This window comes from Diceros bicornis, chromosome 26 (assembly GCF_020826845.1).
Source record: "Diceros bicornis minor isolate mBicDic1 chromosome 26, mDicBic1.mat.cur, whole genome shotgun sequence".
NCBI lineage: Eukaryota > Metazoa > Chordata > Mammalia > Perissodactyla > Rhinocerotidae > Diceros > Diceros bicornis.
The window spans coordinates 44,292,223-44,363,625 of record NC_080765.1 but is presented as its reverse complement, the minus strand read 5'-3'; the positions used below and the strand labels follow the sequence as shown (position 1 = coordinate 44,363,625).

General features: G+C 50.3%; 1 protein-coding gene across 1 annotated transcript; it reads right to left on the bottom strand.

The window, feature by feature from the left end:
- Positions 1-35,254: 35,254 nt before the first annotated feature.
- SRL (sarcalumenin) lies at positions 35,255-71,078 on the bottom strand. Its single transcript, XM_058570594.1, has 7 exons — positions 71,018-71,078; positions 45,537-46,631; positions 43,028-43,129; positions 41,904-41,999; positions 38,364-38,480; positions 37,388-37,621; positions 35,255-36,198 (listed from the first exon to the last, which is right to left on the bottom strand). The coding sequence occupies exons 1-7, from the start codon at positions 71,076-71,078 to the stop codon at positions 35,387-35,389; spliced, it is 2,517 nt and encodes an 838-aa protein (XP_058426577.1). The 3' UTR covers positions 35,255-35,386.
- Between the last annotated feature and the right edge of the window lie 325 nt (positions 71,079-71,403).

Sequence of the window (71,403 nt, the reverse complement as noted above, 5' to 3'; positions counted from 1 at the left end):
GTTGAGTGCTAGGTTTTGTTCCCTTCTTTTCAAGAGTGTCAGACTTTGTTCTAACAAACAGTTAGGTTACTTGCAGATGAGGAGAATTCTTTCAAGGCATGTTTTTAAGCTTTGTTTGGACAGGTCTTTAATAGCCTTTACCCTAGAAATAATTTAGCCCAACTACTAAAGCTGACCCTCTGGGGTGTCTATGAATGCCCTATGTATTCAGAGAGGAGCCTCCCCTCTAGCTGGTTGGAACTCGAATATTTCCCAGCCCTGTGTGAGCTCTAGGAATTGTTCAGTTTACAGTTCTCCAGTTATCCTTTGACCAGTCTCATGGAGTTTCACCCTATGTATATGTAGCTTAGTATTCAGTAACAGTCTCCAGATTTCTGGAACTCTTTCTCTGCATAGGATCCTGCTCTCTGGGACTCTGTTCTGCAAACTCCAATTGCTTCAGCCTCTCCAAATGCCTGTGTCTGTTTCCTCAACTCAACAAGATTGCCATGCTCTGCTTGCATTCCCCCTAATGGCCACCTTGGGTATTCCAGAAATGCAAGGTTGGCTTAATATTAGAAAATCTATAAATGTAATTAACCACATTAACATATTAAAGGAGAAGACACATGATAATCTCAGTAGATAGGTGCAGAAAATTCATCTGATAAAATTGAACTATCAATAATTTTTTTAAGGGCCGGCCCCGTGGCTTAGCGGTTAAGTGCGCGCGCTCCGCTGCTGGCGACCCGGGTTCGGATCCCGGGCGCGCACCGACACACCGCTTCTCTGGCCATGCTGAGGCCGCGTCCCACATACAGCAACTAGAAAGATGTGCAGCTATGACATACAACTATCTACTGGGGCTTTGGGGGAAAAAATAAATAAATAAATAAAATTATTAAAAAAAAAATAATAATTTTTTAAAAACTTTCAGCAAACTAGGAATAGAAAGAACTTCCTTAACCTAATAAAAAACACTCACCAAAAACTCTATAGCAAAGCTAACACACAATGGTAAAATGTTAAAAGTAGTCCCTTGAAAATCAGGAAGGACAAGGATAACATCTTTACTGTTTCTATTCAACATTATTTGGAATGTTCCAGTCAGTGTAATAATATAATTAGAAAAATAAAAGGTATAAAATTGAAAAGGAGGAAACAAATTTGTCAGTTATCCATTCATAGATCTGTACTAAGCACTTACTGTGTTCTGAGCACTGTTCTAGACACTGGTGATTTAGCAGCGGAAAAAAGAGACAAAATTCCTACCCTTACGGAACTTACATTCAAGTCGCAGGTGGGGAAAAGTCAGACAATAAACTAAATAACAAAGAACCGTGTAGTCTTCTGAAAGGTGGAAGGGCTAGGGAAAAAAATAAAGCCAGAGGAGAGATAGCAGGGCCACAAGAGGGACAAGCTCGGGAACACCATTGACTTCCTAACCCACGGGAACGGCAACCCTGCAGCTGTCCTGCAGTGTGGTCAAGGGGTGGAGATTGCTGCAGGTTTAGAGGGTGATCCAGGCAGGATTCACTGAGAAGGACACACTCAGGCAAAGATATGAAGGATGTGAGAGAGTGAACTATGTGGATTTCTAGGGAAACCTAGAACACTAGGCAGAGGGAAGAATCAAGGCAGTAGGAATGGCTTGGAGATGAGAGCCTGCCTGGCACATCTCAGGAGCAGAAAGGAAGCCAGTGTGGCCCAAGTGGAGTAAGCCAGCGGGACAGTAGCAGGAGGTAAACTCAGAGAGGCCACGGGGGTTATAAGCCACTATAAGGACCTGAGGTTTTCCTCTGAGCAGGATGGGGATCCAGAAAACTTTGAGAAGAATTGAGAGGAGTTACGTGATTTGTCTCAAATTTTTAAAAAGCATCCCTCTATTCACTGTGTTGGGCACAGGTTATAAGAAGGCAAGGACAGAGCAGGGAAACCAAAGAGAAGGAAATTTGAGTTGCCCAGGTGTGGCATGATGGTAGTGTGGCCTACCTAGTGCCCGTGGAGGTAGTTAAAAGTGGTTAGATTAGACATATATTCTCAAAGTAGAGCCAGCAGGATTTGCTCATGGATCTGACAAGGAAGGTGAAAAAAAGAGGAGTCAAGGTGACTCCAAGGTCAGTAGCCTGAGCAACTGGCAGGATGGGAGGATGGAGAAGACATTCCCGAAAAGGGGGTCTCTATCCTGGTCGCTTCTGCTGTACCCAAGAAGTGAGTGGCTATGAACACTTAAATACTCTCCCTCTGGATTCACATCCAGCAGTGATCTGCCAGACACACCACAACGTGCGTCCATGTAATTAACTGTCTTGATTGGCGTTGATCAGAAGCTGACTGGGACTCAGCGGGCAGCCTGCTTGCTTATGTCAGCAGCAAACACTGTTCGCATTTCAGACCACTAGTGAAAGCGGGAAAGAAATGATTACCACATGAGGTTTCCTTGATGAGAGCAGATTAAATTCGGGCTTTCATCCCCTAATTTGCAACACTACTTTAACAATGGTTTATTTTAAAATGTTGTTTTGAGTCATAGAATAACCACAGACTGCACAGGATACCTTTAAGTTGTTTATCTGTTTGTGCTGTCAAAAGTCCAGAGATCAAATCATTAAGTTGGCTTGACTCACAGAGTTATTCAGAATAGTTTATTCAATACCCACCATGTGCCTCGATATCGAGAACCGAGTTAAGGCCTCATCACGATACCAACCTGCTCACTGTGTGGTTATCAACATTTTCTTGCTTAACACAACATCAACATATCATCCTTTTACCGTCTGGGCATATCTATACCCATTGTGTTCATCTATTGGCTGTAGTTGGAGCCTTCATGTCTGCTCTGTTATAAACCACTTACAGATTTTTCTCAAAGACCCATGACCCAGGCAAAGAGGTCAGAGCTCAGAGCCACATTCATCATGATACACTCAGGCTTTAAAAAAATGAATGAGGGGCCAGCCCGGTGGCTTAAGTGCGCGCTCCGCTGCGGCGGCCTCGGGTTCACTGGTTCGGATCCCAGGCGCGCACCGACGCACCGCTTGGCAAGCCATGCTGTGGCAGCATCCCATATAAAGTGGAGGAAGATGGGCATGGATGTTAGCCCAGGGCCAGTCTTCCTCAGCAAAAAAGAGGAGGATTGGCAGATGTTAGCTCAGGGCCGATCTTCCTCAAAAAAAAAAAAAAAGGAATGAGCTGGGGTTTTTCTGTTTGTTTTTTAACCATATTTAAGACTGTCAAGGCCAACAGAAAATTCACTTGGACTTGGTTTTCTTTTCTTTCCTTTTACTATATAATCAGACTGGGTTGTCAAGAAACAGCCACTCCTCTGTGTTACCTGTGTTCAAGGAGAAGAAGACGATACTTGAGATAAAGCCTGACTTTTCAGTCTAGAAAACTCCCCTTCAGGCAGCAGATAGCTGTCTGGAAGTGAGGCTGGAAACACACACAGAAGGAGTGAAACCAGTTAGTAGAGAGGCAACGCAGACGCCCTCTGTGTGCCCGGGCCATTCCAAGGCGACATTTTGGCTCATCACCTCATAGTCCCAGGCATACCCTCCTACCCCTGCAAGGGAAACAGCAGAAAAGCCCCCAACAGCTGGGCCTGTGCAAAACTGAAGCACATGAAGTCAGTTTGTATCTTTTCTTTCTGTGTGTCTGTCTCCCTCGGTGAATTGATGGCTCCTTGACCACACCCAGCCAGTGGGGTCCAGAAGACAGGACACCAGAGCTGAGATTAAACCCCAGCTCTGAAAGCTGCTGACTGGGTGCCTTGGGCAAGTCATTATTTACCTCTCTGGGTCTCAAATTCCTCTTCCGTAAAATGAGGATATTCTAACACCCGCCTTGCCCATCTCACAGAGTTTTGTGAGACCCAAATGAAAAAATGAATGAGAAAAGACCTTTTATACAATGATGAAACAGGCTAGGAAAATGTAATATGTTGTTATTGTTAGTTTTAGCTCTGCCGCTGACAGTGGGACCTTGGGCAAGTTACGTAACTTGTTTAAGTCTAAGTTTCCATATCTGTAAAGCAGAGAAAAGATTACCTACCTCAGACAATTAAAATAGGGATTAAGTAAGATAGTAGTTCATATAAAGCAGACACTGTTGGTTGGCTTTCCCCAGCCCTAGGGGTGGAAGTGGGGGCTTCTCTTCCTAAATAAGAGGTAAGGACTTACAGGAGGAAAGCCCTTTAGCCTTTCATCCTTCCTCCTCCTTTGGAACATAACTGTGAAGCCTGGAGTTGCAACAGCCATCTTGCAACCATGAGAAAAGAGGCTTCAGAATGAAGATCTATGCTAAGGACAGAAGAACAGCAGTTAAGTTCATGCACTCCACTTAGGCAGCCTGGGGTTCACCGGTTCAGATCCTGGGCGCAGACCTACACATCGCTCATCAAGCCATGCTGAGGCCGCGTCCCACATACAGCAACTAGAAGGATGTACAACTATGACATACAACTATCTACTGGGGCTTTGGGGAGAAAAAAGAAAAAGAGGAAGACAGGCAACAGATGTTAGCGCAGGGCCAGTCTTCCTCAAAAAAAATAAAAGAACAGAAAAATAGAGCCTTGGTTCCTGATGATCCAGCCCCAGAGTGCCTCCCCATGGACTTTTTGCTACATAGGAAAAAAACAATTCTTTATTGGCATCAGCCTCTAAAGTAGGGCTTTCTGTTATCTGCATCCATATGCATTCCAAACTAATACGCTGTCTTAATTTATGTTAACTCAGGTCCCTGGAGAGCACAGCTATGCGATATGGCCCTGGCATATGGCTTTCCTGCATTGGACAAGTGTGCTGATGTGAAATTAAAGTTATAGGATTGGATGAAAATGTTAATCATGGGAACTATAAGTAATTTGAGAATCCTCATACATTTCATAGGTGATGAAAATTACAGTGTTAAAACCAAGTTAGTGTTAAAACCAAGAAGGTTATCAGTATAAACGTTCCTCACTGGAAAAGGTCCTTTGGCAAATACTTTTCTTAAAAGTAAATAAATATAACAAAAGAAGTGCAAGACCTGTACCATGAAAATTGCAAAACATCATAAACCAGAAAGTAGATAGTGGTTGCCAGGCTGGGGATTGGGGTGGGGTGAGGAGATAACGCTAAGGAGTGGGTGTTTCTTTTTGGGGTGATGAAAACATTCTGGAATTAATAGTGGTGATGGTTGTACAACTTTATGAATATACAAAAAACTAACGAATTGTATACCTTAAAAGGGTGAATTTCATGGGATGTGAATCATATCTCAATAACAAAAGAGTGAGTGAAGAGGAAAAAATAAAACAAACAAAAAAGTAAACGAGACTGACTCAATCAGACCCCTTTTCAGACTTCCATACGAGTCCAATAAACTGACCTCATAGCCCGAAGACACATCCATGGAAATTTCCACAAGTGATAACCTGAAAATTCTGTCATATCGCCTCGTCTTTGGCAGCATTCCAGGCATCTTCCTCCAGTGGTTATGTTGACATAGTTCATAAAGCAATGAAAAAAAAATGCCATTTGTATCCATGTAGCTGGCAATATCAAAATAGAGAAAATAGCCTAGATCCTTCCATCGATTTGCAGTGACAGTCCTCTTTGATAAAATATCTGTGATTTTCAGGGTGATGAATTCACAGCCCTGATAGTACTGTTGTGGTCTGTTGCCTATACTCATAAATGGAGCAAATGCTAAATATCCGTTAGGAGTTAATAAAAATAAAGATGCAATCTTTTTCCCATCCAACAAAAACCCCATAAAGATGGATAGATATAGAATACTTTGTGCAGCTCCTGTCATATAGTAGATGCTCAATATATGTTAGCTATTACGATTATTAGCGGACTACCAGTACATGTGCATACAATCCGAAGGCCCTCCCTTACTCCTTCTGTGTAGGCTTTCTTCCCTCCTCCCAAGGTCCCAGTGGCTACCCCTATGCAGCCTGCCCAGTCCTGATAGGCGACTAGGGAAGAGCCACTAAACTAACTCAAGCTGAGTTATCAATGGCTCATAGAGCCTCATCGTGTTCCCTTCCATCATCTCCCTCCAGTGTCTGTTCTTGGACACATTATTTCTCCCAGCTCTATCACATCTAAGTCATCCATACTTGCTGCCCATACGGGTGTGTGAGTGTACCATCTCTCATTGATGAAAATGACCCTATTGTCTCTCAAACTGTTTCTCCAGGAAGTAGGAGGGATGGGTCTGCCCTGAGACAGAGTGGTCTCCACGGCAACAATGCAAACTGGCCCACGCACGGGAATGCACTTCTGACCTGGACCCCAACACAGTAACCAACAAAGGAGCCAGCCTCATGCTGTCACAGCCTCAACACCCACCCTCACCGACACCCCCCAGGCTCCACCCAGATCCTCACCCTGGGTCCCACACTCCCAGCCATACTCCGACAAAGAGGCTGGGCTGGGGAGACCTAGGGCGCCAGACACACCCACAATGTTCTCACCACTCCCCAGAGCCAAAACACTCGGGTTGAAACACAGAGAAGTGACACACATAAATAATCAAGGCTTGTTTCCAGACCTTCAGAGTCCTCTCACCCTGACCCATCCTTTGTGTATGCGCGTACAGACATAGATGATCTCGATCTATAGATATAGATGCAGATCTAGATGTGGATGTAGATCTACAGATATAGACACAGACGGTATAGATACATCTCAGTTAAACACTCTTCACACATTTTCTCATTTAATCCTGTCAATCTGGGAAGAAGTAATTCATTGATGAAATTTACAGAGATTTTTTAAATTTAGCCCAGGTTGCCAGCTGACAGGAGACTAAGGTGAGGCTGGCACCAGATTTGAGGACTCTGAAGTCACTGTGATGTCCTCCTCCCATCTCATTTTCACCGGGCACTGAGACCCCCACCTCAGCCCCACCGGGCTTCCTGCCATTTCTCAAACTCACCTGCCGACATCACAACTCTGCGCCTGTGTCCAGGGCTGGCTGTGAGGACACCAGCACAGTGTCCCTTCCCTCCGTCTTTTGAGTTCCTCCTCCCACAACAGGCTTCAGCTAAACCCCTGCCTCCCCCCGAAGCCTGGCTCAAACACCAGGGGAATTCATCGTTCTTCCTTGGTCTGCTCTGCCGGAGTGCAAGCTTCACTCGTTGAACCAGGGGTTCATGGGCCGGGTCTTCTCATCCTTACCCTCAGAAGCCAGCTCTGTAGAGTGAGCCTGGGACTGAATCTCTGTATCCTCAAGTTTAGCTCAGGGGCTTGGACGGATCTGGCAGCCAAGGACTGCTCGTTAAATAAGTGAACAAATCCAACGATATTTTTTCATCTCACAATGTTAATGCACAGAATCACCTCTGAGAAATAATCGATTATATCACAAACTTAAAAATTCAGGGCACTGGGGCTAGCCCCGTGGCTTAGTGGTTAAGTGCGTGCGCTCCACTGCTGGTGGCCCGGGTTCGATCCCGGGCGCGCACCGACGCACCGCTTCTCTGGCCATGCTGAGGCCGCATCCCACATGCAGCAACTAGAAGGATGTGCAACTATGACATACAACTATCTGCTGGGGCTTTGGGGAAAAAAAATAAATAAATAAAATCTTTAAAAAAAAAAAATTCAGGGCACTGATTAGATTATGCACACACAATTTTTTTGTGTGGTAAAATATACATAACATAAAATTTACCATTTTTAAGTGTACAGTTCAGTGGCATTAAGTACCTTCACAATGTTGTACAACCAACACCACCATCCATGTCCACAACCTTTTCATCTCGCAAAACTGAAACCCTGTCCCCATTAAACAACTCCTCATGCCCCCTCCCCTAGCCACTGGCAACCACCATTCTACTTTTTGTCTCCATGAACCGTCTACTCTAGGGACCTCACATAAGTGGAATTATACAGTATGTCTTTTTGTGACTGGCTTATTTCACTTAGCATAATGTTCTCAAATTTCATCCATGTTGTAGCATGTGTCAGAATCATATAATTTTTAAAAGACATTCACTGGGTCATCAAAAAATGTTGATAATCTCCTGTTTTAGGTAGGGCTCCAGCTAAAAAGAGGTAAATGACAGAGTCTCTGCTCCAAAAGGTCAGCCAGCTAATCTCATTCTTAAAGGGTCCAATGTGCTACTGGATGAGACACAGCCAACATACCTGGCTTTCCTCTCCACCCTTGAAAATGGCTTTCTACGCGCCAGCCTATAGACAATGGACTATTGCCCAGGTGAATCTATTGATTCCAGACGACAACTAAAAATGGAAATGACTATTGGGAAGAATTTCAGGCTGCATTGGGATAGTGAGTTAACAAGTAACAGATGGAGTCCAGTATCCACGCCTCAGGTCATGCTCTGGAATAGCATAAAGCGGCCACTTACTCTGTCTATGGATCTCTCTGAAAGTTCTAAAAGGTGCCAAGACTTTCCATCCAATAAGATGACCATCCGTGTGCCTGCTGGATGGCTACCAAGAAGGCCTTAGACAGAATGAAGACCAGAGTTCCAGGAAGTGGTGGGAAGTAGAGTAAGGGAGGTGGTATTCATTGAACTCCTAGTCAAAGCCAAATACCACGCTATGTGCTTCCACACACAGTATCTCATGGAATAATCTCACCAACGAAGTACAAGAGATGCCATCACCTCATGCTTATAGATGCAGAAACTGAGGCTCAGATGAGTTAATAAACTACTCAGGGTCACACAGCTAATTAGTGTCAGAACTGGCAGACAAATTCAGGCTCGTCAAACCTCAGAGCTCTTTTCTTTAGCCCATGATGCCTCTCATTTCATGATGGGGAGTGATGCATCCCTCATCTCTAGCCCCCACACTGCTCCCACACTTAAGACCCCAGACATGCATCTTCAGAAGATACATCAGTGGCAGGACCAGCTGAAAGCACAGAAATGGTGTCATCCTTCAGCCCACAGAAATGATGAAGGGGGTTGGGGGTCCCTCCAAAGAGGACCATCTGGAAAGGAAAGTCTCCCATGAGAAAGGGGCAAATTCTGACAGCACCAACAGCTTAAGCATGAGCAGAGCTTCTGATTGAAGTGAAGAATGCTCAGGCAGCTTTTCTAATTAATGACGATTGAGTCATAAGAAGAAAGAAAAGTTGGCTTCAAGCTGATGCTGAGAGAAGTGTGCTCTCAGTGAAGTGCCTGAGTAGGCGTCGCCTACAGCCGCATCCCCCTCTCTCTCCTCCAGCCCTGATGCCACACCTTCTGGCACTTGCTCATGGATAGAGGCTGCAAAGAAGCAGGAGGCCTAACCCAACTGGTTTGGGAGAGCTCACTTTGGCCAAAAAAAAAAGGTTGGTGAGGACGTTGAAGGGGAAGGCATTTCCACGTGGTAGGTTAGATCATGGCTGGTCTTGTTTACTAGCTAAGGTATAATTTGAGAGGCAACAGCCAAAAACACCTCCCCACAATGATATCACTGCTCCTGAGATTTCACCTTCAAAAGTGGCTTTCTTTGGGTTCCTTCCCCCAGGAGAAGTCTTCTTGGGAGGAGCACATTAATCAACTCCTGGTGAAGTGTTAGGCACAAAATTAAATGGATCTTCAAGTTCACATTATCCTACCCAGTGTGGGAGTCTCTGACAGCATCTGCTTGTATATTCCAGGGATATGGAAATCATGATCAGGCCAGGAAGCCTGTTCCACAGTTGTACAGCTCCTACAAAGCTCTTTACATTAAGCCAAAATATTTTTCCTATAGCTTCTTCCCTTCCCCATGTGACACTGGGAACAAGTGTGCTTCTTCAAGACAGTCTTGCAAGCCCCCAAGCATCTCTCCTGAGAATGCCAGTTCTCTCAAGGCTTCCTCGTGGCATGACTTTCAGACTCCCCCTGTCCAGGACGCCTCCAATGGGCCCATTCCAAGTTATCAATAAGACCTCTGCCTATGTATGACAAAAGTGCAAAAATATAGAGTCCCAGTTATTTGTGTACACACACACACACACACTTACACAACCTAGCAACTGATGGAAAAGCAAAAGGTTCCAAACTGAGGTGACACAACAGATCCAACGGGAGTCTCAGGTGTGTTAGCTGGGCACTCCTGGATGCAAGAAACAGCAATTCCCTCAAGTTAGTTCATGCAAGTGAGTGGGCAATACTGTTAGGATAACTTTGGAAATAGAGAACAGAGGAACCTTAGCCACAGAGCCAGCCCTCAAAGGACTCTTGGAAAAATCAAATACCTGAGCCTTGTGAGAAGAGCAGGAATCCCAGGAGAGTGAGACCTCACAGGCACTGGAACTGGAAGGACATTGGAAATCCAAGGCAGCTCTGGAAAACAGGTCATCTGGTAGACCCCAGGCAGTAGGCATTCGTGAGCCCCTTCTTCAGTGCTCTGCCATTAGTCATTTAGCTCCCCTCTCACGCTCTGCCTCTTCTCATCCATCTCTTTTTTTCTTCTCCAACCCTCCCCTAGGCAGGTTGATTCTGCAACATTTCTCAGCTCACTACGGCACGGCTCTCCAAGCCAGGTCCCACAAAGGTCACTGGCCACTGCTGCTCAGGGAAAAGCCTGAGGAGGCTCATCAGGAGCTGAAGACATCACATTTTCTCTCGGGAGGGGACAGTGAGCAGGACCAGCCTGTGCCTGACCCTCATAGTACAGCCAGTGTTCAGAAGGGAGGACTAAGAAGGTGTTCATTTCAGCGCATGGAGGGAATGAGCAAACGTAGACTTCTTGGCTATCACATCCCCAGACAGAGAATTGGCTTGATTCTGATATCCAGATGGAGGTGACTCAGTGAGAATCACCCTGTGTGATCTCTTCTTGTTGGTGATCATTTGGGATGCTGAAGAGGGCCCCGACCCCAAACATCAGCCCCATCACCTGTCCATCTACCACTTCACCTTCACCCCTCTGTGGCTCCCAGTTTCCTCTATCAAAACAAAAGTGCTACTTAGGAATAAATTTAATGAAAGGTATGCAATACTTCTACACTGAAGATCTCAAAACATTGTTGAGAGAAATTAAAGACCTACATAAATGAAGAGATGTACCATGTTCATCGATTGGAAAACTCAATATTGTGAAGATGTCAGTTCTCCCCAAATTGATCTATAGGTTCAGTGTAACCCCAATCAAAACTCCAGAAGGCTTCTTTTTGTTTTTGTTTGTTTTGAGGAAGATTGGCCCTGAGCTAACATCTGTTGCCAATCTTCCTCCTTTTTTCATTTTTTTTTCCCTCCCCAAAGTCCCAGTAGACAGTTGTGTGTCATAGTTGCACAACCTTCTAGTTGTTCTATGTGGGATGCTGCCTAGCACGGCTTGGTGAGTGGTGAGTAGGTCCGCGCCCAGGATCTGAACCGGCAAATCCTGGGATGCCGAAGCAGAGCACGTGAACTTAACCGCAACGCCACCACGCTGGCAGAAGGGTTTTTTTTAGAAATTGACAAGTAGATTCTAAAATTTAAGTGGAGGGGCCGGCCCGGTGGTGCAAGCGGTTGGGTGCGCGCGCTCCGCTGCGGCGGCCCGGGGTTCGCTGGTTCGGATCCCGGGCGCGCACCAACGCACTGCTTTGGCAAGCCATGCTGTGGCGGCGTCCCATACAAAGTGGAGGAAGATGGGCACGGATGTTAGCCCAGGGCCGTCTTCCTCGGCAAAAAAAAAGAGGAGGATTGGCGGATGTTAGCACAGGGCTGATCTCCTCACAAAATAAATAAATAAATAAATAAATAAATAAATAAATAAATAAATAAATAAAAAATAAAATTTAAGTGGAAGTTAAAAAGACCAAGAACAGCCAAAATAATCTTAATAAATAAATAAATAAATAAATAAAAAATAAAATTTAAGTGGAAGTTAAAAAGACCAAGAACAGCCAAAATAATCTTAATAAAGAACAAAATTGGAGGACTTATACTAGCTTATTTTAAGACTTACTATAAACAACAGTAATCAAAATAGTTTGGTATTAGCTTTAGGAGAACCAAACAGATCAATGGTTTTCTGTTCCACAAAAGAGAATCCAGAAATAGACTTACATATATATGGTCAATTGATTTTCAACAGAGATACCAAGATAATTCAAAGAGGAAAGAAAATTCTTTTCAACAAATGAGCTGGAATAATTGTCTACCCAAAAGGAAAAAAATAAACCACAATTCCTTACATCAAAACAAAAAATTAAATTGAAATGGATTCTAGACCTATATGAAAAACTAAAACCTGACAGCATCTAAAAGAAAACACAGGAGAATATATCCATACCCTTGAACTAGGCAAATATTTCGTAGGCAAAACACAAAAAGCACTATCATAAAAAAAATTAATAGGGGGCCGGCCCTGTGGCATAGTGGTTAAGTTTGGCACGCTCTGCTTTGGCGGCCCAGGTTCACGGGTTCAGATCCCAGGCGCAGACCTACACCACTCATCAGCCATGCTGTGGTGGTGACCCACATACGAAATAGAAGAAAATTGGCACAGATGTTAGCTCAAGGTGAATCCTCCTCACCAAAAAACATAATAATAATAAAGTGGAATTCATCAAAACCTTAAATTTCCAACACACCAACTCAAATGGCTACAATTTAACACTGATGACACCAAACGTTGGTGAGGATGTGGAACAACCATGCACTGTTGACGAGAGTGTAAAAGGGTAAAGCCATTTTGGAAGAAATTCTACCAGTTTCTTATAAAACTGTATGAATCCACAATTCCTTTTCTAGGTATTTATCAAAGAAAAAGGTAAACATATGTCCACAAAAAGCCTTGACCAAGAATATCCATAGCAGTTTTATTCATAATAGCCAAAACCATCCACAAGAAAGTAGATAGAGAAACTGTAGTAAAGTCATACTACCCAGCAAAAAATTAACCAGAAACCACTGTCACTGCAACATGGGCAAATCTCAAAAGCATTACACTGAGTGAAAGAAGCCTCACACAAATGAGTACCCAATACATGATCCCAATTACATCAAGTTCTAGAACAGGCACAAACACTCCACGTTGGAAAAAACAAACTGTGGTCACCTGGAGGGTGGGGAGGGTGGGCATTGCCTGGGAAATGGTGTGAAGGCAATTTCTGGGGTGATGGGAATACCTCCCACATCTTCTTTTAAATAACTGCTTTATTGAGATATATTTCATATGCCATAAAGTTCACCTTTTTAAAGTATGCAACACTGTGATTTTTAGTATATTCATAGGGTTATGCAACGATCATCACTATCTAAGTCAAGAAGAAACTTGGTCCCCATTAGCACTCTCCCACACCCAGCCCCTGACAACCACTAATCTAGTCTCTGTCTCTATGGACTTGCCTATTCTGGACATTTCATAGAAATGGAATCATACAACATTGGTCTTTTGTGTCTGGCTTCTTTCACTTAGCATGTTTTCAAGGTTCATCCACGTTGTCACATGTCAGTACTTCCTTCCATTTTACGGCTGACTAATATTCTGTTGTATGGATGGACCACATTGTGTTTATCCATCCATTCATCATTTCAGTTGATGGACATGTGGGGAGGGACTTGACAGGAAAAACACAAGGGAACTTTCTGGGGTGACTGACATCATAGTTACATGAGTGTATATATTTGTCAAAATTTGCTGAACTGTGCACTTAAAATATGTGCATATTATGGAAAATAAACTATAATTCAAAAAAAGAGACCCCAGAAAGAAAAAATTACAGAGAGAATACAGGGAGAAAGAAAGGGAAGGAGGGAGGGAGGAAGAGGAAGGGAGGAAAAAGAGAATCTATTCTGGGAGGTGATTCCTCCTTCTTTTAGCCACAGTCATCGCAGGTTATATGAGGGGTCAGAAATCGCCCAAATCAACACCACTGGCTTCCCTGGTGGGCTGGAGCAAAGTGCTCCCAGAGGGGATCACTCTGTGCTCAGGATCACCCCACAACCCTGCAAGTGTCTAGCATAACCCGATCAATTCTTGCTGCCTTCACAGGGCACATTCTGTGCTGCAGAGGAAACCGCCTCTTCTGCGGTCTGCTGCTGGAGAAGGCGCTGGGCTGGGCTGCACTCATCGGCCTTGGCCTGGCCCATCCCTGCACGGGCCCCTGTGTCTGAGCACCTTCCGTTTTGAGATCATCTGAGTCCTCCGCTCACCAAACAACTCTGTGAAGCCAAGTTGTCCTCAGGGGGAGATTTTCCTGCTGCAAGAGGGAGAGGTGGCTGGTTAGCCTGGCAGCTCTCTCTCTCAATGTAAATCGATACATTGAGTTTGACGTTTTAAAAATATTCTTTTTTACACCTGAAGGGATGCCAGGTCAGGAGGGAGGACGGAAGAACCTCTAGCCTTGGGAGGGAGGCAGCAGCAGGCAGGGAAGAAAGCCTGGGGACTGGGCCACCAACCATATCAGGATACCCTGAGCAATGAATACTTCATCTCCTTGTCAAAAGACACAGTATTTTGCAGGTTAAGAGCAGTCAAACAGTGGCATTTTCGTTTGGCTCAACTTGGTTGACCATCTAGTGGTTGCAAGACCCCGTATACAGGGCTGGAGACCTCTGCCCTAACTGTGTTTGGGGGTAGGGGGTGGGCAGCAGGGCATATGCAGAAAGACATAACTCATAATGTGAGGGACAGATGCCCAGTGCTGTACCAGTGCTGGCTACAGATCATGAATGCTGTGAAAGTGCAAATAGCAGGGAGGCCGCTTCACTGCATTCTGTCACCACGTGCTATGTGCCAACGCTGGGGATGCGATGATTGATCGGGTGCGGCCTCACCTCCGAGACCCTCCCTTTCTCTAGGGGTGTAGACTAACTTGCAAAGAACTGGGATGCCCTGTGGGAGTTGTTACAATGGAGTTCTGCCAATCCGGGCTTCTGTCTGAGAGTGGGGGGAACTGAGTGGAAGACAGCCTGGGTCAAACTGGGGACATTCCAGAGGGAAGCAGGCTCTCAGAGTGAAGGTGCAGAGGTGGAAACACGCACAGACCTCAAGGTGCATTGCTTCCCTCTTACCCCCTGTGTCAAGAGGCAGAGAAATCTTCCCATTGCTTCCCCCCATGAGTAAAATAACGAGGAAGAGATTCCCACTCTGGCAGTAGCCTGGTTTCTCCAGCTGGTTTCTGGTCTGAGCCATTCCTAAATGTGTTGATATCCGTGAACGACAATGAATGAACCAACTCTATTATCCTATCTGCACACAAAAAATAGCCACATCGTTGATACAACGCTACACGTGGGTAGTAACTGGATGATGCTTGGTCACAGGGTGAGAAAACCTGGAGATGAAACGAAGACGAAAAAGAGAGCAAGAGAAGGAGAGAGGGATGAAGGAAGGAAGAGAGAGAGAAGGGAGATAGAGTTGGAGACAAGGAGGAACAGGCATCTCCCCCTTGTACAAGGAGTGCAGGCCAGACTTTCCAGGAAACAGACTGGGAATAACAGACTGGGAACAGACTCCAGGGAATAAAATCTGGGCCATGGCAGAGGAGCGGGCTATGAGGCCAAGGGGATGGAATAGTCCCTCCCGGCTCAGAGATCTAAGCCCTGTAAGCCACAGACCTTGTCTATGATGCAAACCAGAGAAGGAGAGCATGAGAACTGTAGTAAATACAAAGGGGAAGACTTTGCAAATAATTTTTTTTAATTGTCACTACTTAAGTGCTAAGACTCTGAAGTCTGAGAAGCAACATTTTATTCTCCCCAAGCAATCAGAAATAAATAAAAGGAGAACTCTCTGTACTTAGTAAATCTGCGTCGGTGTGGGCCCACACTCGGCAGAACATGGCGGAGGGGGTGGGCAAAGTTGCCGACATCCTCAGCAGAGTTACCATTCCAGATGGTGCAGGAGTGGGGACTGAGGGGGCTGCAGCAGAGAAGGCAGACAGCAAACCAGGAGAGAAGCCTGCTCCAAAGAAATCCACAGGAGCAACTGTGGAGAAGAGTGGACATTTGCTCAGGTGGACAGAGGCCTCTGGAGAGGGCTACATCGGTGTCCACTGTCCCAGCTCCTTCTTTGCAGAGGAGGCTGGGCTGGATCAGATGTGTGCGGCTTGAGTGGAACATGCACAAGCAAGAGAGCTGGGGGCTCTGGCTCTACTAATTGGCCACGCAGCCCTGGGCCAGTCATTTCCTCTCTCGGGGTCCGTTTCCTCATTTTGAAAAGGGTGGTGCATGGAGGGGTGACATTCTTTTTTCGTAACATCTAAGACCCATGAAAGGATCATTGTTGGAAGAGAAGGGCTTGACAACCCTCTACTCCAAACTCTACCAAAATATGTTTCTAGCGCCGCCAACCTTAAGCTATTTCTCATCTTTCCTCTAGCTTTCTTAGTCACTTATCTTCCTCACTGGGCCAGGAAGTGAGTTGCAAGGGGGCACCCCTCCAGATTTACCAAGGAGAGACCTGCTAAGTGGGATACATGCAGGCGAAGCCTCGGGAAAGCTCTTCATACACATGCAAGTCTGTGACTTGAGCCCAAAGGCTCTCAACCCGAGAAAGCCCCGGGTCTTGGTGGGGTTTCCCGGATGGCTAGGGGCAGCCTCATGCAGTGGTGACACGTCCAGGGCTGTCAATCACTTCAGGTTTCTTCTTCTCCAACTCACCAAAACCTTGACTCTTAATTAAACCCTCAAAACCTTGCTTCAGTGAGACTGATACGACAAAGATGAACTAATGATGGTGTGACTTCAGGCCATCAGAAGGCGAGAGAAGAACAAGTCAGGGGTGGAATAAGGAGGGCACTTGTCAGGTCCCTCAGCAACACAGCTTAGGAAATTGCTTACTCCATTCTTGATGAGATCCACCAACCATGACGTCCCACAAAGCTGGGGTGGGGGGTGAGGCCCAGAGACACCCAGGCTGGCTGACTCTTCCCTAACTTTCTATTTCTGCCAAATATGAAGGTTTGCTTGCCCCTGCAGGTGAAATGAAGAGGTTTCCTGGGTTAGAAGAACCTAAGGTATACTCACATAAGACAGAATCAGACTGAAGGAATAAGAATTGATTTGGGAAACTGGAGGGAGAGGGAGGTTGACTGAAATTATGGGTAGGAATGTAAATTCACCCAAACTTTGTAACATTCCCTTCTACTCAGCAGAGTTGGCTAATGAAGTAGTAACAATTACTATTATTGCTGTTACTGTTTCAGTTCTACATTTTTTTTTTTTTTGGTGAGGAAGATCAGCCCTGAGCTAACATCCAATGCCAATCTCATCTTTTTGCTGAGGAAGATTGGCCCTGCGCTAACATCCATGCCCATCTTCCTCTACTTTATATGGGACACCGCCACAGCATGGCTTGATAAGCAGTGCGTCGGTGCACGCCCGGGATCCAAACCTGCGAACCCCAGGCCACCGCAGCAGAAAGTGCATTTAACTGCTGCACCACCAGGCCAGCCCCTAGTTCCACTTTCAAAAGGCAGCATTTTTAAAACAGCTTTATTGAGATATACTTCACATAGCATAAAATTCACCCATTTATTTTTTTTTAAAGATGACAAGTTTATTCAGTATTAGATATCTTTTTTTGTGTGTGTGTGAAGAAGATCAGCCCTGTGCTAACAACCGTGCCCATCTTCCTCCACTTTATATGGGACTCCGCCACAGCATGGCTTGCCAAGCGGTGCGTCGGTACACGTCCGGGATCCAAATCGGCGAACTCTGGGCCACTGCAGCAGAGCGTGCGCACTTAACCGCTTGCGCCACCAGGCCAGCCCCAAATTCACCCATTTAAATTGCACAATTCAATGGTTTTTAGTATGTTCACAGAGTTGTAAAACCATCACTACTATCTAATTTTAGAATATTTCATTACCCCAAAAAGAAACCTCATACCCATTAGCAGTCACTCCCCACCCTGCCCGTCCCCATCTCCCAGCCCTAGGCAACCACTAATCTACTTTCCCTCTCTGTAGATTTAAAAGATAGCATTTTGCCCCTGTAGGTACTTTTCCTACAATGAGAGTATGCCATACATCAGATGGCACCCGATGTCTTAATCAAGATCTCAGGACCCATATACAAATGGCCAACAAGCACAAGAAAAGATGCTCAAAATCACTGATCATTAGGGAAGTGCAAATCAAAACCACAATGAGACATCATCTCACACTCATTAGGATGGCTATTATCAAACAAACAAAAAACTCAGAAAATAACAAGTGTCAATGAGGATGTGGAGAAACTGGAACCTTTGCACACTGTTAGTAGGAATGTAAAATGGTGCAGCTGCTGTGGAAAACAGTATGGTGGTTCCTAAAAACACTAAAAATAGAATTACCATATGATCCAGAAATTTCACTTCTGGATATATACTCAAAAGAATTGAAAGTAGGGTCTTGGGGAGATATTTTCACACCCATGGTCATAGCAGAATTATTCTCAATAGCCAAAATGTGGAAGCAACCCAAGTGTCCATTGACTGATGAATGGATAAACAAAATGTGGTCTATCCATATAGTGGAATATTATTCAGCCTTAAAAAAGAAAATTATGACACATACTCAACATAGATAAAACTTGAAGACATGCTAAGTTAAATAAGCCACTCACAAAAAGACAAACATATTGTATGATTCCACTTACATGAGGTACCTGGATTCATAGAGACAGACAGTAGAATGGTGGTTGCCAGGGGCTGGGGGCAGGGGGCAGAGTTATTGTTTAGTGGATACAGAGTTTCAGGTTTGCAAAATGAAAAGAGTTCTGTAGATAGATGGTGGTGATGGCTGCACAACAATATGAATGTACTTACTACACTGAACTGTATTCTTAAAAATGTTTAAGACGGGCCGGCCCAGTGGCTTAGCGGTTACGTGCGCACGCTCTGCTACCGGCGGCCTGGGTTCAGATCCCGGGCACGCACTGACACACCGCTTCTCCGGCCATGCTGAGGCCACGTCCCACATACAGCAACTAGAAGGATGTGCAACTATGACGTACAACTATCTACTGGGGCTTTGGGGGAAAAAAAAAAGGAGGAGGATTGGCAATAGATGTTAGCTCAGAGCTGGTCTTCCTCAGCAAAAAGAGGAGGATTAGCATGGATGTTAGCTCAGGGCTGATCTTCCTCAAAAAAAAAAAAATGTTTAAGATGGTAATTAAGGTTACTAATCAGTTGACTTTAAGCTAATCAAAAGAGGAGTATCCGGGTGGGCCTGACCTAATCGCATGAGTTCTTTAAAAGAAAAGGATTTTCTCCAGCTGGTAATAGAAGAGAAAGTCAGAGATTCAAAACAAAATGGGGATTTGAGGCACTGTTCCTAGATTGAAGATGTAGGGGGAAACATGGAAAAGGTGTGCAAGTGGCCTCTAGGAGCTGAGAACAACCCCCAGCTGACAGCCAGCCCATTCTGCCTGGATTTATGACCTACAGAACTGTAAGATAATGAATGGATGCTGCTTCAAGCTGCTAAATGCGTGGTCATTGGTTATGTAGCAGTAGAAAACTAATATGATCTCCTAACTGGGGCCAGAAAGAGAAAGAAGACATTCTGGGGGGAGAGGTGAGTCTCAGTGATTGACTTTGTCTTCTTCACATATTTCCACCTCCTCTAGACAGCCTTACCCACCCCCTCGAGCCTCTGAGGATCCTCCGCCTCTCCCTTCCTATGTCAGTAATTATCTGCCACTCCCTTGGCCCGGTGCACACGCTGTGCACGCGGGAATCCTCTGCTCCCTACAGTCATCTCTTCTTCTCATTTCTGGTCTAAGTACTTCCAGCACGGAAGCCACAACTTGACCTTTTCCACATTCCCCAAAGCATCCAGTACAGAGCCGAGCACACAATAAATACTCACAAATATTTGTGGATTAAGCCATTTTCATTCAGCTCCAGTGACCAGCAGGGCCAATGAAGGGATTTAAAACTGATCCGGCCACAGGCACATTGAGAGCCTTTCCATTAGACTGGCTTCACCCCTGGGATTAACAAAGCACCACAGGGATACCCCATTTCTGAAGCTTGACCTTCCATTAACACTGGCCACTCACGTTTGCAAGCACAATTCTGGCTAGCATTTCTCTGAATCATGGTCTGGTTTTTCTTTTTTTTTTTTTTACGTTTATCTACAACTGGAATTTGCAGACACAAAGGAAGCAAGAATAAGGATGATGTGAGATCTCACAAAATGCTCTACCTATATTCTGTTCAACAACAAACTTATTCTGAATGGCTGCCATGTCCAGGCACCAAGCTAAGACCCTGGAGACAGAGAACCAAATCAGAGTGGCCCCAAGCCGTGAACTTGAATGCAAGTGTCCCCTGAGCACAGAGGTCATGGCAGAGTCTTTGACAGCTTGAAAACCTGGAGACTGAACTTCTTCAGGTCAGAAAAACGAGCGACCACAGAATCAGGTCTTCTCCAGGCAGGCAGTGGGTGGGGCTCCCTTCTGTCTTCCACCTGCCCCCACCACTCTGGGCCTGCCTTCTGTGCCCCACCCTGGACTCCAATAACATGCATATGATGTCGCTGTCTAGATGTGCAACAGTCTTGGCAAATTTCATCCAGAGCCCTCAAGCATGGATTAAAAAGTCAATCCACAGCATCTGAACGGACCTTTACAGTTTACAAAGCACTGTCATATTCATTGTCTCATTTGACTCTCCCAGGAGCCCTAGGAGGAGGGTGGGGTAAAGATTATTATCTCCATGTTACAGAGGAGGAAACTGAGGCTCAGAGAGTTGAAGTGATTTACCCAGGGTCGCCTGGGTTGGAAGCCAAAAAGTCATGTTCTTCCCTCTCTAGCATCTTGCATCTAGTCTTCGGCCTAAACGGGAAGGTCAACAGAGACTGACCAAGCTCTTCCACACCGGCCTTAGTGGCTGGTGTTGAGAGTTTCTTTATAGAAGGAATGAAGGAGAAGGAGGGATCAGGAGTAAGAGGAAAATGCAAGAATGTCTAATATTCTAATAACACTTTATACTTTTCAAAGAACTCATATACTTATCTCATTTGGTTCACAAAACAATCCCATAAAGTTAATAAGGCAAGTATTTTGTCACCAGAGACTGGCTCCGAACTAGTTCCCAACTCTTCTGATTCCAAGACTCTTTCCATAAGGTAGGGGAGGGCATTCTTGCCACTCATACTCTGCTTTTGTCCCTTTGGTCCTGAAGGGTCAAGACCAGGAGGCAACTGGATACCCTTCTCTCATGTGTCCCCACAAGTCCAACTTACAACGACCTTTCATCTCACTGTGTGTCCCCTGCCACATACCTCCCCCTTCTGGTTTAGGATTACTTTTACAGAACTGATTTTATAGAACTGATGTACTGGGGAGAACAGAATCTGTTAAACTGTTGTTCACCCATTTAACAGGCATGTTCTGAGCAGGTACCACTCTTGGCCAGTCCCTAGGAGTTAGAGAAATGAATCAGACATATTCCCTGCTAACAAGAAGCTCACAATCTAGTGGGACTGATGAAAACACAAAACTGATGAAAACATGACAAGATACATGACATTCACAAATATATGACAAGATGGAATAAATATCAGAATAGAGTCACAAGCAAAGGGCTGTTGAGGGTCAGTGACAATTCTGACTTGTGGAAGGGAAGCGTCTTCATGAAAAGAGAGACATTTGGGCTGGGCCTTGAAGGATGAATGGAGAATCCTGACAAGTGGGGAGATGCAGACCTAGGACAAGGCATGAACATTTGGGAAACTGCATAGCCCCGTATGAGGGCAGCATAAAGTCTGCTTGGCCCCCAACGTCACACTGAGGCTGGTTGGGATCCAGCTTAGAGCTCCAGCTAGATTCAGGCTGGATCCTGCCCCAACTTGAGGGGACCCAAGACACCCAGACCACTTGCTCCTTCCTTTCTCAGGTTCCAGGGTCCTTGCGGCATGTCCCACCAAATCCTAACTGTCTCTTTACTACTCATCTTTTCTGTTCTCCAGCTGGTTCTCACGTGTATTTTGCTTTCTCAACTAGACTAAAATATCAATCTCCTGATTCCTTGAGAACATAGGTAGCGGGTGTCTATATCCTACCCAGCCAGCACGAGGCTGCGCACATAGTAGGTACCAACAACCTACTTGTTGACCGGTTGCTGAAGTCTACAGGCCCAAGAATCATGAGATGACAGTTTACAAACAAGTAGAGTGAAAAGGGGCAGTACTTGTAACCCTTTCCTGGGATAACCGTGAAGGGATTAGAAAGACACGTCCTTCTGGTTTTAGGATTACATTTTATAGAACTGATCTAAATTTAATTCAAGGGGCTCAGACTTGCTGGGTCACTCTGTGGGACTGTCCTGTATTTCACCTTCTGCTCTCTCTTAGACCAAGGTCCTAAGTTTCCTTTAATCCATTTTTCTAGTTCCTGCTTGTCAACATCTTCCAATGAGACATGGTGTCTCACCCTTCCTCTTGGAAAGAGTGATGGGAAGGATGGCATAGTTGCCATGGCCAAGGTCTCATGCTGGAGGAGAGAGTGGAGTCAGGGCCAAAGTGGGAGTGGGGAGGACCCCGAGACAGAGCACAGCTTCCTGCCAGTTGGTCTCCAAGGAGCTGAGGTCTCATTGGAAGTGTTAGGTGGACAAAACAGGGAAATTGGATCAAGTCAAAACCCAAACAGGGGGGCCAGCCCAGTGGCATAGTGGTTAAGTTCATGCACTATTCTTTGGTGGCCTGGGGTTTGCAGGTTCGGATCCCGGGCACGGACATACACACTGCTCACCAGGCCATGTTGTGGCGGCATCCCACATACAAAATAGAGGAAGACAGGCATAGATGTTAGCTCAGGGCCAATCTTCCTCACAAAAAAAAAAAAAAAAACCCACCCAAACAGGTCACAGACCCTCCAGGATGGAGCACAAGCAAGCAATCGAGGTAATCAACTAGGAGTGGGAGGGGGCAGGTGCAGAAAAGACCATAGGCCCAGGTGGGTTCAGGGCACAGAACTTTAGTTTAGGGGATTATCAAGTCCAGCCCTCTTCTCTAATCCCATGGTTGAGGTCCTCAAACGCTCTTTCCTGTGATAGACTAACCCTCTTCTACCCAGTGTCTCTCTGCATCCTTGACCCTCCTAATTCATCCTCCATGTTGCTGCCAGTGATTTTTCTCCAACCCACATCAGCTCAATGTCTCCCCTCTACCTTCAAGATAAGGTCCAAAGTTCACATGGCCTTTGAAGGTCCTTCACTGCTAGACCCAGAGAGACCTCCCAGCTAATCTCCTCTCTTCACCCTTACCCTTCTCTACCTTCCATTGACTTCATTCCACTGACATTATACTGCACAATATTCTCCAAAGATACAATAGACTTACTCTCACCTGCCAGGAGAATTCTAATTTCAAGGTCTAGCTCAAGTGTCACCTCTTCAGTTAAATCTCCCCTTGCTCGCTCATTTCCCCTAAGAAAGATGAGTTAGTTTCTCTTCTGTGCTCCCAAAACCCCTCCATGTAGCCTTTATTACCCTGGCTTGCATTGATTTACAGAGACTGAGAAACTGTCAAGGGTAGGGATACCTTTTGATTCTCATAACCCTCCTTGTCCTTAGTTAACACAGTAGGAGTAGGTGTCAAAAAAAATGTTTACTTAGGGGCCGGCCCGACGGCGCAGCGGTTAAGTGTGCGCGCTCAGCTTCCGCAGCCCGGGGTTCGCAGGTTCGGATCCCGGGCGCGCACCGACGCACCGCTTGTCAAGCCATGCTGTGGCGGCGTCCCATGTAAAGTGGAGGAGGATGGGCACAGATGTTAGCCCAGGGCCAATCTTCCTCAGCAAAAAAGAGGAGGATTGGCATCAGATGTTAGCTCAGAGCTAGTCCTCCTCACACACACAAAAAAAGAATGAACCCCTTTTCCTTATAGACACACAGTGAGCTCCTGGCAGAGCCGAATTAAAACCAGTTTTCCTGATGCCCAGATCAGGGCATTCCTTTCTAGGTTGCTTCTTCTACCTGTTTTCCATGACCATGCAGTTAGATGGCTCCTCACTGACCTGGACTTTGAAACATTGGGATAGACATCTGCAGGAGCAGGAACCCAAGCTGCTCTCTGTAAGGAGAGGCTTCTGTGCCTCTCCTAGGGAAGTGTTTTGATTCCGAAGGGCTTTGAACTGAGCTGTAGGCGGCGACAGAGCAGGTGAGTCAGCCCAGCCCACGCCCGTTCTCTGCTGAAGGGCCCAGCATCTGTCTGTCTTGGGTGATACAGGAAATGGGTGCTCTCAGCTGACTCAGGTCCCAGGGAGGGAGGGCTGCCATTGTGGCCAAGGTCTCCCCAACCCCTGGTGGTGAAAGCAGAAGTGATGGCCTTTGTCTATCGGAGCAAACATAAAGGGACTCAGGGAGCACAGGGGATGGCCTCAGAAAAGCCTCAGCCCGTGATAAAGGTCAAGGGACACAGCTCACCACGCTTTGGGCCCCAACTGGAGACACAGATGTGTAGGGCCTTCCACCTAAGCTGCCTGCCCTCATCGGCATCTCCTCATTTCCCCAAATTCAAAGCCCCTCAAGAAAAACACAAGATGCCCTTCACCACCCATCCGCAAACTCAACCAGAACATTTATTTTACAGTTGAATCTTGTTTTAAGCAAAGTCAGCGTGAAAAGTTGAGGGATAAATCTTCACTTTACAAACTCTTTACACCACAAAGAGCTCCCCTGATGCGTTCGTTCACTGGTGGCTTACTGTGTGCAAGGTCCTCTGTTAGGAATTGGAGAGATACACATACTATTGCGGTATAATCCCACCTACAACAAAAACAAGTTGCATGTCCAAATTGCTGTAAATACAGGAGATAATATGATAAATCCTCCAGGGCAGGCTCACAAAGGTGAGTTTGGGAATCTGGAGGTGAATGAGTTTGGAGGGACATCATGGGGGAGGCGGCATATGAGCTGGGCTTTAGAGAATGAGTTGGATGTTGCCATTCAGAAACAGGTGACATGGCCTTCCCGATGCAGGAGACATCAGCAGCAAAGGACTGAAGGAAGATACACGGACTATGGATGGAATCAAATGTCAGGCAGATCCATGTGGAAACCCACAAGGGTGGACTGAAACAGTACATCTGACATGCCCAAGCCCCAGAACGCAGGCAATGGCACAAGGAAAAGGCTCTGAACAGCAAAAGTACACGACGAACACAAACACTGCAGCAGCAGGGTTTACTCTGGGTGAGAAGTATGCCGGGATGGGCCTTGGAATTAAGCTCTACCCTTAAGAGCTGTGCGATCTTGGACGAGTTACCTAACTGAAGTCTTGGTTTTCTCATCTGCAAGGTCCCTACCTGGGAGATCTCCACGAAATGAAATAACAGATATGAAGCATCTGGCACAGCATCAGGTACGTAGCATGTGAATAAAATATGTCAGATTCTTTGTCCATGCATCAGGGGCTTGGACGATGAACAACAAATGAAAAGACTTTGTGGGACCCTCTCAGAAGGAAGAGGCCCATGAAAGGGGATTCTGAAAAGAGGCTATGGAGAAGGAAGAGGAAGCATGGAACAAAGGCCCTGTGCCTTTAAGCTGAGGTTTCTGCTCCACAGCAGGCCATTTTAGGGGAGCTGATAAACTCTCCCCACACTTGCTGTTGGTTCATCCCTGAAGAACGCTGTGTTCCAACAGCAGCACGAGCAATGCAATTAGCCAAGCAGCTTGTGGGTGGAGCAGCGAGTAGGAGTGGAGCAGGGAGGAGAGGCAGCACCCTGGGCCCCAGCCCAGATTGTGGGGTATCAGGAATCAGGGAGTGGGTAAAGATGGCTTCAGAGAGAGAAAATTTTTAATTCCAAAAGCTATCCTCCACTAGGAAAGCTAAGTCCAAGAGCTTTTTTTTTCAGATCTATATACCTGCTTTTTTAACCTAAATAAACTGGCTTATTACAAACCGGCAGAAGAGATACCAACAGGCCCAGGACTCACCTCTGCAGAGAGCCTCCAGTCCCTGCAGCTGACCCTCTCAGCCCATGGAGAATAGGCACAACTAAAGAGCTTTAGGGAGATTTACCATCTAATCTTAGGCATGTTTGCTCCTCATTCATTCATTCATCCCACAAACATCCACAGAGGAACTACCATACACAAGAGAAGATCCCGGAGAGGCAGCTGTCAGCTTAGTTGTTCATACCTCTATCCCTCAAGCTATTTCACTAGTCAGTTTCTTTATCCGTCAAACAGAGAAAACCGTGTTTATGGGAAGATGCCATGAGATGATGGGCATATCTGGCCCAGAGTAAGTGCTCAAGAAATGTAAACTATTATTATATTAGCAGAAGCAAGATTGCATATTACACTGGATATCTTTTATTTGCCCCTCCAGCTACATTCACTATCTTTTTCCATCCTGTGCTGTGCCCTAGAATTGACCTGTATGGACTATATCAAGACTCCCTTGCCCCCTGACTTCCGGTTGGGTTTGGTCCACAGGGAGCCTTAAGAGATCAGAGGGAGGGAGAAAGTGAGTACAGGGTTTTTATTCCCTTAAGTGCCTTCTGAGCCCCTTGACCCAAAGTCCCAGCTGTAGGAAGACGACTCTCCACACAGCCTCTCCGCCCACAGGCATAGGGGTGACGAGATCCCACTGTTACTAGCCCCAGAATACTTCACTCTCCAGAGTTGTTTCCATACACGCTGTCTCAAATTACCCAATTGAAATGTGCCATCTGTTTTCTGCTGGCCCCTAATGTACATGGGGTAGGAGAATGAGAACAGGCCTGGGCATCAGCAGACCAGAATTCAAGTCCCATCTCTGCCACTCGCTCACTCGGTAACCCTGGGCCAGTCTCTTTCCTTTTCAGTCTCAGCTTCCTTATCTGCAAAAAAAAATGGGCTGGACCACATGGCTCTTCTGTGCTATAATTCCCTGCCCCTGCTGGGTGCTGTGTGAAGTCAAACCCAGGAAAGGGATGCAATACAAGCGAATAAAGCTTCCTAGTGCAGAGGGCAGGTCAGCCAGCTAAGCAGCTTTCCCCAACCCCCACATCAACTCATTCTCTCCCAGAAATCACCTAACTCCTTTCCAAAGCCACCGAGATCAGATGCCTAAATGATCTCCACTCCAAAGCAACAGCCAAGAAAATCCAGGAAATTAAAAAAAAATTCCCTTTCCTTTCAGTAATCAACTGGCCAACCCTGGTTTAGCCACTTCCCAGGTTCTAGCACCCTGGGGGGCCAGGCAGGAAGCAGATACACACCGATGCCAATGCATCATCCACCATCCACAGGGCTGCAAAGGGAAGTGATGCTATCTGGATTTCAGCCGGCATCTAGGGCAGAGGGAGCAACCTAAACCAGCACCCTGTCAGAAGACATGAAACGCCCTGGATCGAGATCCCTGGCTAAGGACCACTTGATGGGATATTACAGAATCTCCGAAGTCCTTTTTAGCTCTTGAAATTAGTGACTCAGGGAACCCCAAGAGCCACAAGAAGGACACTCTAATATCATCCTCCCTGACCCCCGTATCTGGAGTGTCGTCTGCCCTAAGTGCTTTCCCACCTACCCTCGCCCAGAAGTAGGGGAAAGTGAGCGAGGCAGGGCTGGTTTCTGTTCTAGAGGACAGGAGAGGGCAGTTTGGATTCCGGATCCTCTGAGCTTCTGGCGGGTAAGGGAGGTGGAATAACCTCTAAAAATTCTCAGTTCCTGTTTTACCTGAGGGCTGGCCGCAGGTGAAAACCACAACATCATCTCTGCCAGCACCAATTTGTCTTTGACGTTCTTCACATTCCCCAAATGCCTCCAGAAACCTGTGGCCTCACCCGCAACAATGAGCAAGTTCAAGGCCTTTCCCGGTCTCAAATCTAAACTTCCGAGACCTTCCGGGCGTCCAGCGGCCGGACACCGCACACAGAGGGCTGGGGCAGTGAGCCTGCACCGCAGCCTAGCCCTCGGGACACCCTCAGCCATGCGAGCCAGCGGAGGACGACAGGGCAAAGCTCGCGGACTCCGCGAGGAGGGGAACCCGCTCCGCCCGGCCCCGCCCGGCCCCGCCCCGGGCGCTGAGTCACCGCCCACCCCGGCTCCGCCGAGCCCGCGTTCCCAGGAAGCGCCGTCGCGCGCGTGCGCATGCGCGAGCCCCGGCGCGCGACTCGGAAGCGCGCGGCCCTGGAGGAGGAGGGGTTGGGCTCGCGGCCGCGAGAGGGGGCGCATGCGCAGGGCGAGCTCCCGTAGGCGAGGTTTGGCTGGACCCTGCCGCCGCCGCGGTGTAGGTCCGCAGGGTCGAGGCGATGAGAGGTTTACGGACGGCCATTTGCGCGTGAGAAGCTGGGCTTGAGGGATGAAGGCAGGTTCGGCCAGGCTCCCGGTTCCCCGACCCTCACGGCCCTGGTCCAGAGCTACCCTGCTCGAGGCCTCAGTTTCCCCTCGAAGGCGAGGGGGTGCACCGAGGAAGGCTGAGCCCCTCCAGCCGCGACCTTTGCCCGCAGACCGGACCCGGCCTCCCCAAACGCGGAGGACGCAGGCTGGGGAGACCGGTCCCCGCGCAGGATGCCGCCCCCGCCGGGAGCCCGTGCCCGCCGGCTGATCGCAGACCCCGGGCCGGGGGCCAGGAGCGGCCTGTGTTCTCGTCCGGCCCCGGCCACACAGGCCTGCGTGTCCTCGTGTCCGTGGCCCTGGTCACCTGGGATGGAGTGACCGAAATGTCACAGGGGTCCAGAGAAGGGACACAGATTTGGTTTGCCGGGGCTAGCAGGGGTCCAGGGTCCAACAGGGGCTCCTCAGTAGGACCGGGCTGATGGGGTGGGCTTCTTCCCACCGCCTCCTCACGGGGCCCCAGCAGCGGGTTTCCGGCTCTTAGGATTGGGGCAGCGTCGAGGGAGGACAGACACCCCGCCGCGCCCCCCACCCCCAGCAGGCTGTAGATCACGGGTCCGAGGGGCACTGCCCGAGGGACACTATCTGGGTTGCCAAAACGGCTCCTTGGTCCCAAGCTCTCACGTCCAGTCAGCTCCAGTGCTGCTGCCCGCCGCACCTTCCCTGCTTCATGACCCCCTCTGTTCAGAAACTTGCAGTGGCCTCAGCCCAGACCCCTTGGCCTTCTATTTAAGGACTGATTTTCCCCAGCTCACCTCATCTCACCTTGATTCCTCACCTGCCACACACGGATGTCTTCCTGTCTCTGAGTCTGATCTTCCCCCAGGATCTATCCCCCTGGTCTCTGACCTTCCAAACCCGCCCATCCCTCAAAGTGTAGCTAGAATTCCAGCCCCTTCCGAAGCTTGCTAACCCCCTGGATGTCAGTATTCTCAGGAGGGTCCTGGTGTTCTGTGAAGGGATTCTCCTTGACAAAGGTAATCTATTAAATGTTTAAATAAGCTTAACAGTCTACGTGCATTAGTCAGGCCTTTCAAATAAGTACATTTGCAAATGAGAAAGAAAATGCTCCGCCAGACCATGTATCCCTATTTGTGATTCGGAAAATGTGGTTGCTTGGTCCCTGAAGACTTCCCTGATCACTCAGGTTCCACACGCTGTGTCCCTAACTTGATTGTTAGCTCCCCTAGGGCAGAGATTATGCCTGAATAAATATGTAAAAATTCCAAACCTTTTGAAGTTGTGATGGGGAAAAATCCAGAAGTTTGGAGAAAATGAAATATAACAAAAAATATTTTTGCACTCTTCACAAATACAAAATCATTCTTTTTAGTGTGTCAGAAAAATGTACTGTCACAGCTTGGTCTAGGCTCCAGATTAACACAAATCAAGGTGATAGAATATAGTGCAAAGAATAGTGGATGGGTAGAAAATTAGCCTTTTAGTTTGGTTTGTTGTGTTTTAGGTGGTGAACTTGGACTTAACTTCTCCGGAGATGCAGTTTCCCATGCTGGATTCGGATTTAGGGATAATAAATACACCGGCCCCATCTACTTTATAAGACGATGGTGGTGAAGATCAAATGTGAAATAGAGTTAAAGGTTTGTTTTTTTCCTTTTAAGTTTTTTGTTCAGGAAATAATCCTCGATAAATTTTATAATGAAATTTACTTTGAAATGTTTTAAATTATGTTACTAACAAGCTTCAAGATCCTGACCAACCATTAACAAATTCAGGCAATTCTGAATTTTTGCTTTTGTGAAGAGGAGGGAAAGTCCTTGGGATCAGAAAGACCAGTGTCACCAAATGTAACCCTGGGCAAGTAACCTAGAATGACCTGTAGGGTGAATCAGGCATCACAATTCTGGCCTTCCCACTTACACATGCCATCATCTCAACTGCTCTGACCATGTCTCCTCATCAGTAAAATATGAATAATAGTAGTAATTCAGTAACATTCAGTAACATTTACTGAATGCTTTCTGTGGGCTGTGTACTATTTCAAGCATGTTGCACGTATTAAGTCATTTAATCCTCACAACAACCCCACAAGAGAGGAACTATTAGTATCTTCATTTTATAGGGAAGGAAACTGAAGCACAGACAAGTTAAGTCATCTGCCTAAGGCTGCCCAGCTAGTAAGTGGTGGTGCCCAGAATGAATCCCAAGCAATCTGAATCCAGAGTCTGTGCTCTTGTCTGTGCTGGATGGCTTCCTCCCTGTGGGATTACTAGAAGAATTAAATGAAATAATGCACATAAAGCACTCAGCATGTGGCCTGGCACACGCTGTTCGAATTACCGCATTCTCTTAAGGTATAAGTGTGGTGATTTCTGTAGTCTATACCCAGTTCCTGGCACAAAGGAGCTTCTGTAGAAGTTGGTTCCCTTCCCCACTGACATTATGGGAAAACAGAACATGTTACACAGTGCAAGCAGACATAGAAAATGCTCATTTATGCGTGTTCTTTTATCCTTCGAATGAGAGGTTGGCACGGGGGAAACCTCAGAACCCGCTGAATACACCTTTGCTACAGGCAAACTCATGTCACTACTCTCATGTTCCGATTTCCTGATGGTTCTCTTTTATTGCCTTTATGCTCGTCTAAAGAAAGATTAAGTTTTCCTTGGATTGAGAAAAGCTTGAGCCTCGTGTCACAGGAAGTGGAATTGGCATGAAATGTTGCCAGTACTTGTGAGTTTTCGAAGGCTCTGACTTTCTCCTCTGTTCACTAGGGTAGGAGACAACTCCCACAAAGCCCAGGGACTGGTAGGGTGTTCTCCTATGGCTGAATCTTCTGGGTCTCCACCCTGGGTTGGGCATTCGGGTTCACCCCATGCATGCATCTGCCTACACACGTGCTCCCATAGTCTGTAATCCACACATTATTCACACAATTATTTCTTCACAGCCACACCCACCTACCCACCCCAGACAGATCTATTTCCCCTAGACCCTCTCCACACAGCCTACAATGTCCAGACACCTCCTCAACTCCCTCCAAACCCACTCACCCCTTCATTCATTCTGATGGCACATAGGTGATGAGTCCCATGTGCCAGGCACTGTGCTAGGTACCTGGGCATCATTTGGCCCCAAACACTCACATACACAATGGCTTCCCCACATGCACAGACTTTATATGCACGTGTTTGCATGCCCCTTATATGTATAACCACATGTAACCCCCATATATGCCGAGGGTACGTACACGTACCCGTCAAGACGCGCTCTCCATTCAGCCCCTCACCATCTGGCTATGTTCGGAAAGGTCTGATTTTGCTTCCTCCATTTTGTGCTCTGTTTCTCTTACCATCTTCATGGCAGACTTACCCTAAAGGCTGTAGGTACGAGCACAGCAGGTTCTAGTATGTTATATTTACCTTCAAAGCAGACCTCACGTACCTCTCCTTTTCCAGGGAAAAGCTCCGTACTTCTCCCAGTTGTGGGGAAACGCCGGTTGCAGTCATGGGTGAGACAGGTGCCCTAGGACAGGGTGAGTGGGCAGCACCAGCCTTGGTTAGGTCAGCTCGCTCAGACTGTGGACTGTGGACCCCCGATCAGGAGGAGAGCAAGGGAGAGGAAGGAAATGAACCGCACTGCCCTACACATCCCGCCCCAAGATCAGCCCCTCCCAACCTAGGAAAACCCAGTGCAGGCGGCACACAGCTGAGTTCGGAATCCTCCCTGGCATGGCTCCATCAGTGGTGGCGTGTTTTTGGGTCTCACGCTCCCCTTTTGGCTATTTCTGACTCCTCCCTCCTCCTGCAACTCAGTTTCTTTCCATTTTGAAACATGGTCTCAAGCAGGGGTGTGAAATCCTCGGGAGGACTCCAGAGATAAAGCTTCAAAATCAAGGCGCTCTGCTCTGAAGGGCACAGGCTCGGGGAGTGAAGGAGGGGTTCAGGTTCACCGTGGGGGCACCACTTTCTGCAGAAGCCAAAGGAGGCACTGTCCTTACCATTCAGGACAAACTTCTGGCTCCTTCCACCAGAGCCTTCAGGTACCAAGTGGGCAGCTACGTGGTGGAAGGCATGGACCAAATGGTGTAATTGCCTGAGCCGACTCTGTGAGAGACTGGGATAGAAGCTGCAGTAACTCCTATCAAAGGGCTACTGCCACAGATGCCAGGGAGAATGACAAACTCAGGGGCTGAGGAGAGAGTATTTCTTCAGGGTTCCAATTACACAACAGGAGGCCTTAGTTTCACAGTTGGCTGCAGAACAGCTCATCTTTGACACTGAGAGGCGAGAAGCAGGAGGGAGCTTGAGAAGGCGCCTGGGGCGTCCAAAACAAGGTTAGGCGATTTATAAAATTTCAGTCTAACTCCAAGAAACTTAAAAATTAGTACATGGGGGTGGGGGGAGATGGGTGGGATGAAGAAGCGGAGCACAGAGGATTTTTAGGGCAGTGAAAGTACTCTGTGTGATACTATAATGATGGACACGTCATTATCCTTTTGTCCAACCCCATAGAAGGTACAACACCAAAGGTGAACCCTAATGTAAACTATGGACTTTGGGTGATTAGAATGTGTCCATGTGGGTTCATGAGTTGTAACAACATCCCACTTTGGTGGGGGTCTTGATGATGGGGGGGCTGTGCATGTGTGGGGCAGGAGGTATAGGGGAAATCTCTGTACCTTCCTCTCAATTTTTCTGTGAACCTTAAACTGCTCTGAAAAAAATGTCTTAATGAAAATTAGTACACTGTACTAGATAAAAGGAAGATAAAGAGATTAAACTGGTTGGAGACATTCAGAAAGTACAAGGTGTTAAAGAGAGATTGGAACTTTATTGAGACTTTCTCCCTGATGAAATCAGAATGGAAAGACATTGGAAAGGTTCCGCTTTGGAGAGAAACAGCAACTGTTCAGGCACAAATACTTACAGATACTCCTCTTGAGGGATCTCTGGATCCCAAATCTCCCCCAGTTCCCAACCCACCCACCCACCCCAAAGAGTCAGAATTCTGCTTGAAATCCACTTCCCCAGCACAGGGCATAAAACAGCACTTCAAGGCCGAGCGGACAACTGCAAGCCCGTGGGCAGTCAGAGGAAAAGAAGTCCGGGGGTGAGCGGAGGACGGGAGGAGGAAGAAGAGGAAAGTGGATGGAGAAAAGAAAAGGGGAGAAGACCACACTGTGGATGTCACCCCCCTGAAGATAGACTCTTGTGTGAATGTATCAGCCTCATCCCAGCTGCTTCCCCAAAGCCATGGCAACATCAGCAGCTTGACAATGCTCGTACAGTACTGTACTTTTTATCTCCCTCCTGCATTGAGGAAAACAGACATGCCAGGAGTCACTGTGGGCATTAAGGGGCATTCGGAAGCAAGAGAGGGTGAGTGACGGAGAGACGAGGCAAGGGCTGGGTTTCAAAGAGAAGAAAAGCAGCTTGCCCCTTGGGTATCCCCAGCAGACCCCTTTTCTCCTCTGGTTGGCTCTGTCCTTAGAAGCAATGTCCTGGAGGCTCTGGGGGCTCTGGTTTTCTTGTGGGAGTTCCAGGCCCTCCACCAAGCCAAAAGCAGCAGCCCCTGTTGCAGCATGCACCAGAGCGCTAATAATTCCGAGAAACAGGAATTCCGAAATCATAGTTCTCCGCATGGACCTAATCTGATCGCCAGTTTGCTTCCATTGCCTGATCCTCAGAGTGCCTCTCCCTCTGCCTTCATCTTCACTTTCCTCCTGGTCCAGGATGACTTCCTGGTGCTGGCGGTCCTGACCCGTGCCTCATGGTAAAGTCGCTCCCAAGAGAGGCTGGCTCACTAGGCAGAGGAGCCCCTCTGAGCAGCCCTGGGCCAGGTCTCCTGGACTTAGACTGTTCACCTCCCCACTTTCCGTCAAAAGCCTTCTTCCCTCCAGGCTCTCCCCCACCCCCTCCCATCCCCCGGCCCCACTGCCCTCCGAGGTGGCACACCAGCCAGGCAGGACTCTCACAACCAGTTCTTTCTCTATGCCCGCTGGCATGTTATCTCCCTAATCTCTCTTGGACGTTGTAATACACACATATTCACACTCAGCGGTATTTGAAGGCCCTGGCTTTCCTGCGGTACGTTTGGTGGGTGTCGGCATCAAGTTCATGGGCGAAACTGAATGTTACGCCTTGGTTGCCACCAACACTGAGCAGCTGGTGCTGGTTCTGACTCCTGGGAGATCACTCCGAGTTCTGAGTGTTGGCACATCAGGGAATGGAGAAGAAGGGAAAGGAAAAGCCATGGTGATGAAAACCAGGAAGGAACAACTCTTTTCTGCCGAGTGTCTCCACAGAGAAGTTGTGGAAACAGCCTCCTCTTAAATTTGGGGGAGGTGGGCTGCCCAGAGAAGTCCCTGATAAAAAGGAGCAAGGTTCCATTGTCCCCTCTGAAACCCAACGCCTTTGGGGTCTGAGTTTTCCAAGACATGCAATAGACAAAGACACACTGCAAACCAATTAACCCTCTGAGCCCTTCCGGGACTTTCACCAAAGTTACTTCCAAGAAGTAAATTACCTGAATACACGGAACACTCACCTGTTGGGGCCAAGAAAGGGACTGAACTTCCCAGCTGGCTTAGAAGACTACGTCAGAGAGATGGCATGGGAGAAGCAGATCCTTCTCCTAGCCTGGGAACTGTTGTTCTCTCTTAGTGTTCTGGTATCCTAAACCATTCCCCCAGCCCTGAGGGAGGAGGGAAGAGGGCCTGGGGGGAAGCTCAAAACCCAGGTTGATTCAGACCCAAGAGATTGTCCCTGTTGAAGTCAACTCAAGCTTAGGAGGCAGCCCAGGGATGGGGGACACACAGAAGACAGTGGGTGGAAGGCAGCCACAATGGGCCTTAGCAGCCCTACAGAACTCAAGGCTTCTCTATTCTCCCAGCTTATAGGGGAAAAAGGAATTTCAGCTGCTTTTAGCTTATTTGACTCATTAATCTCAGTATATACTAGAATTTAGCTGCTCTCTGTCCCTCTGAGATAGGACCCAAGGAAAGCGGGTGTGGCCTGATTTGCCTCAATCAGGCCCCCAAATTGAAGCAACAGGACAAACACACTACAATTCACAGTTTCCACTCTTCTCCCTCGACCCACCCCTTCCCCCACCACTGGCCTCAATTGATTCCCAAATCTCCAATTCATAAGGATTCCTGCCAGTGTGGCTCAAAGGGTTAATAAACCAGGACATCTCAGACAGTTAGGATACAAGCTCATTCACCAGTAGGAACCCAAGGATGGCGACACAGCAACCTAGGGCTTCCTATAGCGATTCTTCGGGGTTTCGCCACACCCTGTTTTGTCACAGTTGAGAGCACCTGGATTCTTCCCCAGCCCAAGGCTTCCCAGGAGGCCAGGGAGCTCCTGGGTGATGGCCCGCTCAATCTTCTCCAGAAAGCAACCTCCCATGTAGGAGCATTGCTGGGACAGTAGCTTGAAACTGGAAATAGGGTTGATGCCAAAGAAGTCCTTATAGGCCTCACGGTTGGGAAGGTCAAATTTGCTGACGTTGGTCTTTGCCAAGATGGTCTTGAAGATGTAGAATTTATCAGGATCTTCTACAATGTCCTTGAAGACCAGTTCTCCGTCACTGAAGAAGGTCATTTTCTCCTTGTAAGTCTGCAGATAGCGGTCGACCAAGAGGGCATGAATGCGAACCCGGATGGCATGCTGGCGGATGAAGGCGATCTTGTTCTCCAACCTGTTCTCGATCACCTGGTTCAGGTCTTCCAGGAGGGAGATCTCTTCCTTGAGGAACAGGTCCTGGTGTGTATCGGGCTTGTACTCGTATGGCCAGAAGGAGCTGACATAAACCCTTGGGGGCTCTGTGACGTTGATGAGCGGGGCCAAGCTCCAGAAGAGGGCCCCATAGACCCGCATGAGCATCTGTGTGGCCAGGTTGTCGGCCTTGTTCAGGATGATCCTTATCTGGGATTCACGCCCCTTCAGCTGGCGGAAGAGCATCTCCAGCTCCAGACCCACATCCAGCTTGGTGGGGTCAAAGACAACAAAGATGAGATCGGCTCTGTCAATGAACCACTGGCACACATCATTGAATGGGTAACCTTGGGGAGAGGGAACGAGAGGTCAAGCTGAGTGGCCCTTACCCAGGTTCTTCCAGAATCAAACCATTCCATGGGGTGAAGGAACTAATGGCATTAGGGATTTCCTGGGCTTCTGAAGGCTTGTAAAGAATTAATTGCATATCTCCTGCTCTTTGTCAACCTTTGACCAAGAACAGCCTGCTCCTTGCTTTAATGCTTCTAAGCTGTAGCCTTTTAGCTACAAAATGGCAAGAAAAACAATGACACCCCAGTTGATATAAAGATTACTATGTTGCCATAAATATAGGAAAGCACATAACTAAAACTGCCCATCACATAGTAGGTGCTCAATATATTTTAATTCCTTTAACTTATTTCCAAAACGAGGAGACTAGGAATACCTGTCTTGAAAATTTTCTACAATGATCAACCAGTAATGCATAAAATTATCTGATGCATAATAGGAGTGCAATAAAGGTTAATTTACTATTATAATTATTAGTGATAATGTTATTACTAGTAATAAAACAAGGTCTGGTTATAACCAAAATGAGAGTTATAACCATAAACAGAGATCCACCATCTGGTCATATATTCCTACAAATACCCGGTTATGACTCAACCCTGCAGACAGCCCTGCATCGTGGCGATACCCAGTGGCCTGTGTCATAGCCTAGTGCCTGCTGGACCCAAAGTGGCACTCTCCTGCCACCTGAAGGCAAGTGGGGCTTTGGAAAGTCTGACACAGGTTTATGTTGAAGCAGGCCTGGTAAAGCAGACACTGGGACTAGGAAGAGTTGAAGGTCAGGTTCAACCCAGACCCAAGTGAGCCAAAGGTCAAGCAGACCTAGACTGGGACTCAACTGGTCCAGGCCCTTGATCACCCAGGGCAGCCTGGGCCTTCCAAAGACAACTCAGCCCCAGCGTGGACCTCAAGTTGCTGCTTACAGAGAAGACCAGCCCTCCCTCTCCTTGGGAAAATACTGATCGCCTCCCAACCAGATTGGTCCTTGGAGAGGTAAGAGGATGAGATACTCCACACCTAAGTGGCACCACAGTGACAACAAGAAAGGGCTGGAAGCAAAGAACACAGCCCATGGTCTTGGACGATGCTGGCCACGTTACCTCTCCCCCGCCTGCCTACCACCCACGGTCGAAAACAATTTTCTAAGACAAAGCTCATGCTGTTCAGAAATAAGTGCTAAATTACCTCTTTCTTGCTGCTTGCGGTTCTCGATGATGCCTGGTGTATCCACAAAAGTGACCCGCTCCAGAAGTTTGTGGGGAACCTCGATGCCAATCAGCTTCTCCAAGAAATTCTGGCCAAACTTCTCGAGGGGTGAGAAGGACCGGGCGCTGTCAGCAGCCATGACAATACCCTCGATGGTTTTCAGCTTGGGCCCGTGCATGAGGACTGTGAACTCGGAGGTGGTAGGCTCGGCACCTGCATACATGGGCACCAGGTTAGTAGGAACACAGTCATCCCTGGGGAAAAGAACTACCACAGAGTAAGCGGGTAAGCAAGGTATTCAGGGAGGGTTTGCCACAAGAATTAGATACTAAGTTTGCTAAGCTAGTGGCTTCTTTTTTTAAAAAATTGTGGTAAAATATACATAACAGAATTTACCATTTTCACCCTTTTTAAGTGTACAGGTCAGTGGCAGTAAGTACATTCACATTGTTGTGCAGCCATCACCACCATCCATCTCCTGAACTGAACCTCTGTGCCCATTAAACAGTAACTCCCGTCCCCCTTCCTCCTGCCCCTGGGAATCTCTATTCTACTTTCTGTCTCTGTGAATTTGACTACTCTAGGTACCTCATAAGTGGAATCATACAATATTTGTCCTTTAGTGTTGGCTTATTTCACTTAGCACAGTGTCTTCAAGGTGCACCCATGTTGTGGCATGTCTCAGAAACGCATGCCTTTTTAAGGTTGAATAATATTCCATTGCATGAATAGATCATATTTTGTTTATGCATTCATCCATCAATGGATGTTTGGGTTGTTTCCACCTCTTGGCCATTGTGGATAATGCTGCTATGAACATGGGTGTACCTGCTGATTTATTGTATGTAATTTTCATTATTATATTGAAGACACATATGAATGTTTTAATTTTTCATAGTGTTTTTACATATGACATTGAAATACCAACAATCACTCAAGAAAATCTCGCTGTTACCTGTGTAGAGCTGGTAGCGAGTGTTTTCCAACCCAAGGAGGTAGTTTATCATGGTGGATTTGCCAACGCTCCACGGCCCCAGGAACAGCACCATTGGCTTGGAAGTAATTTCCCCATCTGCAGGCAGCAGGAATTAGAAGCGGAAGTGAACTAACAAAGCTCCTTACTATGAGAGTGACACAGTTCTTCACGCTGTGTCCCAGTCCATCTAATTGGATCATGGAACTCTACATTGGACCAGATGGCGTGTAGCAATCAGTGGCATACCTCTTGCTATACAAGTGCAATCACCCAGTTAAAAGACACCAGAAGACATCATTTGGGCCTTGCGCAGATCCTTGGCACACCGGCACCAGAAGGAGAACTAAGTGAAGTCAACAAACACTGACTCAGAGCTCAACCTGGGTGAGGTCTCCTGGTTTAGGTCTGGAGGAGAAGAGCTCATGAAAAGGTGGGGAGAGAGCTGCCATGTGGGGAGAGGTTAAAACTCTACTATCTGGATTGGTAACAGAGGAAAGGATATGAAAGAGGCTTATACAACCTTGGGAGGCCTGGACTCAGGCCCTGCCTGTCCCCAGCCTCACCTTCCTCCACCATGACCCCCAATCCCACCTTAGGCTCAGCCCAAGCCTGGGTGCTGGAGCCAGTCTCCAATATTAGACTCCAGAGTCCGTGACAAATTTGCCAGGTCCCAAGACCAAGCACTGACTTGGCACTTCTTGGGTTCTTGTCCCTGTGTCCAATGTGGAGGAGAACACCCTGCCTGGGCCACTCCAGTTGGGTCCCTAAGAAGACAAAGCAGAGTTCTCCAGTGCTTTCAAAACCAGAGGGCAGGAAGGAGAAGGGAGAGGCTTTCAACATGGGATGCGGTCATTCTCATTGCTGACCTGCAGGCCCCAGCTCTTCAGCCCCTCTCTGAACCATGGCAGAGGGTCAGCCCTGCGTCATTTAGCACCTAATTTCTCCAGACCTCTTCGTCTCCCTGACCCTGGCGGACAGGCCTCAAAGCAGTAGGCACTCCTTTATTTATTTATTTATTTTTCCAGTTTAATTTAATTTCTTCATTCAAAAATCAGAAGTATAGAAAGATATACAGTGAAAAGTCTCCCATCCCTGTCTCCAGTCTGCCTAGGCCATCACATCCCCTCCATATTCTTTCAGATATTTTAATGCATATATAAGCAATATTAAGACATCACCTTCCTCATCTTTTTCATAGGAAGAGGAGTACAGTCTCCTCTTAGTCTACACGTTGCTTCTAGATGCACTGGTTTTCTTTCTCTAAGGTAAAACTAATCCTAGAAGACCCAGATGGTGTCTTGTAAGCAGTAGGCACATAAATATTGCCTGAAATTGATACCATGGCCCTACCCCATTCCTCCCTGCCTGTAAATACACACAATGAGCCGCTCACATCTCTGGGTGTCAACCCCTGGCTCAGGGACAGGCAGGCTGAGGGGGTGGCAGGAGCCACAGAGATCCTACAGAAGGTCTCTTTTACCCAGGCCCAGGTGACACCAAGGGGAACTGGAGCTTCCAGCTCGCCTGCGAGAGAAACCACAAACAGGGCTTTTCCAGGGGCCGCTGTTTCAGCTCTCCACAGCAGGGGGCGTTACTGGCATATACAGGAGGCACCAGGTGAGACACCAGGAGCGGAGCTTCCGGAGGAGGCTGCCCAGAGGCACAGCGGAGTGCCCAGCACTTGCAAGAGCGGAGGGGAGAGGAGCCAAACCCAGACAGTGAGGTCAGGAGCCAGATGCCCTCCCTGCAGAGCGCCACTCCCTGGGCAGCCCGCAGCCTCCCCGGCCAAGCCGCTAGGTCTGGGGGCTGCGAGAGAAGGCAGGCAAGTGTGGAGGACAGGAAAGCACTGGGAGCTGGCACCCTCACACCAACGCCTGCACATGCTCTGTGGAGCCCAGGAGGACCGTTTGCTCTTAGACTTGCGAGAAACAGTAGAGGTAGTTGTGAAGCAGGGCAGACATCCTCTCTCAGAGAAGGAGAAAGTTCCAGCTCCTAGTTCCAGCTGTGATCCTAGGGAGCCCAGCCTTTCTCGGGGCATGGGGGCTCTCTTCTGTAAAGCAGGAATAATATATACCCGATGTCACCTACCCACATTATAGCCATCAAGAGCATCACATGAGATAATACAGAAATAGCCAATCAACACAGAAAGAGATGTGCAATACCACTCACCATTCAAACAACTATTAGACGCCATTGTTAAATCTTTTGAAGATGAATAACACTTAAAAATGGTATTGCTGGGCCGGCCCGGTGGCTTAGCGGTTAAGTGCACGCGCTCCGCTGCTGGCGGCCCGGGTTCGGATCCCGGGCGTGCACCGACGCACCGCTTCTCCGGCCATGCTGAGGCCGCGTCCCACATACAGCAACTAGAGGGATGTGCAGCTATGACATACAACTATCTGCTGGGGCTTTGGGGGAAAAAAATAAATAAATAAAATCTTTAAAAAAAAAAAAATGGCATTGCTGTGGGGGAACAAGAACTCTCATATCCTGTTGTGGGTACAAACTGGTACAACCTAAGGCAATTTGGCAGTAACTATCAAAATGTTTCATTTCAGTGTTCCACTTTTAAAATTTTATCCTACAAATATATTTGCATGAAATATGTAATGATTATAGTGGTGTTTGTAACATTTACAAAAATGGAAAATGGCAAACAGCCTGTTTTCCATCAGTAAGGTAGTGGTTATCTAGTGTGGTACATCCACGTGAGGGGCAGAAAGAGCAGGGGAACCACACGCACACACAGACACACACACACAGACACACACACAGACACACACACACAGACACACGCACACAGACACACACACACAGACACGCACACACAGACACGCACACACAGAGAGACACACACACAGAGTTGTGTGATAAGATCCCATCTTTGTTAAACAAACAGAAAAGACACACTCGTATATGCTCATGTAGGCAGAGGAAACGTCTGGAAGGATTCACGAGAAACTAGAACAATGGGAGTCTCTGGGAGTAGAATTAGAGAAGCTGGAAATCAAGAAAGGGATTTTTATTTTTCAATTTATACTATTTTGTACTATTTGAATTTTTTTGGCAACAAGTATACCTTATTTTTATTATTTTGAAAATCAATTTTTAAAAGAATCCAGACCCAAGGGAAGCCAACCAGGAGGAGTGATGAGGAGGAGGGAAGGAATCCAGGCCAATGAGAGGACTTCAGACATGACCTGGAAGTGAACGAGGAGCTCTTGAGCCCACAAGGGATCGAGTTGACATCACCACCCTTGGAAACCAGGGCACTACAGAAGCATGAGTGCTTACACATGAAATACTCTCTGTGAAACCCTGTGCAAATTGTGGGGCATGCTTTCAGGGAAAGGATCGTTCACGTGACTGAGGTCTCTGTCCCTCTCTGAGTCCTTAGGAGAGATCAGCTCCACGTGTCCTCATGCCCACCATGCACGGAGCTCGGGAACCCGCGTGGCCACCAGGGCATGTGGACAGGTTGGAGGTGCAGGCCCGACCTCCGGACACAAGGGGTACCTGTGATCTCATGCTGCCGAAGCTCGTTGTATTTGTAAGACTGCTCCAGGGGCTTGATGGACGAGTGGTAGATCTTTCGAAGTCGCTGCAGCACGACTGGGGGCAGAGAAGGGTGAAGGGAGAGGTCAAATGAGGGTCCTCCAGGCGGCTGCACCACTGTGGAGCCAGCTCTCTCCCCAGGAAGGGCCTGGTGAGGGGCAGGGGCCTGTGTATTAGCATTCCTGGAGGGAGCTGACCCACATCCCAACCCTCAGAAATCTGTAAACCCGAAGGCGTCCCCTCCCCAACCCCCAAAGCCCCCTGAGTTGGTTTTTTTTTCAGACCTAACCCTCTTCTCCTTCCCCTCGATAGTGTGTCCCAAAGCTCCACCTTAGCCGGCAGCTAGTGAAGGCCTGTCTATGGCAGACGGCAGACAGGAACCTGTCTCTTTCTCTCTGCCCCCGCCTCTACTGTGCTTGCCTTGGGCTTAGAGGGCAAGGAGGCACGACCACCCTGGCCCCTCACCTGTCTCATACTCCCTGCTGCCCGTGGGAGGATTCAGACATCCCTGGCATCTTCTTGGGAAGAGTGTGGCTCCAGGGAGAAGCACGGAAGAGGAAGGACTCACCAGCACAGACAGGGGGGAAGGAGGGAGAGAGGGTCGGGCTCTCTAGATCCCCCACCTCATGCTGCCGGCCCCTCTCTAGCTGTGCGCACGGCAAACTGCTGCCTCCCTCTGAGCTTTGGCTTGCTCATCAATTGAGAAGAGACAGTAAGTCCCACCGAAAGCCTTGGGTTATTACAAGAATGAAATGAAATACCAGACATGAAAGGGCGCTATAAACTGTAAAAATGAAAGCAAATTGATGAACTCTTCTTAACAACACTCCCCGGACACAGCTCAGAGCCCGTGGGCCGAGTCCCAGCGGCGGCACTGGGATTTGCCCTCTTCGCTTTCGCTGGTCCCTCTGCTTAGACGGCCCTTCCTCCTCCGTGCCAATCCAGAGCCCCCAGTCTTGGGCCCTGCTGGAGGAGCCTCCTCCACAAAGCCCCCATCTCCAGGGCTCTCCTCCCTGGGGTGCCCACTGGCCCCAGAGCCCCAGCCCCTGAGGCTCTGCCATCCCTATCCCCAAGCCTCCAGTTACCCGGGTAATCATCAATAGGCTTCTCCTCATTCAGCATCAGAGTTTTCTCGATGTGGGAGCGGTCCCTCAATGGGGCTTCTTCACTCACATCCTCCGCCTCTTCTGGGGAGAGAAACAGAGAGCAAGGTTAGGGCAAAGCTAAGAGCCAGCCAGGCTCTCAGCCCCCTGGAAGATGGGCAGGGGCGGGCTGTGAGGAGGTGCTGCACGAAGGCTTACCAAGTTCAACCGAACGGAGTTCTGACTCTAGGAGGGACTTTGAAAATCCACACTCAACTTCTGTTAAACTCCACAATCCACTTTATGCCTTCGGCAAACACCCATTGAGCACCGACTGTGTGCCAAGCACCAAGCATCGTGCTGGGAATGCAGTGGTGCCCAAAACAGACAAGCTCCTGCCCTGGTGGAGTTTTCCTACAGTCTAGTGGGGAGAGGGGAGAAATCATCTTAAAAGTAATGTAATGATTACAGACGGTGATGTGGCCATGGAAGGAAAGACTCCAGAAGGTATGAGGGCCTAAGAAGTGTGCCTAGGAAGTCTTAGCAGGAGGAGACAGAATACTTCCCTGAAGGGCCGCCTATGAGCTGAGATGCGCTGTGAGGAGTTACTTAGGTAAAGATCAGAGCAGGCGGGGCCAGCCCCGTGGCTTAGCAGTTAAGTGCGCGCGCTCCGCTGCTGGCAGCCCGGGTTCGGATCCCGGGCGAGCACCCCCACACCGCTTCTCCGGCCATGCTGAGGCCGCGTCCCACATACAGCAACTAGAATGGATGTGCAACTACGACATACAACTATCTACCGGGGCTTTGGGGGGAAAATAAATAAATAAATAAAATCTTTAAAAAAAAAAAGATCAGGGCAGGAGACAGGCGTTCTTTAGCAAGAAGCAGGAAGAGGGCGCTGGGCCTTAGGAGGCGAGGGCTGACGCTGGGGCAAGCGAGTTCCGCAGGTGCTGACCATGCATGGTCTTAAAGGTCACAGGGGAGTCTGCATTTCATCTTCAGGGCCCTGGAAGTCAGGGAGGGGTTCTAAGCAAACAACTCACCTGACTGAATGAGCATTTTTATCAGGGTCACAAGGAGGCTGAGTGGAGCATGGGTGGGAGGAGCCGCTGCCAGGAGTGTGGGCGGGGCGGGGCGGGGCGGGGCCCGGGGGGGGCGGGGTCCTCAACTGTTGCTTCTGACCAAGCAAGAGACGCCCGTGACCGCCTGCAGGCTCCCCAGGAGACAGTTTCTACCCTGGCCAACTGCACAAAGGATTTTAGGTGATTAGAGGTGGGATGGATGTGGGCCTGTGGGAGAGGGAGACCAGTTTCACGAGGGATGGGAAGGAAAGAAGAATCAATATGCTTCATGCTGTATCTCTGGAGGGTGATTCTTTATCAAGATCAGACCCAGCCAGCCCGACCTCAGACCCAGAACAGGGAGGACAGGGAAAGAGGAGGAGGGGCCGGGCCAGTGGCGTAGTGGTTAAGTTCGCACGCTCCACTTAGGTGGCCTGGGATTTGTGGGTTCGGATCCCAGGGGCAGACCTACGCACCACTCATCAAGCCATGCTGTGGCAGCATCCCACATACAAAACAGAGGAAGATAGGCACAGATGTTAGCTCAGGGCCAATCTTCCTCACCAAAAAAAAAAAGAAAAGAAAGAGGAGGAGCTGGCTGACGGCAGGCCTTCCCCATTAATGGAGTGTACAAGCACTTGACAAGCAACATGGAAACTAAATTCTGCAAGGAAACCTGTGGGGAAGCCACGTTGGAAGGTGAAGATTGCTCCCAGTACCCCCATCCTAAAAGCCAGCCCTCAGTCTGGACAGCTTACTTGGTGCATGAGGCCACGGGGCGTCCTGGCCATGCCTAGGATGCAATGTGTCTCCAACGTTGCCCAATGGCTTTGCCCTACCCTTCCCCTGTCCCCGTCCCCCAGTCCTGAGAGGGTGGCTGCTGCTGCTCTGGGGGGACATCTGTGGGACATCAGTGTCACAGCCAGCCTGAGATTTCTTATCAAGATCAAGACCTCAGTCCTCGTTCACCTTGCCTGACGTGGCACAGTCTTCAAGGGGAGATCCCAGGTGTTAGCCCAACAATGTGGTCCCCGGGGGGCTCCCAACCCACTCCCACCTGTACATCTCTCCATCAGCCTGCCATGAGGTCTCAAATCCTGCCACTATGTCCCTTGTCCCTCAGGTTTAGGCACTGGTCCATGTTAAAGTGCATCGAGGGATCCTAACAGGCAGGCTCCTAAGGGCCTAACTCAGAAGTGACCAGGTCCCTCTGGGCCCTCCATGCTGCAGCCCCTCACTGGGACCCTCCAAACTGGGAATACGTGGCAAATGAGCAGCCCCAAAGGCACCCCAGGGGCCAAGTACCCTGGACAGGACCTCAAACTCAGCAAACCCAGGGCAGGCTAGGGGCTCTCCCGCCCCGCCCTGTCCCTGCCTGTCCCACTACATACAAGATTTCCAGGAAGAGTGCAGCTGCCCAAGGTGCTGGGAGCAATTTGAGAATCCCCTACCCTGAGGCCCCTCCTCTGGCTCCTCTGCTGCTGCATCCTGGGCTTTATCCCCCTCGGGACCTGTATTCGATTCCTCGGGGCTCAGCTCGGCCCCCTCGTCCCCAAGGCTTGGGGTTTCTGCTGCTTCCTGGGGTTCTCTGGCTTCCTCAGAGTCACCCCCTGCTTCTTCTGAACTAGCCCCATCGCCGCTGTCCTCTTCGGATTCTTCTTGGGATGGAACCCCTCCTTCTTCCTCGCTTCCACTGTGGTCGCCACCCTCTTCTTCAGAGGAGGCTGCGTCCTCATCTTCCTGGGACAATTCTGGCACCTGGCCCTCTGGGGGGCTGTCTTCCTGGGCGTCCCCCGCCTCAGAGCTCTGTGCGCCCCCGGTCTCCACAGCTGGGTTGGGGCCAGGCTCCCCCTGGTCCTCAGGCCCCTCCATGGCTTCTATGTCCACATCCGCAACTCCATCTGGCCCTTCTGGGCCCTGATCAGGCCCTGGGCTCCCCTCACCTTCTGTCTCCTCGACCTCCTCCACAGTAGGAGAGGCCCCTGCGTCTTCAGGCTCTGCAGCCCCCACTGCTATTTCCTGCTCAGAGTTGTCCCCTAGGACCTCCTCAGCTTCCTCTGGGACCATGCCACTCCCAGCCTGTCCTTCCATCTCCCCGCTGGCAGCTTCCTCTGTGGGGACCCCAAGCCCAGCCCCCTCTTCTGCTGGGCCCTCTCCCGCACTGAGGTCTGGCCTCCCCTCTTCTTCAGGGCCCCTGTCCCCTTCTGGAGGAAGGGCGCTCGCTCCTGGTGGGCCCACTTCTTCCTCCCCAGGCCCCACAGGGTCCCCAGGGGGAGCCGACTCTGAGGCTGAGGCATTGGAGAGGCTGGCTTCGGGATCAGAGCCCGGGCCGGGGGTGGTGGCGGCAGAGGCCCCAGTGGTGGTCTTCTCCGAGCTCCCAGCCTCCCTGCCATCTGGGGAGTGAAGGAGCAGGTTCTTCTCTTGAGAGGCCGCCTCTGCATAAAGCGCCCTTTCCTTCTCCTCTAGACTTGCGTCTCCAGCAGGGAAATGATTCTCCAACAAATTGCCAACATCTTCTGTGCCACCCGAAGCGGAAGCTTGCAGTTCTAAATGATTAGAACACGATTGGTCAGTTTCACAGGGTTGGCACTCGCTTTGCTTCTCAAAAGAGTCTAACTCAAGCTAGCTCCCGTCCTCGGGAGTGAGGTGCGGGCCTGGCGTGCAGTGGCACACCCGACCTCCCTGGTCTTCGTGACTGCCACGTGCGGCAAGCAGAGCGGGCATTATTCTGCCTCCCTCCCAAGATGCAGAAGCTGCAGCTGGGGCAGTTATAGACCTGCCATCCATCACTGAGGGAGTAAGTGGCTGGCCCACCCCCAGAGCCCCACCCCGCCCCTGGCTCTCAAGTCTCCCCACTGGGTCCTGATGACCGTGTAGCCATGGACACTCAGGAGAGCCCTTCCAGTCTTTTCTCAACCTTGCAGCCTGGCTCACTAGGAGATCTTTCCAAGATAGGACAGATGCATGGACATTCCACCCCTTGTCAGTTCCTAGAGTCATTAACCATGCTTTTTATACCGCTATCAGCAAAGGAGTGAAAACAGGTGTGTGCGGGCCAGATCATCTCAGGTTACACAGCAAAGTACTTAGGGGATTACTTGTGGCTCTCGACCTTATTAAGTCGCACATCCAACTCTGTCCCCTTAAGGGCAGGCATTTGCTGGCCTCGGTACCTTAGATTAGAGGGGACGTGGCCTGAGGAGGAGGAAGTATCCAAAACAGGCAGGGCCAGGGCTTCCTGGCGACCTTAGCCAACCCCTCCCAAGGGGATCCCCTTCTGAGGACCTGTCGCTTTACCAGGAGAGCTGAGTGCACTGGTAGAGCAAAGCAGGAGAGTGAGGTAGGGGCCTGGTCCATGCCAGAGACCTCTGTCAAGGGACGCATGTAATTTATCCGGAAAATGGGGTCAGCAGAGACGGTTGCCCCCTCCCACCCAGGCTGGGACCTATTTAAGGAGGAGGGGGAATGCTGTAGGCTCCCGGGGATGAGGGGACCAGAGGGGCCCTGCCGTGGGGAAGCTGAGACAGCCCCCAGGGCTCCCATGACTCACGAGGACTCCCTCTGAGGAAGCAGCATCCTACCTCTCTGCGGGCTACAGACGCCCCTCCCTCAGGCCACAGCCTGGTACTCCCATCCCTGTCTCCCACAAAGAAAAGCTCCTGCCTCGGGGTACCCACCTATCTTGTTCCCAGAAGCTGGGGCAGCCTTTAGGGACCAAGAACAAATCTTTTCTCATTAGTGCCCACAGATGCAACTTGCTATCAAATTCAGAAAGATGGGAACTTTGGGTGGCTTTTATCTAAAGGAGCCCCGCGTATTGATACAACAGTTCCCCAAGCACTTTCACATTCGTGACCGCGTTCAAACCCCCTTTATTACCATCAGCCAGACTTCAGAGCTGAAGGTCTAGAGAGTCTTTGACTTGCCCAAGACACCAGGTGGCTGATGGGTGACTGGAACCCAGAAGTGCTCACCCCTTGTCAGGCCCTCCATGCACGATGTGCAGGGGAGCATAGGGGCACCCCTTCCCACTGGTCCCTCCCCCTCCCTACATATGCCTTCTCTCCAGGCTCCTGGATTGCAGGAACCAGGGCTTAATCCTCCCTGTGTTCCCAGGGCTGGGACCTGCCTGACCCATGGAAAGTGTCGTGAAGAGGTCTGTGGTGAGATCTGGGTACAATACGAATTCCTGGTCCCTTAGTAGGGGAGCTGTAGTTACTCATTAAAATTTTCTTTTATTACCACCTGAATACCTGTACATCCTGATTCCTTTGCCTGCATCTCTATGCCCCTCACCCTCTGGAAAAAAATCTATGGCAAGAATTTGGTTTTACCCAAGGAGAATGACAGTCCTCTGAGCAGCAAGATATAGACAATACATCTCATATGAGATACAAAGCACTTTATATATAAAACATTACTTACTTGATCTTACTCCACCTACTTACTCTTACTTGCTTCTGTAAAACAAGTTTTATTCCTATCCCCATTTTACAGATGAGAGGACTGGAATCAGAGACACTCAACACACTGCCCAACATCACATAGCTAGCAACTGGCTGACCACTTAACTCCAGAGCTGCAAAGGAGATTGCCTGATCCTAGAACGGGGTTCTACATCTGTGCTACTCAGAGTGTGGTCTGGGCACCCGCAGCATCAGCATCACCTGGGAGCTGGATAGAGATGCAGACTCTCGGGCCCCAGCCCAGACCCACAGAATCAGAATCCACACTTCAACAAGATGCCCAGGTGATTCCTTTGCACATTACAGTTTGAGAAGGGCTGGTCTACACCACCTGATAAAACTGCCTCTAAACCAGTGATTCTTGGCATTGGCTGCATATTGGAATCCCCTGGTTCTCGGTCCCACTCCTCTCCCCCTCCTCAGAGGTTCTGATTGAATTCGGGTGTATCCCCAGCATCAGGACTTCAACAAAAAAAATTCTTGGGTAATTCTAACATGCAGCCAAAGCTGCAAACTGCTGCTAAACCAAATAATCTTGACCCACAGATTTCTGATCCCGGCCCCTCCCCTCTTGTGTGCCCACTGGGCGCTCCCAAGTTGCATGAGTCACACAGGTCTTGGCATGTGACCTTGGAATAGCAGTGGGCGAGGCTTCTCCTCTGGGGAATCCAGCCCTTTCCATAGGACCCTGTTGCCCTCTACTGTTGATGATGTTGACAATGATGATGATGATGGTAGGGTAGTGATGATGGTGGTAGTGGTGGTGGTGATGGTCATGGTCATGGTCATGATGGTGATGGTGGTGGTGATGATAGTGATAGTGATTTTGATGGTGATGATACTGGGCCAAACAGACTCTGGGTCTGACTGCCTGTGGCATTTCTGATATTATCAAAACACCCTCTGTCCCCAGTGGGGGTGAGAGTGCTACATAGTCCCAAGCGAGATGAGTTCCCCAGACTTTGGGGGTTAACTATGACCTTCACACTGTTGCATATTTCCACTCCTGGGCCCTGGACAGGAAGTCAGGTGTGTGCATGTGTGTATACACGTTTATATCCATACTCTTCCCTGGTTTTTACGACTTAGTGCCAAGCTGCCCCCGACCTCCTGCTAAGCAATTTGGAGTGAAAAAGGCCGAGGGTGATGACTTCATGCCCTATGAGCTTCCTTCACAGGCTAAAAGTAACTTCTCTGACAGAAAGTCTCTCAATGAAACAAGCTGTGCCATTGGGCCCCCAGCGCTCAATCCCCAGGAAGCAGCTATGCCATTAGGCCCGATCTCTCCTCCGGAGAGCCTCTGATTAAACTCAGTTCAATTCTGTGAAATCAAACCCAGTGTCTTCCCTCCCTCCCTGACCTCCCCAGCGTCTTGCTGAAGCCCCCGAGTGGCCCCTGGAGGAGGAGCTGGGGGAGGGCACAAAGGACCCAGGACAGACACCCTGGGTTGAGGGGTTGAGAACCCAGTAAGATGAGTCTTGGTCTGTCCTAGGACATGCAGTACAGTACTGTATGTGCTGCTGCCAAGGCAGCCGCCCCAGCCCCGGACAGGCCTGGGTGCTTATGTCAAAGTACACGAATAGCAAGCCCCCTACTCAGCCCCGGAGATCACGGGAAGGTCTATGCGCCTAACAGGCTAGTGCCCCAGCCCCGCTCACGCCCTGGATAGAGCATGGCATAAACCGGTTCTTCTTCCTCTCCTGACACCTCCTCTACAGTAAGCTTTTCTTTGGGGGTCAGCCTTTTAGCTGCTTCCCCCACCCACAGCCTCAGCAGGAGCCCCAGGCTCAATTCCTCTCTCCTCTCTCCACCACCAAAGACCTGATTTTTTTCCCCAGTTCCTAGCTCATTCCAAAGCACTTTTTGCATGGACTCAGAGGACTGTGGAGTTGCCAAGGACCTGAGTGAGTCCAACTACAGAGGAGGAAGCTCCGGCCAGGGAGCTTTGGAGACCTGCCCAAGGTCAGGGGTAGGGTTGGGACAGAGCCCACATTCATGGCCCTCAGTCTAGAGTGCTTTCCCCCGCATATAGTTCGCAAACCACATCCCATGAAGTGCTAGGGTTCCATGAAAGTGACTCGGAGGTGAGGGAAGATGAAGGAGCTGAGGTTCAGCACCCCCTTTGTACTTCCTGCCCAGCAGCTCTCTTTGAGTCTATCTGTCCCACTGCCTGAGGGGGTTGACAAACACTGCTCCCGCCTCCCCCTCCCTCTCTCCTGAAAATTCCTCTAGCCTCCTCTTGATCATTTCCTCCAGCAGCCCAAGGAGCCCCCTCACAGCATCTTTTCACTTTGCTGATCGACTTATTCCAGGCACTGAGCTAGATGCTGTCTCGCCTCCACACAGAACTTCATGCTTCCCAAAGTAGCTTCATCTTCTTCCTCTTGCATCCTCCTGGCAGCCCTCTGAGGCAGGGAGAGCGAGGAATACTAGCCTCTCTCGAAATGAGGAAGCAGACACAGGAAAGTCAAGCTGTTTGCTCAACAAGCCGTTCCAGGGATGGGCTAGAACTCAGGCCAGGAAACAAAGCAGTGCTCCTGGCCCACGTGGGGGTGGTGTCCATGACCTGCACAGTGTTTCAAGCACAGACGCCCAGGCTCCAGGTTGGGTCAGTGGGAACCTGCGTGTTTCACAGGTGGTCCTAATGAGCACCAGCAGTTGAGAACCACTGCTCTGAGCCGCCCTCAGCGCCAAGTGTCAGGGAGTCGGTCTAGAAGTTGAAACTGGAAATGGGAGAAGAGAGGTCAGAACCTGAGATCTTTTATTTGGTTGACCTGTTTTGAGCTCACCTCTAGGTGCTGAATTTATTCAATATCTTCGGGCCGGCCCCGTGGCTTAGCGGTTAAGTGCTCGCGCTCCACTGCCGGCGGCCCGGGGTTCGGATCCCGGGCGCGCACCGACGCACCGACGCACCGCTTCTCCGGCCATGCTGAGGCCGCGTCCCACATGCAGCAACTAGAAGGATGTGCAGCTATGACATACAACTATCTACTGGGGCTTTGGGGAAAAAATAAATAAATAAATACAATTATATTCAATATCTTCATGGAATAGAATGTAAACTCAGTTCACTTGTCCAAGTCTCCTTAGGATCTGCCAAAGTTATTCTTCCATGTGACTTCTCATCCATATGAACTGAAACTATGGAGTTCAAAGTCACACACAACGAAAATACCTTTGACCGTTACTCACACACAATTATGCAGATGAGTCATCAATAATAAAGTCCTGGGGGACACTCACTTTCCAGTTCTACCCCTGGACACCTCTGTCCCTGGGAGTCAGGAACAGCAGTCTTGGCATCCAGGGAGTCCCACGTCTTTCCCAGGCTTCCTCTGCCCAAACTCTTGCACATCTCATCAGCCATGCCTCAAGTGCAGCTGAGGACAATTCAGAAACAGAATTCATGGAGCTGGAGCGGCAGACTGACCCCTTCTGTGTTCTAGATCTTGTCTCTGAGCACTGCTGGACTGGCCAACGTGGGTCAGTGGCCTCTTCTGGCATCACATTTTTTCTTGACCTCATTTGCAGAGTAAATGTTCACCACTCAGGGACTCCTGTCCTTTCTTCTTGGGTGAGCCTTCAGAAAGCTTTGCAGATGCTGACGCTGAAAAGGACCTTGGAAGGGAAGTGCCCGCACTCTCCCAGGACCCTGAGACCCTCTCTCACCACCCTCTTGGCCTCTATGTCTTCCCCCCAGACAAGGGGACTACAGTGCAGTGAATGAGGCAGCCAATTTTGGAAGGTTCTTTGGCCTCCTCGCCAAGCTCCAAAGTCAAGGCTAATCCCACCAGGACAGCTTGTCCCTGGCTGGACTCTAGCCCCAAAATGATTCACCCAGGGGACAGGATACAATGACAAAGGCACCAATCAGAAAGACTTATGGGATTGGAGGTCACAAGGGACCTCCTCACAGACCAACTGGTTTGATTTCACTGATCAGGATCTTAAAATTCTGATAAGTGATTGTCCCAAGACCACAGGGCTAGTTAGGCTAGTCAGCAGTGGGCTGGTTTTAGAACCCAGCTCTCCACCAACTCTGAGTCTCATGAGCTTTCCCAGCACCATGCCACTGCCCCCCACAAATGAGAGGGGGTAAGTCAGCCTTAGAAGGACAGTGACTCCTCAGTCTACCCTCTTCTTCCTCCCTTTAAAAATGATTGTTTAAGATTTTAAGACAATGGTTTTTAACCCATAAAGTCCAGATAATTGGCAGATAACTCCACCCCCCTCCCCACCCCTAATTCCTGGGAATTCTTGGTTTAGGGGGTATGGGAGAAATTGCCCACAATCCCACAACCATGTATACACATGCTTGTCACTGATGCCCAGAAGATTCATGAATATGGATAAGCACTCACTTTCAAAAGGCAAATACCTTCGGAAGAAGCAAAACGTTAATCCCTAGCCCCTCGGTGTGACTCCATTATTATAGAGACACTCTGTGGAGCACCCAGTTTTCCCAGAGATTGGCCCTGCCTGAAGTGAACAGAAGTCCTTGTAGGAGTCTTGGGCAGTACTTCCTCCATTCAGAGGGGCAAGCTGGGCAGGAGACAGGAAGGAAGGAGGGAGAGGTGCAGGCTGGATTCTGAGACAGACTGAGGCAGGTGGCTGCCTTACCCCCGGCCCCTACCTCCCCACCCACAGAAATAGAATCTTCCTGGGATCTGGAGGATGACCTCTGAGAGGGCTGATGGTTTAACTTTTGGGCACCAGCCAGGGAGAGACCCACTGGGAGCCAAAGGAGTGTGGCTCCCCAAGGTCCCAGTCAGATGGACACCTTGGGTTCGGGTCAGAAGCATCGCGGGCTTGGCAGGTCGGGGGAGTAATGACACCAGACCCACCTCATCCCCAGGCCAGGGAAGCAGGAGGAAGTCTGCTTGATTCCCAAGCGTGGGAAATGGATGTGACACCTTCCCCAGCCTGGCCACGACCACATCTCAGGGCTTTCCTTTGCTACATGACCGAGAGCCAGACTGGACTCTCTGGATGCAGTTGGAAGTCAGGAGAGCTGGGCTCTGCTCATTAGTGTCTTCCTAACCAGCAACATGACTGTGGGCTGCTCCTCACTCCCCTTCACCCAGCTCCATTCACCCATAAAATGCAAATAATAATACCTGCTTTGCCAACCCCTTCGGAGTATTTTAAACATTGGATGTTGTTTAAAAGCAGTCAACAAATGTCAGGCATAATAATAATAATTTCCTAGAAGAGCAAAGATACCAGGCCAAATCCCAAGTTCACTGAGTGGGCCAAAGCAGAACCAGCTCGGGACAGGAGCCAAGCTGGCGCACCTTCACTCTACTCCTTCTGACCCTCTGTTTCTGGGGGCTCAGTCAGGGAGCCAAGAGAGCTCTTTCTGCCCATGGCTCCTTCCCCCTTCTCCCTGCTAGAAGCAGCTCGTTCAAGGAGCTGTGGGCGCCTTGGGGGTAGCCTTGCTCTCTCCATGAAGTTCCAGCTGGCCTGGGACAGGAATGGGCCCTAGCTGTCAGCACCCCCAGGGCCCGGATCTGGTCCTGCTGAGCCCCAAGTTAATTCCTACAGTCTCTGACTCCCACTTCCAGTCAGCCCTGACTCACCCAGAAACTTCCAGGGCCACTCCGAGATCACGCATGGCTTCCCCTCCCCTCTACACCTCCCAGACTCCTTCCACCCCCATTGATGGGAGGTGACCCTGCACTTTGCTCCCAACGCAAACACAACTTAGGGGATGTCTACACAGACCCATATGTAAGCGCACGTCTGTCTGAGAATGAGTGAGAGGCCCTGTCTGGGAGCAGAGCCCCTGAGGGCCCTGCACAGCTCCCGGAAATGGCAACACAATCAGAGAGCCCATATTCGTGGTGTCAGCGTGGCCTTGTCGTCCTTATGATAAGTGAGCACAGGGAGCAACAGTAAACCCCTCAGACACGCCTCAGGCCTTGAGAACGTGGCTTTGACTGCCACAGAGATGAGCGAGAGTGGCTGTGGCTCCCACCTGAGGGGCGCTTTGCTCGTCCTGCTCGGCTGAAATCAGAGCTAATTTTTTCATGGCTTTGGAAGGCCTGCCACATGGGCCTGCATGACCACAGGGGGCCCCTTCGCCTCCGCCACCGCCAGCAGCCCTGTTCCCATTGGTGGCGCCAAGCCTCCCCCCGACATCTGCTCAGTGGTGAGGTGTCCTTAGCAGCTCTCACTCCCAACTGCCAAGAAGACCAGAGGAGCCACCTGTCCCAGGTCGGCTCAGAGAAGGTTATGCAGGAAGGTACAGCCAGGGGCAGAGGCTGGGGCAGCAATAACACACAAATACTGCACCCTGCGTGCCCTGGACCATAGATCCTTCCAGAAAAACTGCTGTCCAGACACTAAGATGCCAGATATTTCCACCTTCTCTCCCACAGTGCTTCACCAAATTTGTGACAGATGGGCTCCACTTCTGGTCCTTCTGTTCAGGGCCCCCAACCTTGTCTTGTTACTCGGCCTCATGGTTATTTTGCCTGTAGAGACGTGTAGAACTGGAAGGAAACTTAGAAGCTAACTATCCCAACTCCTTCACTTCAGAGATGAAGAGCCTGAGGCCCAGAGAAGGAAGAGAACCTGCCGGAGTCACCTAGCAAGCTGGGGGCAAAGCCGGACATGAACACAAGGTCTCCGACCCCTCGCCCTGGTCTTTCACTCAGGGTTCCTTGTGAAACATGTGACTTCCTTTCCTCTCTGCCATTTCTTAACTTTTATGGCCATGTCTTGCCTTCTCCCTGGGGTCACCCATCCATTCCCCTAGTTGTTCCTACAAAACATGCCCTTCCGATGAGTGCCAGCCAAGGGCTCTGATGCCAGGCTGGGTCCCTGAGCACAGCTCTGTGCAGAGATTTTGGGAAGGACTGGGGTGAGGTTTAAGCTCCCGGAGGTCACCTGCACCCAGCCCAGCCCTGCATTCGCCCTTAGGCTGTGGTTCTCCAGTGTCACCAGGAGGAGAATGCAGGGAGGGGCTCCCTGTCCTCATCACCAGGAGACAAAGGATAGTTGGTTCCAAGAGATCAGCTCTTAGCTATCTGAGTTCAGGATGGCAGAAGCCACAAGACTGGACCAGAAGAGCCCTCCAGAGTCTAGGTCATGAGAGAAAGGGCAGAAGACCATGTCCCTGCCTGCTGCTCCATGAACCCACAAACTCCCAAAGCCTTCAAGCAAATCCATCCATTACCCTCCATTATCACTCCAGAGCTTGGAATGCCACAGGCAAAGATGTCTAGAACACCCAGGCTGCTCTATGGTGGAACATTCTAGAAATCTCATGTCTTCTCTGGGAACAAACTTGCTCCCAGTTTATATCCCCAAGTGGCATAGACCCTGAACCTCAGACACATTAGCCATGCTTTCCCAGGGCTCTGTCCCTCCTGCAGCCCAGGCCTCTAAGCCCTCCCTGGGGCTCCCTCTCTGTACATCCCCACCCCCAGGGAGGAATCATTATGGGCAATTAAACCCTAGAGCAGCTTCCTTCTCAGGTGGATTTAATGTCACCAAGGGGCTGGGTTCTCCGTCTTGTCTCTTCAAACACTGAAACCAGACGAGGCTCTTGCCACCCAGGAGCCGCCAGGCTGTTACATTCTGCCATCTACTCCTTAGTTCCCACAGGGCTGCCCTGGAGAGGGGAAGGTTAAAGCCAAGGGCAGGGTGGAGGGTGGGGCCAGAGCAAGTGTACATTCCGCACTCGCTGTCCCCAGGGTGACCCTCCCTGGTAAGTGCCGAGGGCCCTAGCAGCCTCCACCAGGCTGCATCTGAGGAGCTCCAGCAAGCTGCCTGCCCAGTGGGTCCCCACCTCCCAGCCAGACAAGGGCCCCAAAGCCCTACACTGAGGCCTGAGCTGGTCTTGTATTCGTTTCCTGTGCCTGCTGTAACAAAGCACCACACCTGGGGGCTTAAAGCAATAGAATGTGTTCTCTCACAGTTCTGGAGGCCAGAGGTCCAAAATCAAGGGGTGGGCAGGGCCATGCTCCCTCTGAAGCCTCTAGCGGGGGCTCCTTCCAGCCTCTTCCAGCTTCTGATGGCTCTGGGAATCCTTGGCTCGCGGCTGCACTGTCTCCAGTCTCGGCCTCCATTGCACATGGCCTCTCCGTCCGTTTCTATCCTGTGTGTCTTCTCCTTTTCTTCCAAGGACACTAGTCAGATTAACTACATCTGCAACCACCCTATTTCCAAATGAGGTCACATTCTGAGGTACTGGGGGTTAGGACTTCAACATATCTTTTTGGGAGAACCCGTAATCAGTCTCCCGATGGCCCATCCCACCGCCTGCCTGGAACGCCCTCCCACTTCTCTGCAGATCCTGCCTCACCCGTTCCCTCTTGCCAGCCCACAGCCTGCCGCCTCCGTGATGCTGCTTTAACAAGCACCCAGGTAATTCCTACACACCTTAGTATCTGAGAACCACTGGCTCTGGGCCTTGACCATGGGAGTCAACCTATACCCATCTTCTCAGGGACCTACTGGTTGCAAAGGGTGGAACCTGCCTGTAGGAGGCTGTACCAGGCCTGCCCCTGCACCCCGTCCCAGGCCATGGTCCATCTCCAAGGCCACAGGGGCTGATGCCCATCAGTTCTAGGGTCTGCGGTCTAGCTGGCCTTGCTACCCTGTCAGAGGATATTCCCAGGAGGAGAGCACAAAGAAGCAGGAGCGGCCAGTGGTGGGAGGCCCTCACAGAAGCCACCAATGGGATGGAATCCTGGTGGTCAGGCAGAGCTGCCCACTTCGAGGAGCAGCCCTGGGGACCCTGTGACTCTGGGGGCAGGAGAGGAAGAGAGTCAGGAGCCCGAATTTGCTCCCCTAATCAGCAGTGGGACCTTGAGCAAGTATTTTAACTTTTCTGTGCCTGTTTCATCAGTACTAAAATGGAAAAGAAAAACACCCACCCTGCCCACCTCCAGGTTTTCTGTGCCTTCATTTCACTGCTATTGATGGAATACCTACTGCGTGCCAGATAGTGGGAGGCTCAAATGATATGTGATGGAATTCTGAAAGCTGTCTAGTACTAGAAAAGTATAAAGTATTTCTAAATTTTTTTTAATTTATTTTTTATTTTTTTTCCCCAAAGCCCCAGTAGATAGTTGTATGTCATAGCTGCACATCCTTCTAGTTGCTGTATGTGGGACGCGGCCTCAGCATGGCCGGACAAGCAGTGCATCAGTGCGCGCCCGGGATCCGAACCCAGGCCGCCAGCAGCGGAGCGCGCGCACTTAACCGCTAAGCCACGGGGCCGGCCCTAAGGTATTTCTAATAGTAAGATAAAATCTCCCTGAAACATATCTCCACATAAGAACGTGTACACCAATGTTCACAGCAGCATTATTCACAATAGCCAAAGGTGGAAACAACCCAAGTGTCCATCAACAGATGAATGAATAAACAAAATGTGGTCTATCCACACAACAGAATATTATTCAGCCATAAAAAGGAATGAAGTTCTGACACACGCTACAACATGGATGAACTTTAAAGATATTATGCTCAGTGAAAGAAGCCAGACACAAAAGACCACATATTATATGATTCCATTATTATATGAAAGTCCAGAATAGGGAAATCCATAGAGACAGAAAGCAGACTAGTGGTGGCCAAGGGATGGGAGCGGGGAATGGGGAATGACTGCTGATGGGTACAGGGTTTCTTTTTGAGGTGATGAAAAATGTTCTAAAATTGACTGTGCTGATGGTTGCATATATCTGTGAATACAGTAGTCCTCCCTTATCTGTGGGGGATATGTCCCAAGACCCCAGTGGATGCCTGAAACCACAGATAGTACCGAACCTTTACATCTACTATGTTTTCTCCTATATGTACATACCTATGATAAAGTTTAATTGATAAATTAGGCACAGTAAGAGACTAACAACAACAATAATAAAATAGAACATTAACAATATACTGTAGTGAAAGTTACTGTAGATCTTAGCAACCTCAGCATATGATTATTTTTCTTTCCTTATTAAGTCGAGAACTTTCACCTTTTCACTTAAAGGAAGCACCTTGCGGCTCTCTTTGGCATATCCGAAATGCCAGCATCACTGCTCCTGCACTTTGGTGCCATTATTAAGTAAAATAACGGTTACTTGAACATAAGCACTGAGACACCAACAGTCGATCTGATAACCCTGACGGTTCCTAAGTGACTAACAGGTAGTGTGTACAGTGTGGATACGCTGGACAAACGGATGATTCACATCCCAGGTGGGACGGAGCGAGATGGTGCCAGATTTTGCCACGCTACTCAGAAAGGTGCACAATTTAAAACGTATTAATTATTTATTTCTGGAATTTTCCATTTAATATTTTTGGACCACAGTTGCCCTCGGACAACTGAAACAGTGGAAAGCAAAACTGCGAATAAGGGGGGACTACTATACCCTAAAAGCTATTGAATTTTACACTTTTTTTTGCTTGTGAGGAAGATTAGCCCTGTGCTAACATCTGCCAATCCTCCTCCTTTTATTTATTTATTTTTTTTGCTGAGGAAGACTGGCCCTGGGCTAACATCCGTGCCCATCTTCCTCCACTTTATATGGGACGCCGCCACAGCATGGCCCACCAAGCAGTGCGTCGGTGCGCGCCTGGGATCTGAACCCACGAACCCCAGGAGTGCGCGCACTTAACCGCTTGCGCCACCCGGCCGGCCCGAATTTTACACTTTAAATGGGCAAACTGTATACTAGATGAATTATATCTCAATAAAGCTGTTTAGGGAAAAAAAAGTGTCTTTGATTCTTTTCTTTCTCCAAAACCTTAGTTAAACCTATTGTCTACCTTCAAAATCGATCCTCAATCCAGCCCTTTCTTTCCCCACTCCCCTAGCTCCCCGGCCCAGGAGCGGTCACCTCTCACCTGAGTGCGAAACAGCCCCTCCCTAAGCCCCACGCCCTGTCTGTTCTCCAAGCGCGCTCCCCATCAGTACACACCCCAGCCGGCTCCCATCTCAGCAGAGGATAGGCCACGTCCCCTGGTGGCCTGGAGGCCCACACCCTCCCAGCCCTGCCTCCCCCACCCTCCTCGCCTCCGCACGGGCTGCGCCCTCCTGCCTCACTGAGCTTGCTACGCTTTTTGTGGGAACACTCTCCCCAAACAACCACCTGGCTCTCTCCTTTCCTGCCCTCCTTTCCTGGCTCCTTGTCACCTTCTCTGCGAGGCCTTCCCTGGCTACCCTGGTGATGCTGTCTCCCAACCAGCCTTCCCCTCTCTCTTCCCTAGTCTTCTCCATTGAACCTGTAACCGTCTGATAAGCTGTATAACCTACTTATTTGGTTTCCTGTCTGTCAGACATCTTGCATCCCAGCACCTAGAACAGCCATTGGATGGATGGGTGGATGGATGGATGGGTGGATGGATGGATGGAGGCAAAAGGTAAGGCCTTCCCTCAACTCAGTGGCAGAGAGTTCCAGAAGAGAGAAGATTCAGGACCAGGATTCAGAACCAGAGAAGTACCCACAGGCCAAGTCACTTAACCTGCCCAAGCCTATTTTTTTGTGATCAAAGGGTCCTAGGAGTAGCTACCTTACCAGATCAGAAGATTGCTGTGATAACCACGAACTGAATTCCTGAATTTAAGACCCTCCCCTGAAAGACAAAGCATCAATTGGAGGGGGAGGCGGGCAGGCATGAAGAGAGACTGGCAGCAGAGTCTCAGCCCTGAGTAGGGACGTGGACCCGGGGGGCTCATCGTAGGAGCTCCTGCAGGGGGTGGGGTAGGGCATTTGGGTCAGATGTTGCAGGAGCCAAGCAAAGTGTGCACAGGAACAAAAGCCATGATCAGGAAGATGGGACAAGCCAGACAGAGGAGAGCTCGGAATGCCAAGCTAAGGAGTGCAGACTGGATTCGCTGGTGAGCATTTCCGGAAAGGCTAGAAGACCCTGGAGACCTGTCCCCCACCCCTGCTCTCCTCCAGAACCAGGACAAACCACAGAGAATGCAACAGAGCCATAGCCACCAGCTTCCAGAGCTGCCCTAACACCCCAGACTCCAGGTTGGGGGCCCCTAATTCTACCATGAAGAGACCCAGATACCTGCCCTTCCAGGTGGGGGCTCCTGCTGCTGGCCAGGAGAGCACAGCAAGGAGGAGACGCCAAGATGGGCACCTCTCATCAATGTCAGCAGAGGATTCACTCTGAAGCTCTTTTTCCAAGTGGCTTCTGCAGGGGATTAGGAGGTGCCTCCGTGTCCTGCTCACTCTCCCGCTGTGCCCAGGGCAGGGGACTGTGAGGGCCAGGCACGGGCACTTATGTGGGAGAGCTGGGTCTAAGGTCACACAGCACGCCAGGCCCGAGTTTCTGGGTTCTCAGCCCACTGCTCTCTCCATCACACCACCAGCCGGGAACCAGGCCCTCAGCCCTCAGGACCTGCCAGCACCAACTCGCTCCGCACCTGAGCACACCCACCAGGGACTAGAAAATTCTCGCCACCGTCCTCCCCAGCACCACCACTAGGCTGGGCAGCTGCTCCTGGAATTCCCTGCCCCCCACCAGCTGTCCCTCGATTCATTCAACACACTTGCGCTGGGTGTGTCAGTAAAGCTCCAAATTAGCTGCTAGGGCACTTGTGTGGGCCGTGGGGCCAAAGAGAAGACCAAGGAAAGAGGTGCCATCAGCGCCCAGGAGAAGACTGCCACCTAGAAGAAAGACCAGAACTATACATGCAGAGCCAGCAACTGCTCAGCAATCTGGGTCCAAGGCGAAGGAACCATGGGGGCTGAAGAGTGTCTCCCAAAATTCACGGCCACCAGAACCTCAGAAAGTGACATTGTTTGGAAATAGGGTCTGTGTAGATGTAACTAGTTAAGATGAGGTCATACTGGATTAGGGTGGGCCCTAAATCCAAAGACTGGTGTCCATATAAGAAGAGGACACATAGACACACAGGGAGAAGGCCACCTGAGGACAGAGGGAGAGATCGGAGAGATGCGTCTACAAGCCAAGGAACGCCAAGGATTGCCAGGATCTCCTAGAAGATGGAAGAGGGAGCCTGCTGACACTTGATTTCAGACTTCCAGCCTCCAGAATCAGTTTCTGTGAGAGAATCCATTTCCGTTGTTTTAAACCACCCAGTTGTGGTCATTTGTCACGGCAGCCCCAGGAACCCACACCTAAGCCTGGCCCTCGAACTCTTCCCGATCCCCCTCACACTAAGCTGATCACACCTTCATCAGCCCGAGCCCCGTGCCTGCCCGGGCCGTGTGGGGATCCACACTGCTCCCCCTTCCTCTGCAAACTCAGGCTGCTTATTTTCAGCCCCTCTTATTCCATCTGCCTTATATGGTTCCCTACTCATATCAGGAGCAGGGACTGACTCCCCTCCTGGTTTGTAAGCTCTTTGAGGACAGAGAATCCCAAGGATATTAACCATCCCGAGAAGGAGCAGATATGTTGATGGACCCCCGGTTGTTAGTGTTTTGTGATATTTGAGGAAACCAGTGGCAGATGTCAAGCCGCAGGAATACTGGCAGCAGTGATAACATATAATTATTGTCATAGCCCTTTAACCTTAAAAAGTATCTGATATCAAAAACATTTTAAGCATCCGATAGCTATTTTATTTTAGTCGCATAACAGCCCCATGCTGTAAACAGGGCAAAGTATTATTATCCCATTTAATGGGCCAAGAAACAGGTGCAAAGATGGTAAGGGGCTTGGTGGTGAATGTGTGACAAAGCCAGCGCTTGCTTTGTCCTCAAGTCCCAGTGCGCCCACAGCATCCCACCCCAGGCTGGGTGTGCTGTTCCTCATGTGGGCAGCCTCTGGTGAGGGGGTCTTGGTGGAGAGGCCGCCGGCCTAACTACTGATTCAGAAAGGAAACCGAGGCAGGAGAAAGAGGTGGACTTGCCACCGGACTTGTATTACTGTCACAGCTTGTACCCAAGCTCATTCCACTGGGACCCTGAGGCCAGGTGGGCTGCCCCAGGCCACGGCGAGGGCTGTGACCCTTCCTAAGTTTCCAGACCCCTTCCCAGGTCCCAGGGACGCTCCTGGTGTCATGACCTCCCGGGATAAGCTAGAGAAATAGGTGATCTTCCACAACCTGACACTTAGAACAAACTGAGGAGGGAATGCAGGAAAAGCCCAACAGCCAACAAAGGGGCTAGAAGCCTATCTTCTGGGTGCAGGGGTACAGGGCAGGCAGCTGTGGAAACTGGATGCATATCAGAGATGCAACTTTCCAGACAATGGCTTCACCAAATCTTTACCTATTGCCGTCTAGGGAAAATTCTATGGGAGACAACTGGGCTGGCCGAGGTCCTAACCGAATGGCCATTTGGAGGAGGACCAGGGTCCGCAGTTTTGGCAGTGACCGGTGGGGGAGGGGGGGCTGCCAACCCTCAGGGTTCTCCCCTGGCCTGGTTCCAGGCTGAGCTCCCAGCACAACCCACTTCCTACAGGCCCAGAACTCCAGGCCAGACTTTGCCTGCACCTGTTTGAGCTCAGAATGCAGTCCCTGCTCTAGAAGGATCCAAAAATATCTGAGAGGGAAGAGAAGGGGGAGGGGCTAGCCAGAAAGGGAACAGGCTAGAGTACCTGAAGGCCTAGGGAGAGAGCCACTTGGCTCGGCATTCAAGGCCCTTTGCAACTGGCCCCAACCCATCAGGATGGTCTGGTCTCCCCTGAACAGGAGCCCCATATTCTAGCCAGAGCCAGTCTCATCCCATCCCTGCCAGTGCAATGCTCTGAGCTTCCCCACCCCAGGCTTTGATCACTATCTTCAGACAGTCTTCTGCCTCTGCCTGCACGAATCGTCTAATCATTCATCAGAGGTTAAGTGCCTTCAACGAGCCGAGCACCATGCTGAGCATTGGTGATGCAGAGGCGAGCAAGTTAAACAATGCACAGCCCCTGTCCTCTTGGAGCTGACAGCCCAGTGATCGTCCCCTTCCTCCCAGTCCAGCTGGAACCCTGCCCCTCTGTGAGGCCGATCTTCCAGCCCTCCTCTGAACTCCAACCAGAGCTGCCGGGGGTGTTAGCTACATTTTTTTTCAGTGCGTGTCATCTCCCCAAATAGAAGGTCAGCTCCTGGGGCAGAGACATAGCCCAGGCCTGCCTGCACAGTATGGCCAGCCAGGACCTTGCAAGGGGCACAGCCTGGCCTCGGGCTGGAGAGCTGGGCCTTTCAGAGAAGGACCCACATCCACCGCACCTTTCCCACCTCTCTTGTCAAGCGCCCACCTTGTGAGATTAACCAGCCCTTCTTCCCCTCTCCAAGCTCCTGCAGCATCCAAATCTGTGTTCACCCTCATGATCTTGCTGCTCATATCCTACCCCTCACCCCTAATCAGGAGTCCATCCTGGTTCCCCGACCCAAGGTGGAATCCCCAGGGACGGCCACGTCTCCCATTTCTTCAGGACTCTTCATTGAGCCCTCCTTCTTCCCAGAGCTGGCCACACAGCCTGTACTCATTCTGAGTTGACAGAGGACTAGGGGCTCAGGGATTCTCAGGTTGTGAAGGACAAGGACCCTTGTCGGGGGGCGTCCACCCAAGGGTCAGAGGAGAAAGCCTCTTCTCATCTCAATACCTTTGCAATGAGCCTGGGGAGCCTGACCCAGCTGGGCCCACGTCCCACTTGAAATCCTTCTGGGCCCAGGATTTGGAGCTGGATGGAGCAATGGCAACTAAGCTTTCCTGTGGTCCTGATAACATGATCCCAGGAAAGACAGGCTCTGGGATGGCGCCAGGCAGGACCTGCACACTGGCGCCATGGTCTCATGGTCTTCTTCAGAATCGGGCCCCTGGGCACTCCCAGCACCAGGGCAGCACGGGGCAGCCCTCCCTCCGCTCCAGCTAGGGGAGAGCTGGAGGTTGGGGCAGAGGAGGCTCCTGGAGGCCCTGGCTGGGGGTGTGAATGGCTGACCTCCTAATAGTGTGGGCAATTTAAGAGGCAGGGGCCGATTCTGCCACCCAAGCCCCCCACCCTGAGACTGGGCAGCTCAGGAAAGCCTGCTTCAGAGCCCTCTGTGTGGGAGGACGAGGAAGTGACCAGCAGCAGGCATGTCCCTGGGGTGGAGGGGTATCTGGGACCTTGAATCTGAGCAAAACCACCTTCGGGGCTGGAGAAGGATGAGGCTAAAAGCAAATGGGACAGGACTTCTCTGACCCCAGAGAAAGATGACAGCATAGGCAACACAGACCAGGAAACAGATGACTCCAGAAACAGCTAAATCTGATCCATCCCATTTGCCAAATTATGCAACCCCCCTCACCTCCTGCTGAGGACACCAGGGCTGTGGGTGAGCAGAGAGGATGGGGCCTCCTGAGCATGGTGCATCCAGCTTGGCCATCCTACAGCCATGCCCACCATGGCTCCAGTTCATTCACTCACTCACTCATTCTTCAGGACCAGGTAGAGAAAGCCCCACTCTCTAGGTCAGCCCTTCTGTGCTCAGAACCAGTGGACTATTATTGCCTCAATGCTGTGATTTGGGGACTTTGGGGAAGACCGTGCCCACCAAAGCAATGGGAAATTCCACATTAGAGATGCATTCCTTGAGCTAAAATCTTCTGACTCCTTTAAAACAAAAAGTGATTTGGGAAAGTGACAGTCCAAATGTTGAGCCCGTGGCCCAGGTTGGAATGAGTTTCAGAGCCTTTGCTGATCGTGTGTCTTAGTAGGGGGGACAGAGCAGGGCCAGCGTGGGGGGAGGGAAGGGAGCCACCAAGAGGGAGAAAAGAAGCCCAACAGAGTGGATGTGAGAATCTGAAGACAGACTTCTAGCTCCTAAGTCCTGGAAGGCCCCTGAGAAGGCAAGTGAGGGGTCTCTGAGGGGCCTGGACTCCCAGAGCAGATCATGAGAGAACACCAGCCAGCCCATCAACTCGCTTCTCTCTCTCAGCCTCCTTATCCCAAAATGAGGCCCACCAATGGGCCACAGGGTGGGGCGGGGGCACTAAGGCCTCACAGCCAGGAAAACACCCTGGAGGGAACCTGAGCCTGGGCCTGTCTCTGTTCCACAAGGAAAAACGAGAACCGAGGTCATTATCTGGGAAACTCGGGCCACGTGCCTCTGGGCCAACGTCCACTGAAGTAGCCAGTCGTGATGGAGTCCAAACATGGCACTTTTCCCATTGTAGGCCCAGTGGTCATTCGCTGAATGAATACCTCAGGCGGTAGAGTGTGGGGTCTGATTTTGCCCTCTTCTCTATAGCATCTGGCTTGAGGGGGCCAGCTCACCAACAGCGAGAGACTAACCCTGGCTGTGACTAAAACGCTGATTCACTGACTTCCTCTCCTGGCCTCATCTCTTTCAGGTTCTGCCCAGTCTTTCTCCAGCACCGGAGACCAGGCTCCCATCTTCGCCCTGCCATTCGATACCATACAACTCGGAGCAACCAGCGTCCCTTTCCACCTCCCCGGGTTCTTGGGAAGATCGGCCTGGATCCTTCCCCTCCGTGGCCCTCCAGAGCAATCACCAGTATAGACGACCAGGGTCTGTGCTTCCTAGTTTAGCTCCCTGGCTGGCACCAGGGCTACTGAGTTTACCGCAAATGTGTGGTGTCCCTCTGAGGTCTCTGCAATGCCATGGCATGTGTCCCCTGAGACCTACCTCAGACCTTGTCCACCCTCCTCAAGAGCCTGACGTCTTGGTCACTTCCTTTCTTCTTGCGTTCGTCAATCTTGCCCTCTCCATAGGATCCTCCCCATCGGCCCATAAACACACTGTCTTCTCTAGTGTCAAAAAGAAAATTCTCTGTCTCTGCAAACCCATCCTCCTACTTACTCTTGCAGTCCTTTATCCCCTAAACGGAATGTTAAAAGGCTTACTGTCCAAATATGTTGCCTCCATGTCCTCCCTAAATATGTGTAAGCCCTTCAATTCGTCAGTGACCTCCTGGGTGTAAACTCACACCTCATCCTCCTCAGCATCTCTGTGGTATTTAATCCTGTTGACCTCCCCTTCTAGAAGGCCTCCTTTCCCTTGGCTTCCAGGTCGCTGTCTCTTCCTGAGTCTCTTCCCCTCTTCCTGAACCCCATTTATCTTCTTCCTCTTCCCACTCCCCAAAACTACAGCTCCCTTGGCAGTGTCACAGCCTCACCCTTATCTTTACCCAAAGGAATCTCATTTCTGGGTCCCCAGACCTGATTTTCCTCCTAAGCTCCAGTCCCACTATTCTAACTAAAATCTCCATCCAGATGTCCCACTGGCACCTGAAATTCATAATGACCCAAACTGAACTTTTTAATCTCTTCTTTTATGTTCCTGGTTTCCTTTTCTGGCAAGATCGTGTCTCCAATGACCTACACTAAACCCACGAGGACTCCTTCCTTGCCCTGGCTCACCAGGTTAGAAGTCCAGCAGATTCTACCCAGCTATCTGCTGGGTCTGCCCCTTCTCCATCCACAGTCCCTCACTGGAGTTCACACCCTCTTACCAGCATTTCTGACATGGTTGTCTAATCAGTCTACCCTCGTTCCACTCCTCCCTACAAACACCTGCTAGGTGGATTTTTCCAAAGTCCTCGTCCTCAGCCCAACAATTAAAGCCCTTCAGACCTCAGCCCCAACCCACCCTTCCAGATAGAATCCCCACAACCCCCACTTCACTCTGCCCATCCTAATCCCAGCCGGAACAACATGTCCTTTCACAGTTCACGCTCCAATGTTTCCTGACTCTGTGAGTTTACTCATCCTGTTCCTTTACATGGAATTCTCTTCCTTCCATCTTTTCATGTCTGAATACTACTTTCTCCAAGGTCCAGGTCAAATGTTCCCTCATCTGTAAAACATTTCCTGATCCACTTGGTTAAAAATTGTCTCCCACTTCTCTCCATCCCACCTCACTTTACCTGCACCTCCTTGTGACACATGCATCTTATTTGCACATGTACAGCCTCAAGGCCTCTCTCCTGGACTGTAAGCATGCCAAGGACAAGATGCCTATCTGAATTCCCCCAGTACCATACCTAAAAAATAGTAGGTACAAAGTAAAGCTGGGATGAATTAATGAATGATGAAATGTGGCAAGGTGTCTGAATGAAAGGGCTTTGCATACTCAAGCAATACTGAAATGTAAGGGGTTGTGCCGTGAGTGAGTCTGGATCTGGATTTGGAGTAGAGAAGGCGCCCAGAAGAGAGAGCTAAGCCCAGCTTGCCACAGCGGCAGGCCCCACCATTTCCCCCCTCCCCCAGCCGCCACCCTGGTTCCAGGCCAGGAGGCACAGCACCCAGGCCCTGTCCACACCTGGGAGGATGTATCCACTAGCAAATCCCAGACTAGCAGTTCACAGACTCGATGTGGGAATTGCGGACCAGCTGCTCCCCATGGGTTTATCCAGCTGCACTGAGCTAGGAGTCAGGAACTAGCTGAGACAGAGCTTGCAGGGGGCTGGAAAGTCGTCTGGGGTCTGCTCTCTCCCCAAGACCCGCAAGCTCACCACCTTCTCTCACCAGCCCTCCTCAGGGTGAATCCTTGCAGCTGGGCCACCTTGTTGAGGAAACATGAACACGGGCCTCTTTCCAGAAATAACCAGCCTGGGGCGGGTGAGGAGGGGTCTCAAAGGGTGGTCACCATTCACCTCATCTCTCAGGGACGGGTGGGCGAGTTAGCCCCATCATGTGCCAACCTCTCGCCATTGGGTTGGCAGGGTGGGGGCTAGAGCAGACTTGCAAGTCTGCAAACCAGGGTCGGGCTGGAGGATGAGGAGGAACAGACCCGGAACCCGGCCTGTCCCAGGGGCTGCAGCGAGCGGCAACAGGAAGCAAAGATGTCCCAAATTCAGCCTGACACATGCCAATGGCCAAAACCCAAAGAAATGTTTTCTGGGCCGGCCCAGAAAACTTAGCGGTTAAGTTCGCGCACTCCGCTGCTGGCGACCTGGGTTCGGATCCCGGGTGCATACCGACGCACCGCTTCTCTGGCCATGCTGAGGCCGTGTCCCACATACAGCAACTAGAAGGATGTGCAGCTATCACATACAACTATCTACTGGGGCTTTGGGGGGAAAAAATAAAATTAAAACAATTTAAAAAAAAAGAAATGTTTTCTGGAACCCCCTCCCCACTCCACTCTCCAAAGAGTCAAGGATCAAAGACATCACTCTTGCCCTGCACCCCGAGGGCAGCTACCCACTGGCGGCCTCTCCACCACCGCCTCACATGCCCGGACAGGCAGAGAGGGGCTCAGGTCCCGGTTCGGGCCAGCCAGCGGCCTGGGATGGACAGGAACACCCAGGTGGGGTGAGACTCACCCTGGGCTGGGCGTGCCTCTCACTAACTCGCTGTCTGACCTTGAACACATCTCTTCCTTCCTCTGGCTTTCACTCCCTCACCTGGACAATGAGGAGACTGAGGAAACTGTCTCAAGGCTGCTTTTCCCTGTCCCTGAGCAGGCCTGTCACAGGCCAGGTGGCTAAGACAAAGAGGAGGACCCTGGTGGTTACAAAGGACTGGGGGCAGCGGGTTGGGGGGGGTGGAGGTGTCTGGTGACCAGGGCTTGGTGGCTCCAGCTATCTCCTGGCATCAGGAGGGGCGCTTGGTCCCTCACTGGCGGATGAGAAGAGGAGGCTGGGGAGACCATCACCCCGGTCCAGAGGGCCACAGGAGCAACGTGGGGACAAAAGAAGGAAGGGCAGCTCTGTAGGGTCCCCCTACGCCCAGGAAGCAGGAACAGGGCAGGGGTTAGGGAGAATGCCTGCCTGCCACACAGCGAGGGGCAAGCCACCAGGATGGAAATGAGGATCCAGCAGTGGGGTGGGACGTTCAGGAGCAAAGCTGCTGCCTTTGGACTGGGTGGCATTTACCCGGTGGCACAATTCTAGGGGAAAGTCAACCAGCAGGAAGGACTGTCATTATGGGGTCAGGGGAAAGCCGTCTTTATGGCTGGAACCTCCCAGTGGGTGCAGGAGGGAGCCATCTTTCTGGGTACACCATCTACAACTGGAGAGGTGATAAACCCACCCCTGGTGAGACCCCAAAGCCCAGGCGGTGAGCAGGGTGAGGAGGGAGGGAACCTCGCACACTAGCAGACAACCCTCCCTGGAAGCCAGGCCAGGGGCACACCGTGCAGACCAGGAAGGAAAGAGCGTGCAAAAAGAAGAGGAGTGCCTGCCGCCTCCGTTCCCCACGGCAAGATCCTCCAGCCAGGCCAGATGTCTGGTTCCCTTGCTGGAAGGAAAGATAAAGGATGTCCCTAAAAGGCTAAAAGTTCCTGGGCCTGCTGTGTGGAAGCAAGCGAGGTGGCAGTTGGAGCTGGATGGAACGGGGAGGGCTGCAAAGGGAGAGGGTGGCAGTGGCTCGGGGCTCAGGATCCAATTACGCGGCTGTTTCCATACTTAGCCACCTGACAGCCTTTTGGAATCCTTGCCACTCCAGCCACTGCAGCCCCGCAGAGCCCAAATTAACTCAAGGGCAGACAAGGGCAGGGCCCAGCAGCACATGAGAGGCTGGAGCCCCCTACCTTGGTCTCCAATCCCTGAGAGCAAATGGCTTCTGCTCCCACCCGCCATCTGCTCTCCACGCTGGGGCTGGGACCTCCAGAAACAGAACCTCAAAGATGGAAAGACTGGGACTCTGGACCCCACGGTCCCCTGTGCAGATGAAGACTGCTGAGTCATGAAAAGACAAAGCAGGAGGCCTGGATTCCTGGGGGTTCCCAGAGCACGCCCCAACCATCCTCAAGAGGAACACAGCCCCAGGAGTCTCAGGAACAGAGAGGTGGCAAAATGCTCTGGTGTCCCCTCCATGCCTATAAATAACCCCCATGCTGTAACCCAAGCCACCACCTCTGCCACACAAAGTGCTGAGATGTCAAAGAAAAACCATGGCACACAGCCCAGCCCCCTTCTAATGAAGCCCCCAGCCTCGCCCCATTCTACTCCAGAATGAGGCCCATTCCTCTTCTCAACTCTGCGTCCAATTTGGTTTCCAGCCCAATCTCCAACTCCATCTCCAATCCCATCCCAAACTGACCCTCACTCTACTCCAATCCCCAGACGACCCCTAGCTCTGCCCACTGTGTCCTCCTGTCCTCAGTCATGCAAAGCCAGGCTCCTGCCCAATCTCCCCCAGGTTGGAGGGTCAACTCAACGACCTCCAGGGGCCCCTCCAGCTCCAAGATCGGGTTCATTTGTCCGCCTAGGAGGCTCCTCCAGTCTTGACTTTTGGGGTCCTCTTTCCCAGCATCTACTGGCCACACCTTCTCTCTGGCCCCTGGCTCAGGCCTCACGCCCACCTGCAGCTCTCAGTTCACTGCTTCTACTTCCTCTGGCCTCCCAGAGAGACCCCTTGCCCTGGCTGCACTCTGGTTCTCTCTGCACCCAGTTCTTTCTCCTGGGCCCCAGAAAGAAATGAACGGAGACAACGGTGAGAACAGCCAGGAGTAAAGGTTTGCCATCAGCCCCAGGGATCACGGAGGCCTCATCCTCCATCTACCACCCAAACCCTGCCCCTCAGCCCCCAGTAAACATAAAACCTTGGGGGCACGTGGAAGTCACAGTCTGGCTGGCCAACAGGGGTGGGGGTCATACCTGCTTGTCCTGGGAGCAGGAGCGACGCCACGAAGCAGCAGAGCAGGACCAGAGCCCTCATGGTGACTGCCAAGGGAGCCCAGCTGCTCCTCGCCTCTATTTATAGGGCTGCTAGCAGCGGGGTGGGGGAGAAGGGTCACACAGTCACTAGGGCAACTGGGCGGACGTGATGGGGAAGCAGTGCAGACCCGGAGAGGCCGCGCCGAGGCTCGCTCTGCTGCTGCGGTGCCAGCTACCAGGCCCCGGAGGGCAGGGCCCTGGCTGGATTCTCTCCCCTAGCCGCTCTGGGGTCACGTGACATGGGTCACAGGGCGGGGGTAGCAGAGGAAAAGTGGGGCAGCCCTTGGGTGAGGTCTAGGAGTTAAGAACCCGAGTGTTCCCACTAT

Coding starts and splice junctions, on each gene's coding strand:
- SRL (XM_058570594.1), bottom strand. CDS start 71,078: ATGAGGGCTCTGGTCCTGCTCTGCTGCTTCGTGGCGTCGCTCCTGCTC. Junction 46,632..71,017: donor CCTGCTCCCAGGACAAGCAG/GTATGACCCCCA, acceptor CTAATCATTTAG/AACTGCAAGCTTCCGCTTCG. Junction 43,130..45,536: donor GCCAGAGGAGGGGCCTCAGG/GTAGGGGATTCT, acceptor TTCTCTCCCCAG/AAGAGGCGGAGGATGTGAGT.